The sequence below is a fragment of the Glycine max genome, chromosome 11 (assembly GCF_000004515.6).
Source record: "Glycine max cultivar Williams 82 chromosome 11, Glycine_max_v4.0, whole genome shotgun sequence".
NCBI lineage: Eukaryota > Viridiplantae > Streptophyta > Magnoliopsida > Fabales > Fabaceae > Glycine > Glycine max.
In genome coordinates, this window is record NC_038247.2 from 24,498,862 (window position 1) to 24,570,950 (window position 72,089).

The 72,089-nt window shown below is 32.8% G+C and overlaps 1 protein-coding gene, 1 long non-coding RNA gene and 1 pseudogene across 2 annotated transcripts; 1 reads left to right on the plus strand and 2 right to left on the minus strand.

Annotated features, from left to right (window-relative positions):
• Nucleotides 1-29,669: 29,669 nt before the first annotated feature.
• LOC102660997 (probable leucine-rich repeat receptor-like protein kinase At1g35710) lies at nt 29,670-30,745 on the minus strand (annotated as a pseudogene).
• A 9,604-nt stretch (nt 30,746-40,349) lies between these two features.
• On the minus strand, nt 40,350-41,054 carry LOC112998356 (uncharacterized). The gene has a single exon (XM_026124312.1). The coding sequence runs from the start codon at nt 41,052-41,054 to the stop codon at nt 40,350-40,352; it is 705 nt and encodes a 234-aa protein (XP_025980097.1).
• Nucleotides 41,055-49,393: 8,339 nt separating this feature from the next.
• On the plus strand, nt 49,394-53,312 carry LOC106795133 (uncharacterized). Its single transcript, XR_005887049.1, has 6 exons — nt 49,394-50,301; nt 50,453-50,494; nt 50,724-52,023; nt 52,102-52,259; nt 52,359-52,482; nt 53,046-53,312. It is a non-coding gene; the product is annotated as an uncharacterized lncRNA (long non-coding RNA).
• The last annotated feature ends 18,777 nt before the right edge of the window (nt 53,313-72,089 follow it).

Sequence of the window (72,089 nt, forward strand, 5' to 3'; positions counted from 1 at the left end):
TTCCCAGTAATTTTTACAAGTTCGTATGTTCAAGCTGTCAGCACCAGCGATTTCAACCTAGAAATTAAGAGTAATGTTTATGTGCTTAAGGCTTGGATAGTTACAATTTGTGTTTGCTTATGCTCAATTGTCTTGAATAACACAATTCAAGAGAGCTTAAGACTTATTTTGATTCACAAATCCAGCCACAACTCAGCACCACAACTTAACTTCTTCATAGGCATCATGTAGGGAACTTAGAAAACAAAAAAAAAGTTCAACAACAAGACTACTTCTAGGAATTGATTTAGAACATGTTATGAACTAAATAACATGCATGAATTAGACTCAAAATTCAAAAGATAGGCTAAGAATGACAAAAATAAATGAACAAATGTAGGATATACATGAAGAACCAAACCACAAGAAAATGGAGGATATACATGAAGAATAAGATGAAGAACAAGGAATTAAAGTGAATTGATCGAACAAAAAGATAGAGGAAGCAAAAGAACATCACCTAGACGAAGATGTTCTTGATACCACATGATGTAGCTCCATATGGAGCTTGTAGGCCTTGGATCTTCTTCATCAATGGAGTCTTTTGCTTCTTGAAGATCAATTGCAGTAGAATGGAGAAGGAAGAAAGATGATTGGAGACGCCACTTCAAGGAGAGAAGATGAGTCAAGAACAAGCTCACTACCATAGGAAGCCATGGATAAGAGCTTGAAGGTAGGAGAAGATGAGTGGAGGGAGAAGGAGAAAATGAGCATGAAATTTTGTGCCTCAAATGAGGTCTGAACTTTGAAGTGTAACTCTCAAATGATCAAAGTTGAAAATAATGCACACACAAGGTCTCTATTTATAGCCTAAGTGTCACACAAAATAGGAGAGAAATTTGAATTTCTATTCAAATTTCACTTGAATTTGAATTTATGGAGCCAAATTTGGAGCCAAAATTTTACTAATTAAGATTAGTAAATTTTAGCTATGGTTCAGCCCACTAATCCAAGATCAAGTCCAAGATTTCCCCCTAAGTGTGCTTAGGTGTCATGAGACATGTAAAACATGAAGGACATGCACAAAGTGTGACTGTATGATGTGGCAATGGGGTGTAGTAAGCAAATGCTCACCTCCCCCTTAAGATGGTCCAAAATTTAATTGGATTGGGCTTCTCCCAATTCAATTAAATTTATCTCCCAACACACATACATCAAATAGTGCACTTAATGCATGTGAAATTACAAAATTACCCCTAATACAAAAACTAGTCTAGGTGCCCTAAAATACAAGGGTTGAAAAATCCTACATTACTAGGGTACCCTCCCTACACTATGAAGTCCTAAATACAAGGCCCAAAAATAATGAAACCTTAATCTAATATGTACAAAGACAAGTGGGTTCATACTTAGCCCATGGGCCTGAATTCTACCCTAAGGCTCATGAGAATCCTAGGACCTTCTCTTGCATTTCTGGCCCAATCTTTTTGGAGTCTTCTATCAAATGCCCTTGAGGGATAAGATTGCATCACTAGAGCACCTCTTTCCTCACCTTTTCCTTCATTGATGGGTTAAGCCTTCTCTGGGGCTGTCTGACTAGTCTATAGTCTTCTTCCATCATTATCTTGTGCATGCAGTAGGCAGAGCTGATTCCTTTAAGATCTGATATGTGCCACCCAATTGCTTCCCTGTGTCTCTTGAGGACCTCTACCAACTTGTTCTCTTCCTCTACTGTTAGCTCACTGCTGATCACCATATGCTTGGTCTCATTCTCCTCCAAGAACACATACTTCAGAAAGTTGGGTAGGATCTTCAACTCTACCTTGGTCTTCTCGGATGGACTCCCGCTTTTCAATTTTTCAAAATTGGTCCCCCCTACAGGAATGTTTTCTTCATGATCTAAGTCTTCCAAGCAATCCCTTAGATCCTTCTCATCTTCACTGGTTAGACAATCCACAACATTGATCAAAGCTTTCTCCAGTGAAGTTTGTGTGGTTTGGAGAGCATCGATGTCTTCTTCATTGACCTCCTCCATCTTGAAGCACCTCCTATCTTCCCCTGGGTATTTAATTGCTTCGAAAAGGTTGAATGTTACCTTTTGGTCATCGACGCTCATTTCCAGATTACCATTCCCCACATCTACCACGTAGTTGGCAGTCAGCATGAAGGGTCTGCCTAGGATAAGAGGAATCTCCAAATCTTCTTCTATGTCCATGATGACAAAATCCACCAGGAAAGTAAAGTGACGGACTTTGACCAGGACATCTTCCACTACCCCGTATAGTCTTGTGATTGATTGGTCTGCGAGTTAGAGCGTCATCTTGGTAGGGTCTATCTTTAGATTTCTAATTCTTATACACATTAACAGGGGCATCAAGTTGATGCTTGCCCCTAAGTCAATGAGAGCCTTCCTTACTGATTCATTCCCTATGGTGCAAGGGATTGTCACGCTCTCAGGGTCTCTGAATTTCTTGGGTAGCTTCCTCTATATCACTGCATTGCAATTGCCTCCCACCATAATGCTTTCATTGTCAATGTACTTCCCCTTCTTGGTGAGGATGTCCTTCATGAATTTGGTGTAGAGTGGCATCTGCTGCAAGACTTACCCAAATGGCATGGTTATCTCCAGCCCCTTTAATATCTCTAAGAAACACTTGAAGTAGCGCTCCTTATTCTTCTTTGATGGCACTAAAGGATAGGGGGGCTGTTGGCTCTTCTTTCTTAGCCTCTCAGGCTAGTTGGCTTTTGGTCTTAGAGGTTAAGACCTTATTCTCTCCTTCCTTCTTATCTTCTTCCTCTTTCTCTCCTTCTTTGTTTGCCTTTCCTTCCTCAAATTGGTCTCCTTTAGCTTTCTCTTCTTCTCCTTGTGCTATCCTCTGGCTTTTAGTCAACACTGCCTTACATTCCTCCATTGGGTTTTTCTCTGTATTGGCTCCAAAGTTGCTAGTGGGTCTTTCAACCATTTGTTTGGCTAATTTTCCCACTTGTATCTCCAAGTTCTTGATGGATGATTCCGTGATCTTGTAGTTGGACATGGATATCTACATGAATTGAGTCAGTGTCTCCTCAAGCTTACTAGTCTTCTCATAAAGATCAATCCCTTGGTTGGAATTCTGGCCAGGTTGACTTCTTTGCTCCTTGTTGAACTGGTTCCCCGGATGATTCCTCCAGCTTGAGCCTTGTGTAAAGTTCCTCCCTTGGTTGAATCCCAACGGTCCTCCTTGGTTGTAGCCTTGAAATCCTTGGCGATTCAGAGCTCCCATGTAGTTCACCTCCTTGGAAGAATCTTCTTAGGCTATGCATTGCCCTGACTCGTGTGCTCCACCGCATATTTGGCATCCCCTTATTTGCAAGATTGAAGAGTGAGAGGGATTTACCGCTTGTAGTTGTTGAGGGAGCTTGCCGAGGGTCTCCGTTAGGGCCTCTATTTGTCAGGCCAATAGCTTGTTTTGGGCCAGTGTTGCATCTTGAGCTGTGAGTTCCAAAAGGCTTCTCTTTGTTGGTGTGTATGCTCGATCACAAAGGATGGCGTGATCATTGGCCTCCATGTTCTCTATCAGCTTCATTGCCTCCTCTAGTGCCTTCATCTTGATTTTTTCCTACAAATGCGTCAAGGAGTTGTTTTGACTGTGGTCGTAGGCCATCTGTGGAGATGTTTAATTGCATCGGCTCGTTGTACCCATGTGTAGGCGTCTTTCTGAGTAGTCCGTAGAAATGGTCGAGCGCCTTGCTGAGTGATTCATCAGAAAATTGATGGAATGAGGATATTTCCACCTTTCCCTCAACAGTATTTGACTCTGGAATGTATTTCTTTAAGAACTTTTCAATAACTTCTTCCCAAGTCTAGAAGCTATTGCCTTTAAAGGAGTGTAGCCACCTTTTTGCTTCTCCTGCCAAAGAAAAAGAGAAAAGATTAAGGCGTATGACATTCTCGAGAACACTGACTATCTTTACCGTGTTACAAATTTCTATGTAAGTGGCAAGATGAGTGTAATGATCCTCATTCGGTAGACCATGGAAGAGGTTTCCTTGTATCAATTGTATGAGAGAGTGAAAGTAGGTTATGTTGGCCGCCTGAACCTCCGACCTTGCAATACTAGTGAAGAATTGCGGGGTAGTTGTACTAGAGTAGTCCCCTAGTGTCACTCATTGTGCACGCTCCTCTTCCATTTGGTAGTAGCTTTGTGGAGAGGGTGGAGGTGAGGGTTGACTGCTTCCTTGTATTTCTTGCTCTCTTCTTTTTCTTGCAGCATTGTTCCTTCTACAAGGGGCTTCAATTTCTAGATTTAGTGGAGCTAAATCTTCAGTTGCAGTTCTACCCACATCTATTAGAATACTTGTTCCTGATGTCTCACGATGACAAGCCTATTTTACCTATCTATCTCCCAAATGTCTTTGCAAAGACTCAATAGATAAAATGCATGACATCCTAATTCTAGATGCTTGCTTTGATGCATAGGCATAATACAATCACTCTATGTCTAGCAATGATTTTATTAAGATATCCTTTCCTTTTAGTTCTATTAGAAACTACTCTCTGTCGAGCGACTAATCCCTAAAACTAATGCATGTAAGACCTTCCTTGTATTTCTATTAAGGATTACCCTATGTTGAGCACCTAACCCCTAAAGATGATGCAAGGATGAATGATACATGAAATTTAAGTAAGAAAGGATAATACGAAAGAAAACATCTATTTGCATTGATAAATATGAAGCATACAATACATCTTTTGGATTTTTAGGCCTGTCAGGCCCTAACTAAGGATTTAGCCTCTCATAGCCATAAGGGACCTTTCACTTGAAAAGGGGTATAGAAACTAATGAAAGAGAAGGGAAGTAAAAAAGGGAATAAAAAATAATGAAAGATAAGAAGGAATTCCCCAAGATAGAGTTCTCAAGCTTTAGGTGTGTATTAGAGTGCTATGAGACTCAGTGTGTCTTTTCTCCTTGACTTGACTCACTTTTTATAGTTGCTGGAGTGGACTTGGGCCTGCGCACTCATGCTAAGCCTGTGCTGCTCGCTTAGCGCGGGTGCCTATTTTCGCGCATAACACTAGTGCTTGTTTTCACGCTGTGTGCTGCGCATGACTTGGGTTGGGCCTTTCCTCACGCTTAGCCTGTGCTTCTCGCTGAGTGGGTTGCACGCTGAGCAAGCTCTTCTCGCTAAGCCTAATGCCACAATCTTCCTTTTTCATATTTTTGTTATTTTTTGCATCTTTTTGCCTTTTAATCCTTCATTTTTATAGATGCAAGCCATACAAAAGAAAAACATTAATTCTTAATAATTGAGCATAAATAACTGCTAATTAAATATTTTTAAGGCTATTTTCATTATATTTTCATTATAAAAAAAATTGCTCATATTTAGTAGTTATCAATATGATACATCAGAATTTTTAGGCTGATATTGGTAGATAGTTATTAGAAGTCCCCTGTTATTTGATTTGATTCTCTTTAGAAAAAAAAAGGTTTTGTTCCAATGGATGTTCTTCTATTTGTTAGGTCAGGGAAATAAGGAAGAAGATCGATCCATGTATGCTCTGAATTCAAGGTTTTGTTGATTGGTGGTCAATTCATATTTCCAATTAATTCCTTGGCAACTTCTGAAGTTATCCAAGTTCCTTCCTAGGAACCGTGATTCCTCATTCATTTATATGGTTCTTCAACTTTGTGATGTCTTCTCCCTCTAACTCAGGTTGTCCTTTTTTTTCCTGTCTCTCTCATGCTTTTATTGTTAATCTTTTTTCATGCAGAAGAAAAAATGAGCATGAAGGTTTTGTCTATACTATGTAATATTGTCTCCAAAGCATATATGAGAACCCTTGAGACATTTATTTTTCTAAGAGTTTGTTAAAACACCTGAAGAAAACATATTACAAAATATTTTCCAAATGTTTCTGCCTTTTGGTTGTTAAAACACTTGTTTTTTTTAATGTAATTATGAAAACTTAATAATTATAGATGAAAAATTAATTGCTAGAGGTGTCAAGTTGTTGTAGGAGGAAAAAAATGAACAAAAAGTGAGAAGGGAATGAAACAACCCTAAGTTTCTTTTTTCTTTTTTGTTGGATGAAGGGTTCCCTTTTTTTTTTCATGGATATAAGCATAACTTTTTAATTTTTTTTCATCAGTAATACCATTGTGCACAATGAAGTTTGCTCTAATTGTGCTGCTACCTATATTCAGGAAATTTTTCTTCTTTCTTTAAAGCATTTCTTAATGGATAATATATTTTTCAACTCTATATTTCATTCTTCAAGTCTTATCCAAAGAAGGTGATCACTGATTCACTATCAAATTGGCTCCGTTAGATATATAATAGTAGGCGCATTATATCTAGGTAGCACTCTTAGTCCAAGGACACACAATTAATGTTCCATTATGGAATTAACTTATTTTGTACAATTGTTGAGTTTTAATAATTCATTATCTTGAAGAGATGTTTTTATTAGAATTGATCTTATTTTTCCTTGTAATATGATTACTAGATATACTTCGAAAAAAAAAATATTCCTACTATAGGATGATAGTAATTTTAATAGGATTAATACAACCATGAACTTTGATATTAGAAACTATATATTTCTGCATATGAAATACAATACTCAAGGTAGAACAACCCTGTCCATGACTACCAACACTTTTTAGTTTTTAGCACTTACTATAATGTAATCTTTAATTTTAGTCAAAACATTGAGGCTTTCCAGAATCGCACTAGAGTTTGAGAATAGGGGGTTTCAAGTCAACACATGAATTAGACCCATGCAACTAGTCATGGATGCACAACCTATGGATCAAAAAAATTATTTCCACACTGTTTTATTTTCTTCTAAACAGAGAAACATATGGTTGCACAATATGGAAACCTTGGAACCATAGTGATCATCAAAAGTGTATGAAAAAGCCAAATATATTGTTCATTAATGCCAATAGAAAAATAGCAAAATACATTGATGCCAATACAAAAATAAGTAAAAATTTGTTAGCACCATTTAATATAAGAGAACAATACCCCCATTTCAGTGAACAATCACAAAGAAAACTTAAGTTTCACTAGCTGTTTTTAAATTTTAGAGACCCCTGACCTAGTATGTGATGATGACAATAAAAGATACCCCATATATCTTCTACAATAGTATATGATCACCACAATAGCAGTTCACCAGGTGCTGCAACAAAAACTGCACCATATATCTTCTGCAATTCACTCATCCTAGCTAGCCCATTTCAAATTCCAAGTCCACCTAATTCCAACCAAACCACAATTCATAAATGTATTTCTTATTGTTGTTTTCATTACTAGTTACCACCTGCACATCACTTTTCACTAATCTTTTAACTTTAAATATTCAAATCCTTCAATTTTGTTGTTGTTGCCAACTTGGCCATCTAACTTTAATGTGCCATTTTCAAGTTCATAAGTAATCTTCTTGGTTAAATCCTTTGATAAATGGATTTTGCACTTTATGTTCATCCAACAAGTGCTACCTAATGCCTCTGTGGTGGACAATACTACAAATTTGACTGTTGTTGCAATTGAGTTTAAACTAAATAAAAATGGGATTTTGCTCTGTATTACCTGTGCTACCTTGTATAACTGAGTCCCTTATAAGCCTAGTTTGATGGATATGAGTACTAATAACCAATAATCGGACGACTTCTTTGCTGAGTTGGGAGAAATAAAAGTTGACCCACTTGACCTTTTGTTTACACAGGGTTTTGGTGGTGCTGATGATGAAAGGGAATTCAAGGTCTTAGATCCATTTCATCTCTTTCATTGGTTAGGAGACAACAACACCACCACCAACACCAACACCATTACAAGTAGTTCATTCGAAAAACCTAATAACAATAGAAGGTTACAAAAAAAGACATGCAGGAAATGAGTAGTGCTTTGTAATTAAGAACTTTTAGCATATGACCATACATCATAACATAGTAGTGGATATTGTAATTTACCTTAAAATAATGACAAAAAATCAAACATATTAATGTATATATATGTATGTATTAATTATTAGTTCTTTAATTATATGGCAAAAACGTTATTAATAATATTTTATTGGTCCATAGTTAGGCATAAATTTATTTTTACTATATACAAATTTATTTGGCTAATAAAAAAAAATCAACAATCATTTCCTATAAGTACTTGATGAGAACAAGTTAAGTTATTTGTTACATTCATGTTCTGATTATTTCTCCCATTGTCCTTACAGATAAAATATGCTCTTGAGAACAAGTGAAGTAATATTCTACTACCAATACTATAATCAAGTGGGCATATTTCTATACTATAACATTGCATCATCACACTCATTGTGACACCCTCTACCCCTCACATATATACTAATAAGGAAAAATAAAATTCAAATATTAATTAAAAGTATTTTTAAAACATTTGTTTTTTTACAAGTCTTTCAAAGGGGAAAAAGGCTCACATTCATTTTCTTCTACATCATATTCAAACTTGTCCAAATAAATAATAAAGTATTCCCGAACCAAACAAAATCGTCTAAGCTTCATACAATTAATAAAGAACCTATATCCTAATGTCACATCCTATCAGAGCGTTGTGTTCCCGTGTCCTCTAGCATGAGGTTCTTCATAGTCATCCACCTATTCATCTGCTCCCCCGAACACAAGTTCAAGATCATCACAAGATCCAAACACAACAACACACAGGGAGTGAGTTATCACATTCCTAGCTAATAGAGAAACAAGATAATTAAATATACATATTATATAAATGAGATACCACTTGCTTAAACATAGCTCACGTAACTTCACCACTTCGTCATTCAAAATTCACTTTTCAATCATCAATCACATTACACAAGAATCCCACACTTCGATCAAGATATAATAACACATCAATTAGCAAGCATATGCAACAGTTATGCTAAGACTCAATCCTATATGCAATGTGGTACCATGTCAGTGAAAAACCACCCTGGGGCGCTTAGGAGTACATAACAAGACACACCACACCATGAGTTTGTTAGGTCACTCTCACTAAGTAAGATCATAGGGAGACCAGTCAGGGTCACGATGTTTTGCGAGAATGTTCCAACCATATGGGATCAGCATAGGCTTAAAGGAGCACTCAAACCCGGTGACCCCCAAGGCCTACACTCCGAAGAGTCCGTCAGGGCCTCTCCCTCTTGATTCAGGTCCAACCCCTAAAATAATTTTTGCATGCAGACATTGCTCATGAATTATACAATACCCACGACCTTACACTCGTGTTTTAAACATGTTCAACACAATTGCGCTACGATTTAACACTGGTTCCTAAATAGGAAACCTACATTTTCTCTTTAACACTGCGCATCAACGCTTTTCTCAAGATAATGCTGGTCGGGTTATTGTACAATTCATAGCTTACAACACAAGTGATTTCACATCAAGTGTTAACTACACACTTATCCACAACTAGAACTCATTCACAATTTCACATCTCATAGTGTCACAATCCATCATCACATGTTTACACATATCTCACAAATTAACACATGTTCAACTTTACACTTATACTCAATCTCAATAACAATATTATAATCTCAAAGCAACATGTTATTCTACAATTCATCACATACTCACAATTTGAATCATCATTTCATATCCTCAATATAACAATTTATATAAAAAACTATCACAACATGAGGACTAAAACCCCTCAAATAATATTACACAATTATATCAAAATCATAGGTCGAAATATACAAATATCAAGAACACAATTTATCAAGAAATTTTCATTAGGACATCAATATTTTATTTGTAATCATAAAGGAAAAATTGCAATTTAACAAACATCCCAAAATAAAATCCCAATTTAATTCTCTAAGGATCCCTACACATGTTCTCACTAATTCCCAACTGTGAATAACTCATCCCTTACCTCTAAGCGGACTCACGTGTCTTCCGATAGCGATAGCAGCATCTCTAGCGGTTCCCTAAGATTCCTCCAGTTTCTCCTCCGACTGCTCCGATAGAGTTCCCAAACGTCAGAGAAACGTAGAAGGGATTGAAGCCTCCATTTGGAATATCTTAATGCAATTCCTTTTTATCTCTCCACGAACATCATCTCGCAAATCCCAACGGTCAAAGAGTGCGCAATTGAATTTCGAACAACATATCCAACTTTCACAACAATCTAACGGTTAACGAAACCGGGATCGTAGTTTTACCAAGACAGCTCTGGGTTTCTGCGGGAAAGAAAAAGGTTACAATGCGAAGGGTATTTCTCTCATTTCAGACATGATATCGAAATTCCCAACGGTGAGGATGCTCGGAATTGGGTTGTGAACGTGGTTCTCAAATTTCACGACGATCCAACGGTGAATGAGTCCAAGATCGTCGTTTTTCTGAGACAGATTTGGTGAACTGCGGGAAAAAGAAAGGGTTTTGAGAGGAGAAAGGATAAAACGAAAATGAGGGAAAGAAGAGACAGCGTCAGTGTGAAAACTGACCTAACACTATTTATAGCTAGACTTACTCTATTTATTTATTTATTTATTATTTTATAAAAATAAACTCTATTTTATTCTCTATCAAACAAATAAATAAAATACCCTTTTTATTTTCTCTCAAATCATTATTTTAATTAATAATTATATCTTCTTATTTATTTATTTATAGAATCTCATCATTTTTCTAAAACTCTATTTATTTATAAATAAAAATTATTTTTTTAAATTAGCTTACGAAAAATGGGATGTTACACTCATTGTGGTAGTTACTCAATTTCTTCCGAGGTATGTATGTATTTGTGACACTGTGGTGCTTATTACTACCTAGTTGATATATGAGTATTGTTTTATATTAGTAGTAACATGCATTGTGAGTGAACCTTAGTTTCCTGTTTGAGATTCAATACATTGATTAATACAAACAGTTTGCATTAATTGATGTATTGAATCTTGAATTATCCGTTTGAACAGTTTGGAAATACTTATTTTTGTAGTTGATTCATATGTATAGCTAAATTCTCTTTTCTAAGATTTGGATAAATTTCGGTATAGTGCATTTCATTTTGTTCTTTGGGTGCATACTTGACTGCGGTGGATGTGGAACATGTCATCGCTTTCATCTTGTGTACCTTGATGGGAAAAAAAACCATATGCTTGGTTCAAGTTGGATCTTCTAGGATGGAATTCGCGCACCAAGAACAACAACCCAGAACGAGTTTTTAATTTCGTCTGAATTTCAGTCTACAGAACTCGGATTTGAGTGATTCCAAAATGAGGAGAAACATGACGCTCTGAACTGCCATTTAGGGTCAAGAAACGTGCAGAATGAACTTGAGAAAATTCGGGCCGAAGGCACAATCTGAAGAACGTCGAAAGTCCAAACACGAACAGAAAACGTGAAAGATAGAAAATCAAATAGGCGCCACAAACATCGAGGTTTGATAAGCCTAAAGGATCACCACAAGAATTGGGTGAATTCCTGATAAGATCAGTTGGTTCAAGGAAGAACCCTAGCAGAGACAAAGCTCACACTTTTTGACAAAACAACAATTGTCCCCCTTCATTCAGTTCCCAAAAGCTTTATACTAAATTAGTTCTCAACAAAATAAGAGAAATGTAAAAACCTAAAGTCTGTAATTGGGCCTTCAACAAAATAAGAGAAATGTAAAAACCCAAAGTCTGTAATTGGGCCTTCATTCCAAGCAATCAACACATAGGACTAGCAACTTTCCCTTGTGGGCCTCTAAGTGTTGGGCCTCTCCTTGCATTTGAACTGCCCTCAGAATAGTCACCATATGTTCCAAAGCTTCTTGGGCCTTTTTAGCTCTTGCTCTTGTCATGGGTGCTCCTATGCCTTGTATTGGGTCTTGGGCTTCAATCTGGTCATGGGCCTAGGTCTGGTGGTTGCCATGGGCTTGGACTTTGATGTCCACATCATTCCCTCCTTCTTGACAAACATTTACCCTCAAATCTCTGAAGTCATCACCTGCATCGAAAAAAGTGAGATCAACCACATTAAAAGTAGCACTTACCCCATATTCTCCTGGCAAATCAATTTTGTAGGCATTATCATTGATCTTGGACAGTACTTGAAATGGGCCATCTCCTCTTGGCATGAGCTTGGACTTCCTTTGGGAAGGGAACCGCTCTTTCCTAAAATGTACCCAAACCCAATCACCGGGTTCAAATGTTACCTTTTTCCTTCCTTTGTTTGCATATTTTGCATACCCTTCCATTTTCTTCTTAATTTGGGACTTGACTTTCTGATGCATCTTCTTGACATATTCGGCTTTAACCTACCCAGACTTATCTTTAAATTGTGAAATGTCAGGTAAAGGCAACAAATCCAAAGGAGTTAAAAGGGTTAAAACCATAAACAATTTCAAAAGGTGAAAATTGAGTAGTACTATGCATAACCCTATTGTAAGCAAATTCAACATGTGGTAAACACTATTCCCAAGTCTTAATATTTTTCTTAATAACAGCCCTAAGAAGAGTAGAAAGATTTCTATTGACCACCTCAGTTTATCCATCAGTTTGAGGATGGCATGTAGTTGAAAACAATAGCTTAGTACCTATTTTCCCCCACAAAGTCCTCCAAAAATGGCTAAGAAATTTAGAGTCACGATCACTTACAATACTTCGGGGTAACCCATGCAATCTTACTATTTCCTTGAAAAATAAATCAGCAACATGGCAAGCATCATCCACCTTCTTGCAGGGTATAAAATGAGCCATCTTAGAAAACCTATCAACCACCACAAAAATTGAGTCCTTTCCTCCCTTGGATAAGGCAAACCGAAAACAAAGTCCATAGAAATATCAATCCAAGGATGTTTAGGAATAGGTAATAGAGTATACAAACCATGTGGCTTGACTTTAGATTTAGCCTTTTTGCAAACAAGACACTTATCACACAATGAATGCACATCAGATTTCATGTGAGGCCAGTAAAAATGCTCATGCAAGATATCATATGTCTTTTGCACTCCAAAGTGCCCCATTAACCCTCCTTCATGAGCCTCTTTAACAAGAACTTCCCTGATTGAATTCTTAGGCACACAAAGTCTCTTATCCTTAACCAAATAACCATCATGTTTAAAATACCCATCAGATACAGTATGAGAACATGTTTGGTAAATATGTGAAAAATCAGCATCATGTTCATATAATTCCTTAATGCACTCAAAACCTAGAAACTTAGCTTCAAGAGTAGATAGTAAAACATACCTACATGATAAAGCATTAGCAACCACATTGGACTTACCTCTCTTGTGCTTGATCACATATGAAAATTGCTCAAGGAACTCCACCCACTTGGCATGTCTCTTGTTCAACTTACCCTGCCCTTTCAAATACTTTAAGGATTCATGGTCACTGTGAATTAAAAATTCTTTAGGCAGAAGATAATGTTGCCATGTTTACATTGCTCTAACTAATGCATACAACTCCTTGTCATATGTGGGGTAGTTAAGGGCAGCCCCATTTAGCTTCTCACTAAAATAAGCAATTGGATGCCCCTCTTGCATTAAGACAGCTCTTATTCCCACCCTAGATGCATCGCATTCAAGTTTAAAGGATTTAGCAAAGTTAGGCAAAACAAGTATGGGTGCATGTGTTAATTTTTCTTTCAGGACAGAAAATGCTTTCTCTTGTTTCTCTCCCCATTTAAATCCTGCATGTTTCTTAACTAGCTCATTAAGAGGTGCAGCAATAGTACTAAAGTCTTTCACAAACCTCCTATAGAAACTAGCTAAGCCATGGAAACTTCTCACTTCACTTACATTCTTAGGAATTGGCAACTCTTGTATTACTTTTATTTTCTCTTTATCTACATGCACTCCACTAGAGTTAACCATAAATCCTAAGAACACAACATGATCTTTACAAAACATGCACTTTTCCAAATTAGCATACAACCTTTGTTTTCGAAGCACATGCAAAACAAATTTCAAATGTTGCAAATGCTCATCCAAATTTTTGCTATAGACAAGAATGTCATCAAAGTACACAACCATAAATTTTCCTAATAACTTTCTCAAAACATGATTCATTAACCTCATGAAAGTAGTAGGGGCATTTGTTAGACCAGATGGCATTAGCTTCCACTCATATAAGTCATACTAGGTTTTAAAAGTTGTTTTCCATTCATCACCTTCTTTAATCCTAATCTGATTATATCCACTTCTCAAATCTATCTTAGAGAAGTAACATGATCCATACAATTCATCAAGAAGATCATCTAACCTGGGAATGGGATGCCTGTACTTAATGGTGATGTTGTTGACAGCTCTACAATCTAAGCACATCCTCCAGCTTCCATCCTTCTTTGGCACCAATATGACAGGAACAACACATGGGCTCAAGCTTTCCTCTACCCAACCTTTAGTCATCAAATCAATGACTTGCTTTTGGATCTCCTGGGTTTCATGAGGATTACTCTTGTATGCTGGCCTGTTAGGCAGCACAGCTCCTGGTACCAAATCAATTTGGTGTTCAATTCCTCTTAATGGCGGGAGTCCTTGTGGTATCTCCTTTGGAAATACATCCTGAAATTCCTGCAAAATAGATTTAACTCCACTTGGAAGTTCAAGGTTTGAATCAAGGGTAGCAATCTCCTTATTATAAAGTATATACATAAACTTCCTTGCCATTAAAGCTCTCCTGACCTCTCCAATTTTCACAAATAATCCATTCTTTCTCACTTTCTTTTCTCCACTTTTTCTTTTTTCTTTTTTCTCTTTTTCTTTATCTTGTGGGTCTCTTTTTTTTTTTTTTTTTTCTCTTTTTCACTTTCTTTTCTCTCTTGCTCTCTTTTCTCTCTCTCATGATACTCTGATAATCACAAACCTCTTTTGGAGATAACGAAACCAAGGTAACCTTGCGGTTGTCATGATAAAAAAATGTATTTATTTTTGTGACCATCATGGCAAGCTTTCTGATCAAACTACCATGGTCTCCCAAGAAGCATATGGCTAGCTTCCATAGGAACCACATCACACAAAATTTTGTCCTTATACTTCCCAATAGAAAATTGAATCTCCACTTGCTTATCCACCCTCAATTCACCTTCCTCACTAAGCCATTGTAGCTTATAAGGTCTAGGATGGGGTTTAGTCTCTAAGTTCAACTTCTTCACCAACCTAGTACTAGCCACATTTGTGCAACTCCCTCCATCTATGATCAAAGAGCACACCCTCCCTTGGATAAGAAACCTAGTATGGAATATGTTCTCTCTTTGGCTTTCCTCACTCTCCTTGGCTATCCCTCCTAACATCCTCCTCACAATGAACAAGTCTCCTTCAGGAATCTCCTCCTCTTCCGCACTCTCTTCTTCACTTGATGGTTCAGAATGAAAACTCTCACTTGTGATTTCCCCATCATCTTTTAATATCATAACTTTCTTAGTAGGACACTCAGAAGCTATGTGTCCTCTACCCACACACTTAAAGCACTTTATGTCTCTAGACCGAGAATTGTTGGCCACTTCCTTGCCCCGATTTTGGATGGGTTGTGGTGCTTGTTAGACAAGTGGCCTCACTATCTTAAGAAGGGGGTTGAATTAAGATACCAAACTATCCCCAATTAAAATTTAACTCTCTTTTTAATTAATAATGAAACCCTAATTATGTATTATTTCAAGAACAATTTAAAATAAACTTCTTTAAAGTGAAATATAAACTACAATAAATAAAAGAAGTTTAAGGGAAGAGAGAATGCAAACTCAATTTTTATACTAGTTTGGCCATGCCCTATGCCTACGTCCAGTCCCCAAGCAACCTGCTTGAGATTTCCGCTATCTTGTAAAAAGCCTTTTACAAAGTCTGAACCACACAGGGACAATCCTTCCCTTGTGTTCAGATAACCTTACAACTTAAGAGACCCTCAATCTCTTAAATAGATCTCTTAGAATAAGAAGAAGAAGAAGATTTCTCTCTTTAAGAGAAGGATATTACAATTGAAGATCAATCAAGATTCCTTGTTGAATTTGCAAGTGTTTTGGCCAAGGAATATTTTGAGAGTTATAAGAAAATTTTGTTTTGAGAGGATAAGACAATGTTATTCAGAAAAACTCTAAGGAATTTCGTGTCCCAAGTCACCTATTTATAGGCCATTGATGGCCATTCAAAAAATTCTTGAATAGTTGTGACTCTTCGGAGTTATTTTCGATTACACAGTTAGTTTCTGAAGAGTTGTGACTCTTCAAACTTGAAATTTGAATTTTCATGTCTGGTAATTGATTACACACAAGTTGTAATTGATTACAGGCTTTATAATTTAAATTCAAATTTCTAAAGGCTGTTATAAAACGTTTAAAAATTCTGGTAATCGATTACAAGCCTTGTGTAATCGATTACAGGCTTTAAATTTTAAATTCAAAATTTGAAATTTTGTTTAAGAAATGAATTTGGCCACTGGTAATCGATTATGTCCTATGGTAATCGATTACTAGAGAGAGAATACCATATATTTGAAATCACAAAATGCTTTTGTAAAATATACTTTGGCCAAACCTATGCATCATCAATTAAGGAATGCTTTCTAAGATTCTAGGGACTAAGTTCATCATTTCTCTTGAATTTTTGAGTTCTTGACTTGGATTAAACTTGAGAAGCGCTTATCTTTGGCATCATCAAAACTTCATATCATATTTGCTTCTACAGTGCAGCCCTTGGGGTCCTATTGGATGAAGTTCCCTTTTTCTTAAACCCTTCCTTCCACCTAGAGTTATCAAAATTAGATGAACTCTTTGATGGAAGCTTGCTTGGGGGGCTTCTATGGAGGCTGGATCTTTGAGCTTCAATGGGGTCCTTTAATGGTGATTTTCCACCATGGAGATGCAGCGGAAGACAAAGGAAAAGAGGTGAGAGGAGGCGCCATCCATTAAGGAATACGCCATGGAAGAAGGAGCTTCACCACCAAGATGAGCCTTGGATAAGAAGCTTGGAGATGATGCTTCAATGGAGGAAAAGAAAGAGAGAAGAGGGAGCATGAAATTGAAGGAATAAAAGAGGGAGAGAAGTGGAACTTTGACATGTGTCTCATAAGACTTTCATTCATCAAAGTTACAACAAGTGTTACACATGCTTCTATTTATAGACTAGGTAGTTTCCTTGAGAAGCTTTCTTGAGAAAACTTCCTTGAGAAGCTAAAGCTTAGCTACACACACCCCTCTAATAACTAAGCTCACCTCCTTGAGAAGCTTCCTTGAGAAGAATCCTAAAGAAGCTAGAGCTTAGCTACACACACCCCCTATAATAGCTAAGCTCACCCCCATGCCAAAATACATGAAAATATAAAAAAAAAGTCCCTATTACAAAGACTACTCAAAATGCCCTGAAATACAAGGCTAAAACCCTATACTACTAGAATGGCCAAAATACAAGGCCCAAAAGAAGGAAAAACCAATTCTAACATTTACAAGGAAGAGTGAATCCAACCTTGACCCATGGGCTCAAAAATCTACCTTAAGGTTCATGAGAACCCAAGGCCTTCTTTAGTAGCTCTAGCCCAATCCTCTTGGAGTCTTCTATCCAATACCCTTGGGGGGTAGGATTGCATCACTCTTCCTCACACTTTTTCTCTTTAATTGCTACTCCACTTTCATAGCATGATGGACTATATCCTCTATCTCCACATAATTTTGTAGCTCCACCACATCCCTTATATCTCCATTCAGCCCATTAAGAAACCTTTCCATGGATGCCTCCATATCCTCCTCAACATTGGCTCGAATCAGGGCTATTTCAAGGTCTTTGTAGAACTCATCCACACTCTTACTCCCTTGGGTAATTCTTTGGAGCTCATTGAGAAACTCTCTATGGTAGTGAGATGGAACATACCTCCTTCTCAACACTCTTTTCAACTCCTCCCAAGTCTCCAACATAGGCTCTCTATACCTCCTTCTCTCCCTTTGAAATTGATTCCGCCAAACTAAGGCATAGTCAGTGAATTCCAAAGTATCTAGCTTGATCTTCCTCTCTTCAGTTAGGGTGTGACAAGAGAAAATTTGTTCTACCTTCAACTCCCACTCAATATAGGCTTCAGGATCACTTTTACCCCTAAATGGTGGAATGGTAACTCTTCCTCCCTCATCTCGATTTCCTCTTGGTTCTTCCTCATTTCCTCTCCTTCTTCTCCCTTCATGCCTCTCATGTCTATCCCTATCTCCATGTTGGTCATTTTCCCAATTCAGATTTTGGTTTTTTGAACTCTCAAGCCTTTCATAAATTCCCTTCGTATGCTCCCTCAAAACTTGGTTCATCCTTTGAGTTAAGGCATCTAACAACATCCTATGATCTCTAGTAGGGGATGAAGGTTCCTCTCTCTCAGCCATGAACAAAATCTGAAATAAGAAGACCTCACCAAAGTGTTTCACTCATGTGTTTCACACAATTAGGCTTTTCAGCAAATGTACTGTCTAGCATTTTTCCACTCGTTCTCTAACTTAAGGTTCTTACAAGAATCAACAATCTATGATCAAGAATCACTTTCAAGGGTAACAATCATAAGGCTTGACATTGAATTTTGAACACCAACAAAAGGGAAGTAGCAAAGAAAAATTTCACTACCAACAAACAAGAACAAATTCTATGGAAAACAAAGATTAGAGAAAACACTTGACACTTAGGAATTTTATCAAACAAGTGGGGTGCAAGGAAATTTAATGACTACAATTGTTGTACTCTTTTTTTTTTAACACAAACTGCTTCTAACAATGAAATTTGTAACCTTGCAATCAAACTTTTAAGTTGCTGCCATTGAGTTACTAGATTAGCATTCCCCACAAGACAAGCTCATGTTTAACACTCAACAGAAATCAACACCAAGAACAAATATGCAACAGAGTATGAATAGAACAAGAAATTGAAAATAGCAAAAAACCAAATTGCACCATCCGAATTTTAGCAAACAAAATTAGGGGTGAGTCAAACCTAAGGTGTGACCAGAATTGATTAAGAGAATGAAGAAAAAGGTAACTCAATTCCAACCCTAGAACTGAGCTCTGGTACCAAATGATGGGAAAAAAACCATGTGCTTGGTTCAAGTTGGATCTTCTAGGATAGAATTCGTGCACCAAGAACAGCAACCCAGAATGAGTTTTTAATTTCATTCGAATCTCGGTCTACAGAATTGGATTTGAGTGATTCCAAAACGAGAAGAAAGATGACGCTCTGAACTGCCATTTAAGGTCAATAAACACTAAAAACAGACTCGTAAAATGTGTAGAATGAACCTGAGAAAATGTGAAAGATAGAAAATCAAATAGGTACCACAAACATCGAGGTTTGATAAGCCTAGAGGATCGCCATAAGAATTGGGTGAATTCCTGATAAAATCAGTTGGTTCAAGGAAGAACCCTAGCAGAGACAAAGCTCACACTTTTTGACAAAACAACAACCGTCCCCCTTCATTCAGTTCCCAAAAGCTTTATACAAAATTAGTTCTCAATAAAATAAGAGAAATGTAAAAACCCAAAGTCTATAATTGAGCTTTCAATAAAATAAGAGAAATGTAAAAACCCAAAGTCTATAATTGGACCTTCATTCCAAGCAATCAACACATAGGCCTAGCAACTTTCCCTTGTGGGCCTCCAAGTGTTGGGCCTCTCCCTGCATTTGAACTCCACTCAGAATAGTCACCATATGTTCCAAAGCTTCTTGGGCCTTTTTAGCTCTTGCTCTTGTCATGGGTGCTCCTATGTCTTGTATTGGGTCTTGGGCTTCCATCTAGTCATGGGCCTGGGTCTGGTGGTTGTCATGGGCTTGGGCTTTAATGTCACCACTTTCGTGTTGTGTACCTGGAGATCAATGTGAAATGTTGTTGTTAGTTGTTATTCATGAGTTAGTTTGATATTGAATATTTGCAAGGAATTAGCGCTTTACCTCCAATTTATGGTTTTTTTTGTGTAGGAATTGTACATACTTATCTTTATTATGTGATTATATAGAGTAAGAACTCCATTTTTGTGAATTTATATTGAATCCAACTCAGTTTCAGGCCAAAGAAGAGAAGGTTCAAGTAGCTGATGACTTGCTCAGCGAGGCAGATCCGCTCATCGAGTGTCATCCGCTTAGCGAGGCATACAACTCGTTTAGTGGATTGGGAAACCCTTGAAGAGGATAAGCTAGAGATGTGCTTGCCCAGCATGTAGCCAACCCGCCCGACGAGGAAGTTGTCTCTTCTCGCGCTCAGCGCGCCCTGTTTCACTAAGCCAAAATTCACTAACTCTCGCTTAGCGAGCCAGTCTCGCTAAGCGAGTCTTCAGAAGCTGAAAGGTTCAAGAGCCTTTAAAACACTAAAGCTGGCAAAAATAAGCATAGTGGTTGGAGAGTTCAGATAGTTTGAACTAGAGGAAGAAGAAGAGACACAAGGAGAGCAGCAGAGAAAGCTTAGACTAGAAAAGAGAGAAATTTAGGGTTTAGAGGTTGTAGGAATCCTCAACCATCTTCTTACATTTCTTTCACCAAAAATAGTTCCTTTCTTGTAGTTTGAGTTTCTGCTTGTAATGGAAGGCTAAGCCTCTTTGTTGGGATGCTCTGCTGAAAAACCTTGATGTACCACTCTTACTATCTATTAAATGTTATTTTTATGTGTTCATTACTTCTATCTATGCTTATCTTACATGCTTGTGGCTTGATCACCCACTTGTATGTATAGTTAGGATTTTTAGCATTAGGAAATTCTTTAAAACCTTAGAACTTGGTAGAGAAAGCTAGAAATCTGTATGTCTAGGAATGGAGTGCAGTGATCTAGTCCATATTATGTTATAGGCTTAATGCAACTCTTTTAGACTAAGTTTGTTGAGAGATCAAGGATGAAATTTAAAGAGAGTTAGGCTCATTCACTAGAGGGATCTTGGTTTGAGTAGTTTCTCAGCATAAGAGCACTAGGATAACTTTAAATAGAGAAAAATACATATTAAACATCAATGAAAATTCAGTAGAATGACCCAATGCTCTTAACTTGATAGTTTTTCACCTTCATAGTTTTAGATATTTTGTTTATGTTCGAATAGGTTTTCCAGTACAGAACCCCATATTTACATTGATTTTAATCCATACAAATGTTTATATACTGAATGTACATGGTCTGAGTGAAACAAATTCCCGTAGGATACGATACTCGATCTTATCGTTAGACTACTTGTGCGAATCGGTGCACTTGCCGACGTTCACAACAGCTGCCGAAATTTTGCCAAATCTAAGAAGAGAGAGTTAACCTTTACGTATGAATCAACTATAAAAATAAGTCTTTCTGAATGGGATAGGGTCACACCTTTAATGAAAAAGTGAGGTTATCATGCATGATAGATAACTTAATGAAGTGTGACAACAAAGGATAAAAATGGATCGAAGTTGGATGAAAGCATCACGCATAAGTGACGAGTATGCGAATGGGGTTGAATCATTCATACAATTTACTGAGCATAATGCACAAAATTTGGGTGGAAATTTTTTCTTTCCATGAGTTAAATGTTTGAACGGGAGATGCCACTCAATAAATGAAATAAGATCACATCTTATATGTCACGGAATCATTTCAAATTACATAAAATGGACATGGCATGCGGAATTGCCTGTCATGCAAACAGTTGCTCACACTCAGCTGGTTGATGAAGACATCAGAGATCGTGTAAATGACATGATTCACGATCTTGGGCAAGGTAGTGTTCAACAAGCACATGCAGCTTTGTATGAGAAAATAGAAAATGATTCAAAGAAGCCTTTGTATTCGGGGTGCACAAATTTCACAAGGTTGTCAGTAGTGTTAGCTTTGGTCAACTTGAAGACACAATTTGGCTAGAGTGACAAAAACTTCACTAAATTGCTTGTGTTATTGAAAAAACTGCTTCCTGAAGATAACACTATGCCGAAGAATCACTACGTGGTGAAGAAGATTTTATGTTCAGTGGGAATGGAGTACCAGAAGATCCATGCATGTCCAAATGATTGAATATTGTACAAAAATCAGTTTGCACAAATGCGTAACTTTCCAACATGTGGTGTATCACGATACAAAGTGAATGATGACGAATGCAGTGATGATGCAACCGTAAACAAAAGTCGTCCAACAAAGGTGTGTTGGTATCTTTCAATAATACCAAGGTTTAAACGATTGTTTGCTAATGTACATGATGCAAAAAACGTTACGTGACATGCAGACGACAAAAAAAGTGATGGATTGCTCTGACATCCAGCTGATAGTCTGCGATGGAAGGCAATCGATCATTTTATCCTAATTTTGGGGATGAGCCAAGAAATCTAAGGCTTGGTCTTGCTTCGGGAATGAATCATTTTGGTAACTTAAGCACTAACCGCAGTTCATGGCCTATTTTGTTGATGATTTACAACCTTCCTCCTTGGTTGTGCATCAAGCGAAAGTACATAATGCTTTGTATGATGATAGCAGGTCCAAGGCAGCCAAGTAATGATTTTGATGTGTATCTCACTCCTTTGATTGAAGACTTGAAAAAATTATGGGAAGACGGGGTTGATGTGTGGGATGGAAATCTGCAGTAGACCTTCAGGTTGCATGCAATGGTTTTCTGTACCACTAATGACTTTCCAGCATATGGGAATTGAGTGGATATAGTGTCAAAGGACATCATGCATGTCCTATATATGAGAAAAATATGAGTTTCATCCAACTAAAACATGGAAAGAAGATAATATATGGCAGACACCGAAGATTTCTCAAACCTTATCACCCCTATCGGCGGTTGAGGAAAGCTTTTAATGGGAGTCAAGAAAATGAAAGTGCTCCGAAACCATTAGCTGGAAAAGAAGATTATGATCGGGTCAACTACATCGTAACTATCTTTGGGAAGACCCAAAAGAAGCCATCATCTGAGCTAAACATATGGAAGAAAAGGTCAATATTCTTTGATCTTCGATACTGGTCCGATCTTGATGTTAGACATTGTATAGACGTGATGCATGTGGAGAAAAATGTCTGCGATAGTTTAATTGGCACTCTTCTTAACATTAAAGGCTAGACAAAGGATGGTTTGAAGTGTCGTCAATACTTGGTTGAGATGGGTATACGAGAGCAGTTGCATCCGATCTCACAAGGTCCACGAACGTATCTGCCCCCAGCATGTTAGATAATGTCAACAAAAGAGAAGTGAAGTTTTTGTCAATGCCTACGTAGTCTAAAATTCCCACAAGGATACTCTTCAAATATAAAAAGCCTTGTATCCCTGAATGATCTCAAATTGGTTGGCTTGAAATCTCATGGTTGTCACGTATTAATGCAACAACTATTGCCTGTAGTGATTTGCGGTATCTTGCCTAACAAAGTTAGGGTTGCCATAACTCATTTGTGCTTTATTTTTAATGTTATTTGTAGCAAAGTCATTGACCCTCAGAAATTGGAAAAATTGGAGAATGAGGTTGCCGCTGTCCTTTGTCAAATGGAGATGTATTTTCCTCTATTTTTTGACATAATGGTTTACTTAATTGTTCATCTCGTGAGGGAGATCCGGTTGTGGGACCCTATTTTTATTACGGTGGATGTATCCAGTTGAGCGATACATGAAGGTGTTAAAGGGTTATACCGAGAATCAATATCGGCAAAAAGCACCCATTGACGAAAAGTACGTTGCTAAAGAATGTATTGAGTTTTGCTCCCAATACATTGAAACGGTTAAATCTGTCAGGCTTCTTGAAACTCATCATGACCAGACATGGAGGGATAAGGGTACATGAGGATACAATGTTGTGACAATGACTCGGAAGGAGGTCTCACAAGCGCATCTATATATATTAAACAACAAAGCAAAGGTGATTTCGTACATAGATATACACAAAAAAAAGTCACAACAACAAACCTTAAAATGAACATGATGAGGGTGTTGCAAGAGCACAGTAAAAACTTTCATTAACTAGTTTAGAAAAACAATATTAGACGATGAATGCTTCCAAAACATTAAAATTGTTAACTGTCAGGCCAAATCTCAATGTACCTACTTGGAAAGGATATGATATCAACAATTATTCCTTCTACACCAAGTCACAAGATGATAAAAGTACCATGCAGAACAGTAGAGTGAGTGTTGATGTTGATTCTGATCACTTTTGTAGTGCAATAGACAACAACCCGATTCGAGCATTTATGCCGTACTGTGGAGTCATTGAACAAATCTGGGAGGTTGATTACATTGAATTTAGAGTGTTTGTTTTTTAATGTAAGTGAGTCAATGGCAATACTGGTGTCCGTCAAGGTCAATTTGGATTTACTTTAGTAGACCTAAATAAGGTAACTTACATGGACGAACCTTTCATTATGGCAAAACAAGCCAGACAGGTGTTTTACGTCCAAGATCCATATGATTCAAGATTTTCAGTGGTTCTACAAGGAAGACCTACTGGTATCAATCATGTAGTTGATGATTCAACACTTGACATTTGTGAGGCACCAGCTTTTTCCAATAGAATGCCTTCTCTAAATGAGTCACACAATGTTGATGATGTACATGCAAATCGTGATCATCATGATGAAGGATTATAGGAGAACATTCTGACGTAATTGCATTGTTTCAAAGTAATGTACAACTTATTGTGTTATTTGTTTTGCAATTTTATAATGTTGACATTTGCAGTTTGTTACATATATTCTATTTGTAAGTCCTTATCATTAATTAATTTTTTTTTATTTTCACAAGGTCATGGGAACACCACCAAGGTCCCCTTTGAGGCTATGCCTAGGAAAAGTAGACAATCCACCTGGCTAAGAAGGTTGGCTTTAAGAACATTAGATTAGCCCAGACCAATGATTAACATCGATGCTACAACTGGGAGAGGATCGGGCCCCCAAAAAGAGAAGTTCCATAGCTATCTGGGGGATCGTAGTTAGAGAAAAGATTCCAATTGTACATAGCAATTGGAAAGATGTATTGGAATCTCTAAAGGACCTAGTATTGGATGACATTTTGGTAAGTCAACTTAACATGGAGGTGTATTTATTTTTTTGGTATCACAACTTCAAAATGTTGACATTATCTAACTGTTACACAACAATCTGTTATGCAGGTAAAATTTGATATCCCAAAAGCATCAAATGCCAAGAAAAAGGTAATGTCAACGGTGGCCACTAGATGAAGGCAATTTAAATCTTCCCTTTCCACAAAATTTGTGTATGCTAACTCTGAGAGACAACATAGTCATGATCCTTCTGTAAAATATGGTCTAGATCCACAAACTTGGGAGGAATTTGATGCAACCCGCAAAACCCCTAATTGGCAGGTTAGATGTGAATGTTTTTGACTTTAGTACTGACTATTTGTCATTATGATTACATTTTAATTTTTTTGATTCAAATAATATATGTTGCATGACAGGGAATCAGGAAAAAGACATAGGAAACTAAAAAATACAATGACTGCCCCCCCCCCCCATTTCCTGTGTCGTGGGGGATATGATTTGCGTGAAAAGAAGCTATTAGACGAGAAAATCAAGAAAAGACAACAGAAGGTAATCATGACTGAGAATACACCAGAGATTCATGACCCCCATCTCCCATTGAAAGACATGTTAACGATATGGGTAAATGACATCTCAGGCGGCATAAGAAATATCTGATAAAATTGTGAGTTTGTGTTTTACATATAATTTCAACTAATTGTTTTTTTATTAATAATAATTACCTCGTTTCATGATTGTCCATGTTGTGCTTCATAAAGGACTCATTACAAGAACAAGCTACATAGGATACGTTTGTTCCCCATAGTCGTGATGATATACTTAACACTATTGTTGGTCAACCAGATCATGGAGGTCATGTTCATGCAGCGAGGTGTGGTGTGAGACAATAAATCAATACTATGGAAAGGCATCACATGGCTCTAGTAGCTCATCCACATCCATCACCCAACAACAGTTGGCTGAGATAATTGGAAGCCTTAAGGAAGAGTGGAGGAATGAGATTAAGGAAGAAATCAGAAATGAGATTGGAGAAGAAAACAAATGGAATCTAGAGAAATTGAAATAGGAGTTGAAGGAGGCCATAAAAATTGAGTTTTCCAAAAGGGGATCACAGTACTCACCCTCGATTGAAACAGATATACATGTATTAGGTGCATGCGTGAGCACAAAGGGAAACAATGTTGAAACTACTGTTAACTCATCAGGGGAAGAACATGTTGCTCATGTGATACCAACTATGGGGTTGTATGTGCAATGTGAGCATTCTACACACCTGGTAGCCTTGGGAAAAATATATGAGGGAAGGGTCTACCATACACAGTGTGGCTTATGCATATGATATCGTAAGGGTTAGTGTTGACAAAGTTATTGACGGTGACGCTCAAGTCCTATTCCTGACATCAGAAATTCAATATATCAGCCAGGCCCTTGACACATTCATTGCATGGCCACACATCTTGTAAAACTTGTATCAGATGAAATAACTTTAGTTTTGTTTAACATATATTAAAACATTCATATATATAAATTAGTGACTAAAACTGAGTTAATTTTTGTTTTCGTTAACCACATAGGATTCTCTTATTACTCCAAAGAAAGTAACTAAAGTCGTCCAAAGGTTGAAGGATGTTGTTGTAGATGATCCCTTGCGTGACTTGATTAAGTGCTTATATGATATTTACGAGAAGCTTGTTGAGTTGTTGTGGGATGGGACTAAATTGGGGATTCCAAATGTAGATGCATCCTTCTTTTTAACATATTCTGATGTAAATGAAATAATATTAGGTGACAAATGTTTGAACATAGTTATACTACAATTGTGGATGATGTAAGTAAATTCCACATCATTGACTAATTAATTATATTCGTTATCATATACATCATGTTAACTTTTCATTTGAAATGTTGAAAATAGGTTTATGGATGACTAGAGTTCTAGCTTGGGTCATGGATCGATGTATGGATTCCTTGAGCCTCAGTTGATACACAATGCAAAGGATATGCATGTTGAATGTCAACATTACATTGAAACCTGGGTTAAGGAATCCCAACGAGAGGTCTACCTAGGAGTTTATTTGAATCAGTAAGTAAAATTTATGATATCCCTATAAAGAATGTTTGTGTAATTCATACCTAATTATTGTCCAATTCATGGTACATTGACAACTGGTTGTTTTGTGTCCTACAAGCAATATTGTCGTGTGGTTCTGTTTGTTGCGTAAGAAGCCTGATGTTCATATCAAAGCTGCAATAAACAAGTTAAGTTTTATATTATAAGTCATTTAATGCATTTTTAACGTGGATACATAAATATTTTTGTCCTCATTTATACGTTCATATCTTTCTATGCAGTGCATTCAAGACATTAAAGACTACTTCTTAAGGTAAAATTGATCAAGCTACACCTTAGTGGATTGAAGTGAAGGTTAGTGATATAATTAATGGTTATTTCCAACTGTTGATGTTGTGTAACATTTTAATTGTAAGATTGAATTATTTTTCATATTCAATGTAGAATCACATTCAAAGCGGAGGATATGAGTACGACTATTATGCCATGCATTGGATGTGGAACATAGTAAGCGAGGAGTTGAAGAATGATTAGAGCATGGTATATTTACTTTTCCAAAAAAAATTTACTTGACTAACACTTTTTATTCCTTTGTCAAATAAAGATCACTAATTTTTTTATTTTATAATTTGTAGTGGTTTGGTGATGGGACGTTAGTAGACATTGAGACCATGACAACAATTCACAAAAAAATGGGCATCATATTTTTTAAGAGTTAAAAACATCCAATGTAGAAGGCTTTAGATGGGATTCGAATAAGCACTATGTTGTATTTGATGCCTTTCTTTAAAGATGTATTATAAACAACTTTGTAGTTGTATTGACTAAAAATTGAGAATAAAATACATATTTGTTTATTTGATTTTGGTCTGGCGTTGTATTCGCAATGGGTATTTGCGTCGAAAGGATATGTGTTTTTTGTGCAACCATGCTGGGCATTGTTTCAGGTGATTCTGAAGCTAAGGATTTCGATACTCCTAATGATAGTCTAATTAACATCATCAAATATGAGGTAGTACAACTGCACTAATCTTTTTTGAGTTCAAGCTTTTACCTCTCAAATTATGTTTATCATCAAGTTTGAAGTTATTAATACTATAAATTATTAAAGAAACATGTCCTTATTATTTCAAAATAGAAAATCTCAATGAAGAACGTGGAATCGAGGTAAAGATCCATGTGGTCACACCTGAAACTCCAGTAACAACATTAACAGTTTGTTCTTGGCTTCAAATCATGATCACATGTCTTTCAGCAAGAAAGATTTGTGGAAGGTAGATGAACAAATGAACAAAGTCTTGAACGAATTGTATCACAAGCTTCAACTGGTGAAATGTCATAGGGAATTTGCCTCCTTGTTGATCACTTTTTAACTTAAAATTTGATAAAGCGTGATTATCTTTACAAAACTAACGAACATGTTCTCAATTGATTTGCAGCTTCTTTATTGTTCATGGCATTCTAAAAAATCATGAACAAGTATGACAAGGTCTCATTTGGTTCTAAAAGATTATATATGGCTGCAATCTTTTCAGTTATTTTCTTTAGTACTAACTATTAATAACTGTTAACTAATGAATGAATTTGTACTACCATAATTTTCTCTCTTAGGATGGGTTCTAGTAATGGCTTACAACATTATGGTGCCTTGGGGAGAGACAAGGTAAAGGCCTAGGTCACTTTTCTCTCCCCCCCCCCCCCCCCCCAATTCTTTTGTCCTATATATTACAATTCAAGTTAGACAATGAATATTAGTTTTGAATGTAGCTCATAACATTTTCATAATTGTTGAAAATTATTTTAGCTTGGGTAGATTAACATCACATCTCTATACATTCGTAGTATTTGGTTAATTTTTACTGTCAAATTTGTTTTCTCTTTGGGCTTTGTCCAAACTAGTCTTGTCATAAGTGGCAGTGGGTGAAACCTATGCTCATGTTGTCCTGTACTGATTCTTAAAGAGAAAAGTGTGATTATCATATGTTCAGTGAGTACTCTTGATTGATGTTCCCTTAATATGTTCATCTCCTACTATGTTTGTTGTCCCTATCACTTGGGAAATTTGCATGCCTTCTATTATATTTTCCACTTTACAATATAACATTAGTTACCAATGAGAAATGTTATCTAGTAATTTATAATTTAAATTTTTTGCATATAGGGGCTATTGTTGTCAATCTACTTAAGGAAAGAAGCCAACAAATGTTTACTCAGGAACAATAGCTACGTGAGTTAGTGAATTGTTGCATATAACTTAAAATTTGAATTGCTACCAATTACCAATGAGGTTTCCATTTTTTGATGTAGGCTAACCAAAGAATTGTTTATACATAGCAGGACAATATATAATGCCAAATGTTAGGTCAATATAAGTTGAAGTCAAATACTGTTATTTTCAACAACATTGGACCTGCTATATATATTTGTTTTGCTAATATACAACTCAAATACTGTTATTTTTTGGTAATACAGATTAGATCGCTACCAATTGTTGCATATAGTTTAATATATATTTTTCTGTCAAAGTTCTTATGTTTTCCTCTCAATCAGAAATTTGGACAACTATGTGAATCAGAAATTTAATTGACATATCTATGGACCTCTTTAGGTGAATATCAGAGTGGAAGTTATGGCCTACATCTTCATCCTACTATTCATATATTTACCCCCATCAGCCATGTATATCAGCTGAAACATGCTATCAATCCTAATGTTATCAAAGGAGGATGAGTTGCATGCTCATTGAAGGTAATTCGTTGAAGATCAAATCCAAGTTGTGATTGGACTTCAGTTTTCCAAGGGAACTTGGCAATGTAGCATTCAGAAAATTATGAGATAAATTCAAGTACTGAATGTTTAATTGTTCTCCCACACCAAATGCCTCAACTCCACTTCAGAAGATGTTATCAGATAGATTAATGTGTGTTAATAAGCCCCCACTTGAGGTACCTTGTTGATCAATGTCAAATACTCCAGTTATAGAGCCTGTTATCTTATTTGAGTGAAGATCAAGAACACCAAGAATAGCCAAGTTTATGAGGGATTTAGGTATGTTTGAATCAAGTGAATTCCTTGATAGCTTTAACAAGTAGAGCTGACTAAGGGAACCTATCCAAGATGGTATTAATCCACTGAGAAGGTTCTCGGATAAGTCCAGTTCCTGTATTGAACTTTGTGTTGTTTGCAAAAAGTCTGCAATTTGGTCCTTGATGCCACTGCCTGCAAGGTAAACATGGGAAAGTGATGATAGACTTGTTAGCCATGGTGGAATGGAAGACAGGTTCAAATAGTTAAAAGAGAGATGAAGTGTTTGAAGGTTTTGAAGGGTAGACATCTCTTGAGGCAATGACCATTCAATCAAATTATTGGAAATGTTCAACATTATGAGCTGAGAGAGTTGACCTATTGATTCTGGGATTTGGCTAGAGAAGGAGTTGTCACTAAGGTAAAGTTGTGTCAAAGAATGCAAATTTCCCAAACTAGAAGCCAATGCTCCTTCAAGTTTATTGTTTGATAGCGAAACTCTTTGAAGACAAACTAGGTAGCCAAAAGTGGAAGTATATTTCCACTCAGGTGGTTATTGTGGAGCCTTATGAAGCTCAGATAAGGCATTCCACCAGATCTTGAGGGAAATGGGATGGTTCCCTGAAGATAGTTGGTGTCCATGAACAAAACTAAAATTCCAGTTAAATTGGTTACATAAGAAGGTATGCTTCCACAAAGCATATTGCTTGAAAGATCAAGCTTCTCCAAAGCCTGCATTTGACCGATGTTGTTGGGTATATGACCCATAAGAGCATCGTCATCAACATCAATTCTACCAAATTGGTGAAATTCCCAAATGAGTAGGGTTTTGTACCTGAAGTTTGGTCTGAGTGAACAATAACCTTTTCAGCTTTTTTAAGCTTCTAATGCTAGAAAGGATTGACCCAAATATCCTATTTTCATGCAGTGGCAGTTCTTGGTGGTTTGGCAAGTCACAAAGGCTTTTTGGTACTGGGCCAGTTAAATTGTTGCAAAAAAAGGTAGAACTTTAGGAGGTTTGGAATTTGCAAACCAATTATTTGTGGAATTGTCCTAGTGAGACCTACTAAGCCACCAATCATTATTTTTGAGGATGTTGACCTTGATAAGAGTAAGTGCCTTTTATTTTGTTATGGACAACCTATGTTTTCTTGCATTGAGGAATCATATTTCCTATGAAACTGATTGGGTGGTTGTTGATGAGTAAAATTTGGGTACCTAGAACCTATTAGTGAAACCAAAAGCCAAATAGACAGTCATATACCATTTAACATTTATTTTGCTATTTTCCTTGATTTAAACAGCTACTGAATGGACCGTCTTTGGTTGCTTCTTTACAAATGGTCTGATATGCAATACCACATGCCACCTTATTGTACATGTAAGTAGGCACATATTGATTTTGATTCATCCATAACACATTTCCCTCTTCATAAACAAGTATTTGTAACTTAGTTTTCTTACTGTGCTACCTAAATAGGAAGGTTCTTATACACTCAGATAGCGATAGCATTTTGTCTATAAACTTTGTAGCAATTGCATATGATGAGTTTTGAACATTGATAAAGTGAGAGATGGTTTACTGTTTTAGGAAAGTATAGCAACAAAATTTGTGAATATACTTGTGCAATGGGCCAAAAACATCAAAATTTCATATCCCTTTGAAGAAGGTTGTAGGCTAGGTCCTATTGTTAGTGAAGGATAGGTGGCGAGTGGAAGAGAAGGTGTAGGGCTATGAAACGTAGCGTGATTTGGAAAATGCTAGGCCCCTTGTTTATGTGGCTGCTTGTTGCAATGAAGTTTCTCTTTGGAATGCAGAGAACGCGAGTTGCCACCAGATATGAGGTTATTGTTTTATATTTGTTTATAGATAGATAATAAAAGCAATATGTCGTAGAAGGAAATACAGTACCAACAAATATTCCAGCTAAGTTCAAGTTTCTATGAAACCTGAGAAATATGGTTTTCTAATGAAGTTTTCCATCTTTTTCTTTATCACTAGTACTTGGCCTGCTGTGTAACTGAAATTTATGATGAGATGGTTCCATAGATGCAGGCGATTAGCTACGATACCTACGGTGGAGGTCCCGCTAGCCTCAAGGTTTCTTTGAACTCTCTGTCTCTATTTGTTGTTGTTCTTCAATTCAAATTACCTAATTTATTTATTTATTTAAGCAACACGTTAAAGTTGGCGTTCCTAGTCCAAAGGCAAATGAGGTTTTACTCATACTAGAAGCAATTAGCATAAACCCTATTGATTAGAAGATCTAAAAGGGTTTTCTTCGTCCCTTATTTCTCCCCAGAACCTTTCCCTATATACCTTGTATGCAATATATGTTCATTCTTATCGTATATAACTCTTTACCATTCTCTTTTATAATATTTAACATTCATTCATTATTTTTTGCATCAGGCACTAATGTGGCAGGAGAAATAGTTGAGATCGGACAAGTCAAAGATTTCAAAGTTGGCGACAAAGTTCTTGCTAAACTCAACCATCAAGTATTCTAATTCTCCCTTTCTTTCACTAAAGAACCTCTTTATAGTTTTTATTGTACTTATACAAGATACTTACTATTTGTTACTACTATTATATCTCTATCTTTTCTATGTCAAAACTGCCACTGCCAAAACATAACCAATCTTAATTTTCCACTTACTTGAACAATAACACTTTCTTAATTATATAATATTAAGAGGCCAGGCTCCTACTCAGTTTTAGGGTTTTGTGCCTTTTGACATATGCAACCTTAGGCCTTGAGTGGAAGTGTATTGTGTGCCTATAAAAAAGCTAGTAGAAATTTATAGTATAATGGAAACCTATATAGAGTAATGTTATTCAAAGCAAAAATGTGTAGAATTACAATAAATTCCCTACCAATTGTATATAAAGTATAAACCCCTTAGAGGAAAACCCCTGCCCAACCTATATAGAGAGATGTGCTTCATCTCGACATGGTTCATTAGTTGAATGCTTCATTATGTTAAAAAAAATGTCAATGGAATGGATGCAATTATTATATATGTTACTTTTACTCTATGTTGCATTACTCATTGTATATGTATGTCTGTGTTTTGATAGAAAATTGGTTTAATTGTTTTTCATTAGTGGTTTGTTGTTTCAGGAAAATTAATTACTCCAATTTTGTTATTCAATTGTTATAAATTGAATGCTACATAATTAATTGAGCTTCGAGTTAGGGAATGCAGCATCTAAGATGGTTTTTAAGGTAAGACCTGTCGTAGAATGCTACAATTTAAAGATGATTTTTATAGTGAAACCCGTCATAGAATGCCTGGATTCAAAGACGATTTTTACGGTGAAACCCGTCTTAGAAAGCATTCTAAGATGAGTTTCACTGTAAAAACCGTCTTTGAATCATAGCATTCTACAACAGGTCTTACATCAAAACCGTCTTAGAATACAGAATGTTACGATTCTACGTCGCCTTTTAGATAAAAATTGTATTTGAATTCACATTGTTTCTAAGTCGGTTATTACGGAACCATCATGGAAACACTTTCCACGATGCGGCTTACAAAGACGGTTGGCAACCATTGTAGTATGCTCATTTTGACCGTCCTAGAATGCTATTTTTGCAATGGTGATTTAGATGATTGCTAACCTTAAACAGAAAACCTTGTATAAGAGATAAGGAACCTCTTACAGTTTTTTTTTTTGGGCCATGCAATGACTTCCCAAGCTACAAAGAGTTGGTTATTAAAGCTAAACTGAATCATCCTCTGTATGTGGGGACGATTAACTAGGTCAACTTGGGGAGTATGAAAGAAAAACCACGTTTCATGTTGTGTCTAGTCATAAATAAAAGATTATGCTACTCTGATTCCGGAAGAGATAAAAGCAAACAGAATGAGATCATTATTTGTATATGCATCGATTGGTTCATTTGGGTAGATAATGCTTGAACAATTTTCTTTGTACTTCACTTGTTTTATGTGTTTTTTCTTTCTTTCTTTCAAATCTCTTGGTCATTATTGTTTTAGTCTCACAATCTTTATTTGATCAACCATAAAGATTAATTCAATTAATAACTACGAATAACATCAATGAATTTTTTTTTTACTAAATAGCCACTTTTGTTCCTCAATGTGTAATTCACTGGCAAATGCATCCCTGAAAGATGAAAATACAAAATTTAGTCCCTGAAAGTGTAAAAAGTGAGACAAATATGTCCTGCCGTTAACTTCCTTCTGTTACCGTTAATAAAATAGCCTATGTGACACGGAGGGACAAATTTGTCACTGAAATGATTGCCAACGTGGATTGTCATCATAAGGGCATATTTTTCATAATATTTTTTTTTGACTTTTTGTCTTCCCAATTCGCTAACAAATGCATCCCTGAAAGATGAAAATACAAAATTTAGTCTCTGAAAGTATAAAAAGTGTGACAAATATATTCAGACGTTAATAATAGATTGTGATTAATTATTATTATTATTGTTGTTGTTGTTGTTGTTGTTGTTGTTGTTGTTGTTGTTGTTGTTGTTGTTGTTGTTGTTGTTGTTGTTATTATTATTGTTATTATGTGTTTATAATTTACTACACCTATTCGTTTAAAACTTATACAATATATTTTTTAAATTTCCTTTTAATATATATATTTTTATTATTTTGATTTTCTTGTCAAACTTTAATCTTTGCTGTTAAAAAAAACTTTATTTTATATCTCATATTTAGATTGAAAATAACATGTTGAGAATTTTGAGTAGAAAAAACACAACCAGCCACAGGACCAAATTTATTTTAAAAAGAGAATTTAATCAACTATTTTTTATAAAAAAAAAATCTCACAAAATTTAAACTAGATAAAGCTAAAGTGAAATTATAAGTCTTTTTTCTTAATCAATAATATATATATATATATATATATATACCTCAAATATGAAATAATCTCTTGGATAAAACTTATGTGTTTCCATTCGAGACAATACTCGTTATACATAATATGGATAAAATGAAAATAGTTACTAACAAATAAAGAATCCAAATAAATTTAAATAAAAAAATACAATAATGCTCAAACTAATACATAGGTTAACTTTAAAACAAAACAAAAAAAAACTAATACAGAGATTTATTCTTTGCCTTTGGGACGTAGAATTGTATTTCTCGCTGATTTAGGGGTTGTAGCGATCTTGCATTCCATTTGACATATTATGACATAGTACGTAATAAAGATTAATAATTAATTGAAGAAACAAAAAATTTTAAGAAATAAAAGGCTTTCATTTTTTTAAATGGTAATTATGATATAAAAATATTGAGTTACCATTTAAGAAAATAAAAGACTTATAATTTCACTTTAGTTTTATCTAGTTTAAATTTTGTGAGATATGTTTTTTTATAAAAAAAAATAGTTGATTTAGCTTTATCTAGTTTAAATTTTGTGAGATTTGTTTTTTTTTTTTATAAAAAAAAATAGTTGATCAAATTCTCTTTTTAAAATAAATAAATTTGGTCCCGTGGCCGGTTGTGTTTTTTCTACACAAAATTCTTGACATATTATTTTCAATCCAAATATGAGATATAAGATAAAGTTTTTTTTAACAGTAAAGATTAAGATTTGACAAGGAAATCAAAATAATAAAAATATATATATTAAAAGGAAAGTTAAAGAATATATTGCATAAGTACTAAATGAATAGGAGCAGTAAATTATAAACATATAATAATAATAATAATAATAATAATAATAATAATAATAATAATTAGTCATAATCTATTATTAACGTCTAGATATATTAGTCGTACTTTTTATATTTTTAGGGACTAAATTTTGTATTTTCATCTTTCAGGGATACATTTGTTAGCAGAGTAGGAAGACGAAAAGTCAAAAAAATATTATATAACAAATACGCCCATATGCTGACAATCATTGCAGTGACAAATTTGTCCCCCCGCCACATAGGCCATTTTATTAACGGTAATGGAAGGAAGTTAACGACAGGACATATTGTTGCACTTTTTACACTTTCAGGACTAAATTTTGTATTTTCATCTTTTAAGACACATTTGTCAGCGAATTACACATTGAGGAACAAAAATAGATATTTACCCTTTTTTTTCTTTTGCTTTAATGATTTATTTTATAGACCCAGATTGGTATATTGCTGTTAATGTGGGCCTTGTGGCCAATTCACGATCTTTTCACTCAATCTGCTCCTTGTCAATGTAGGCGAAAAGAAGTGATATAAATAAACCGTGCTATAAACAAAAGTTGTAGATAATAATAATTATAGAGTGGAATTCTTATAAAATGAGGATGGAATTCCTCATAAAAAATAAGACTTATCTGTTTTCATGAGTTTTAGAAAAGTGGGGAAAAAATGAGAGTTTTGTGGTCTTATCCTTAAGATCTTTAAAGATTTATCTTTTCGTTCATTTGTCAGATTGGTTTGGATATAGGGTGAACTCAAATTTAAATCCACCATATTTAATTAGGTTAATTTGATTTGGTTTTTGTACAGAAATTTTTAGACGGGTCTGAGCTAAAGCAAATCAGTTAGAATGAGCTTAGTTTGGTTCGAGTCATATAAAAAGTAAATTATTATGCTTTTTAAAGTTTTTATTTTCACTCACTATCTGTTTTATATAAATATTTGATTTTATATGAATGCAAGGTAAAAAATATTTTTCTTTAATAGTTAATTATATATATATATATATATATATATATATATATATCTTAAAATATTTAACTTTTCTATAGATATCACTTTACATATATATCATGAATTTCTTACACTCAAAATATATAAAAAAAAATACATAATTAATATGATCAAATTAAAAAAACACTTAACTTTTTATCTGTAAGAATAAAAAATCGTGTTACAAAATTTATAACAACTCACATATTCTTGCTCAATTGAGATAAACCTAACCCCTTGACAAGAAGAACACACTTTGATAACATTAGAAAAAGATCTTAATAAGATCAAAATAAATATAAAAAAAAGAAAAATTTAAACTCTAAAGTTCAAAATGTACTAATTTAAAAATTTTGATCAAATAATCAGAATATAAATTTAAAATCAAACAATTAAAAGTTATAGTAAAAATAACCAATTAACTAAACTAATTTAATTTTTTTATTTTAAATTATCGGATTCATCTTATCATCCTGTCATATAAACATCTTGTAATTTTTTTTTTTAGAAATAAACATGTGTCTTTAACTTTGAAAACATCAATCACATTTATCATCAATGTTAAGTGAAAAAAAAGTAGAAAAAAGGCTAACGTTGATAAAGGTTATCTTCATATATAGATTAAAATTTAAAATAATTATCTTTGATAAGATCTTTATACATTTGTCTATCTTTTATTTTAAAAAAAATCAAATTCACTATAATTTTAGAGCAAATTACCGAAACCTCCCTTAAGGTTTGCTCTATTTACACATGCATCTTCTCTTTTTAAAATCATTACATTAACACTCCTTAGTGTTAAGTTTTCGTTTGAAAATTAAAAGATATTTACATTAATTTTTAATTTATTTTTTAAGAAAACTTGGAATTATCCCTGACTTTTAAGTGACCCAAATAGAGAGAAATAAAATTGTGCTAGGTTTTTTTTCTTCTTCTCCGCGTAACCAAAGGGAGTTGCATTTGTCCCCGTCACGCCGTGTGACTCCTCTACATTTCTCCTCCGCATGTTTCTTTTGTGCTTCTCCTTCACGTGTCTCCTTTGTGTTTCTCCTCCGGGTGGTGCTAGGCACGTTTTTTCTACGCAGTCATGGTGCAAGACACATTGTCCTCTACAGAGGTGATAGCTAAGCCCCTCTCCCTCGTCGTCATTGTGCCTTGTAGTACCCTCTGTATTTTTGTTCGCATTTTGCAGGGGCCACATGTATCCCCTGATGTTTTAAAAATGTTACACATTTACCCCTGAGGTTGCAAAAATGTTACACATACACCCCTATCTTTTACAAATAATACACGTGCCCTCCCTCTATTTGACAAAAATTACACTGGATACCCCTCTTTTCTCTCACTCGCCAGAATGTAAAAGAAATACAGCATAACAGTTGAACATCATAAAAAACAAAACAAAATCAACACCATGAATATTAACCCATGAAAACAAGCTAACACCAGCTTCACCATACTCAACAATAATACAGACTCCTAAAGATTCAGCAATGGTGTGCCAAAGATGAGTTTTAAACGAAGGAAGGAGATAAGATAATTTTGGGTATAAAATTTTAATAAAAGTCACGTACCTACCATGTGATCTAAAAAATGAGTAAATAGGCATTTTGGACCCTGGCTTTGTAGCCATTTTGCATATTAGTCCCTAGCTTATTGAAATGTTAAAAATAGTCCATATTTTTGCATAAGTGTTGTAAAATAGTCCTTGTCATTAAATTCCCAAGTAACGCCGTTAGTGAGGTGCATTGTTGGCAATTCAGTGCCACGTAGACTATCCAACGTGGCACTGAAGTCTGCATTTATAAATCTTATCTTAGCTCACTTGCTTCTTCTTCTCTCGTCTGTAAAGGTTCTACCTTTTGCTTCTTCTTGTTCACTTGATTTCTCCATGTCTGCAAGTGGCAGTTCTTGTGCATTTTCTGGTAGAACCATTCGGCAATGCCACCATGGAAGACGTGCAGCTATTCGAACTGCAAGAACAAGGAGGAACCCCGGAAGGTTATTCTATACTTGTGCATTGCCCAAAACAGACCCAGATATCTGTCAATTTTTTCAATGAGTTGAAGAAGAAAACCAAGTTTCTAATCCCTCTTTTGTCTCAAGAGAATCAATGCTAGTGGCTGATTTGAACATACAAATTGAAGCTTTACAGAAGAAAATGAAAAATTTAACAAACATTGTGTTGTTAGGTTTTTTATTTTTAATTATAATGTTAGGTTTAGGGGGAATGTATTTTAGGTAAAATTTGTAATAGCATCTTTTGATATTGTAATTGTTGCTTTGCCGAAGAATTTGTAGTAGGAAGAAATTTGTTGCTACTATCAGTTTCCCATTTCAATTAAATATAATTTGTTGCTGAAATTTGCAGTTTATTAAATATAATTTGTTGTTGTATAGCTTGTTGAAGTTATTGAAGTAACACTAAACCAGGTGGTCCTACTCCAACTCCAAATCCAAAACAGTGTGTAAATTATAAAAGAAAGAGAAGAAACTTGACATTAAATCATGTGATTATTTTTCAAAGTCTAGAAGCTGATGTAAGGTTTAACAGTGGTCCTAGTCCAAAGAACTGCTAACAAATATCATTTGACACTTCCTAAACCAGAGAACCAACATGGCTCAGCCATAATTTCATTTCACATATCAAAGCATGGTAGTTACAAGCTTTCATATATAAGTACCATAATGTTTACATCATTTAAGCTTTCAAAATATCCAACTATTGAATCCTAATAACAAAATAAAAATTAGTCATATACAACTACACATCCTAATAACAAAATAAAACAAAAAATGGGTCTTCAGTTTTCATCATTTTTTATACTACATCATCTTTATCAGCAACCTTCCTTTGTTTGGGTCTTGTTATGTTTAGCTTATTCCTTGCTACTGGTGGAACAATAGTTGTAGGGACCTACATGCAAATGCCAAACATGAATAACACTTGTAATGTATAAAAATGGAGTGCTGCAACAAATTAGGTTGAGATAAAAATACTTTGTTGTGACAAATATTTACCATGAACTCCATGTCACTATCTTGTGACAAATTAGGCTGAGATAATAGCTTCTTTAGCCTCATTCAAAGCTTGCTCATCTTGAGCTAGTAGGTCATCATCCTCATTTGAAGTTGGTGGTGCAACATATTTCTTTGGCCTAATAGGAACTCCAATGTTTTTGTAGCTTCTGATGTTATGATTGGTTTGGCCACACCTTCCACATGTAAAGTCAGACAATTTCCTCTTTAGCCTATGTCTTATGACATTGTGTTCATCTACAGATCTCATTCTATTTTTCTTAGGCCTTCCTCTTTTGACCTTTTTATGTGGTGGAACAGGTTGTGCATGCTGTGTCTGGGCCCAATAATGTGGTCCTTGGACTGGTTCAATAAAATGGTGGTATGTCTTATTATAAGCCTCTATTGACAGCCACTCATGACACATGTCCTCGGGCTTGCCTCCTTTGTGACTTATTGTTGCAATGACATGTCGATTTGGCATCCCTACATCAAAGTTGTAAAATCAGCACACATGTAGGTTACGAATCAACCTGTTAGCTTCCAAACTCTACAAGTGCATGTCCATTCAACTAAACTGACCTCAACCTTTTTCCCCCACATGTGGACATCATATCTCACGCCCATATTATCACCACACCAAATTGGAGTCCATTGATTAGCAAAATGAATCTCTTTTTCTAGTCTTTGTTCTCCATGTCCACCACAACATAAGCAATAACAAAGATGTGGTTATTGTCATCAACCCCAACAACAAAGAGCAAGTTTCCTCCAAATTCACTCTTTATGAAACATCCATCTAGACCTATGAATGGTCTACATCTAGCAACAAACCCCTTCTTACAGCCAGCAAGACAAATATATAGCCTCTGAAATTGTGGTGGACCTTCTAGACTTGGCACTGTGTTGATCTTAACTGTTGATCCAGGATTGCTCCTCAACAACTCATGTGCATAATCAAATACTTTGGCATATTGTTTCCTCTCACTCCCTTCCACTAGTTGCTTTGCTTCTTTCATGGCTCTCCACATCTTTGTAACTTCAATGTGAACTCCAAACTCTTGCTTGAAATAATCCAAAGCTTCAGCACATTTAAGGGTTGGCTGGATTCTAAGTTTGGCCTCAAGTTTGCTGACCACCCACTCTCTATTTGCTTGTTTGTTGTTCATTTCTTTGCAGCAATTATGCTCATGCTTAAATGACTTGATCTGAAAAGAGTTTCTGAGTTCATTCTTTGCACAGTAGATCTCCCAATCACAGCATGCCTTCTTGCATTTTGCTCTAGCCCTCTGTTTATCATTCTTCTTCCACTTGAACTCTCTGTCCATGAATATGCTATACTCCCTCAAGGCAGATTTAAATTCAGCCAGAGTACCAAACTCCATCCCTAATTCCAACATCTGTTCACCAACTCGAATACTTTCATTATATTGAGAATAAACTTTGTCAACATCCCCATCTTCATCATCACTACTAATTGGTTTTTGAACTCCTCTAAATGATAACCATCTGTTTCAACTTCAACTTCAACTTCCTTCCTCATATAAGAGAAATCTGTAAACCACTCATCATTGTCATCTTCATTATTAGGATTACCAACCTTTTCCTCCTCACCACCACCAACATCTCTCTGCTCACCAGCACCAACATCTCTCTCTTCACCACCAACATCTCTTTGCTCACCAGCACCAGTGTCCACATTAATACCTTTCTTTCCACCACTAACATCTGCATCAATGGTGATCAAGTACAAATAAATTATATTTATTAATTATAAAAATTAAATTCCAAAATTATGGTAACCATGTTGGACCAAGTACGGATGAATTAAAACTTACCTTCCTCAAGGCCAACAATAGGTACATCATGTAAATCATCCTCATTCTCAACAGCTTCTGGAATTGGATGACATTCCAAGTATAACATCTGTGGAACTTCTTCTAAAATTGGATCTACTTCATGATGAAAATAAACATTTATCTCATTCTCATTTTCCAAAGCATCCCTCACTAAGTATAATATATTTCCATCTGTTGTACAACTCCTTAACCCATGATTAAAATCTAAGTCCTTATCAATCAACCAAAAACAATCTCCTATATTGCTATACTTTCTTACAAGCTTTCACCAGATCATATAATATAAATGTGTTCATGTAATCTGCAGATATATCTTCCCAAACGTCAAATTCTCCGCCTATATATTCAACCTTTCCATCACTGGCACGTGGAGTGAATCTTCCTCCATGGTGCAATATTAAAGTTATATTGTCATTCATTCTACACAATCAGAAACCACAAACATTGTCATATATTAGGAAATAAAAAAACTAACTCAAACATAGGCACATCACACAACAAAATGCAATGTCATCTATAAAAACAGAGCATCATAAATCAAAATAATAAAGGACCATAAACCTCACTGCGAAGCGCGAAGACAATGCAAATGAAAACCCTTCAACATATAAAACCCCAAATGAATCCACGAAAACAATGCAAACAAAAACGAACACAAAACAACCACGAACCTGACTGCCAAGCGCGAAGACTCACAATCACCGACAAAGGGAATGCAGTCGAGGAAAGAGCAAAGTGAGAACAGTTAAAAAAACCCTACAAATCGCAATAAGACAATGAAAATGCGTTTGGGGGGAAAATGCGTTTACTTCATTTTTGAATGCAACCTAACTTTTCCTAATTTTTCAATTCAGTCCTTGCCACCACATGGGATTGCTGACATGGACTCAAACTTGTCACATGGGTTTGCTTACATGGACTAAGGTTTGCCACATAGACATTTGACTAACAGAGGAAATTAAATTTTAACAGTAGGGACTTATTTGCATGACGGATATAAAGATAGTGATTATTTTTAACATTTCAATAAGTTAGGGATTAATATGCAAAATGATTATAAAGTCGGGAACTAAAATACCTATTTACTCTCTAAAAAATAAAGAAAGTTAACACCATTAATGATGAAAGGGGTACAAGTGTAATGGATTATAAAAGCTAGGGGGGTTTGTGTAGTGTAAAAAAAGAAAGAAATACATATATAAATAATACATATCTCATTGGAGGTTTCTATAACTTGCTCATAATTTTAGTAAATTAAATATGTGTATATATGTACGTGTGTCCGTGTGTAAAAATAGAAAGAGAATGAATTAAAAAAATAGTTCAATGATCTTGTTAGTATAAAAACTTTTGTACCCCCAATTAATTATAAATCATCATTAGAATAATATAAAATTACTCAAGATAGTAATATTGCCTGTTTTCTTTAAAATAAATTATGAAAAGGGTAAAATATAATCAAATTTCAACAAATGTAATTAAGATGCATATTTCTTTAATTTCTATGGAAATAGGATCAATTGGCTACTTGTTCAATTTTCTTAAAAGTTAAACATTTAATAACATTTTATAAAAATATTTTTCAACTTAATAAATAGATTAACAACTCTTATAAAACATATCATGTTTACAAACAATTATATAATTTAAAGGTAAATTAATAATTTAATTTATTAAACTAAAGCACGATAGATGTAAAAAAAAAAAAAAAAACTAAAGCACGATGTGTTATTTAGAATATAATTAATATCTGCTTATAAAAGAAATATAATTAAATATCTACACGACTTTATGATTGAAATAACAAAGTTTATTTTCTTCTAAAATATCATTAAACGTATAATTTTACATAAATAATTGACATTCATGCCAATTACTCCTTTGTTTTATATAAAAGATTAAAATGTCTATATAACTTATTAGTAAAAATTTAAAGGGAACCAAAATCCATGCTTGCCCCCTAAGATCTGTTTACCCCTGGTCCCCTCTCTCTCTCTAAAAATACACACAAACACGTGATCTATTAATGTGGTGTGTAACAAATTCACACTTTTAATAATTTTTATGTGGTAAATTTTATTAATACAGTAATTAATTTGTTATATTATTCTGATGAACATGTAAATTAAATTTCAAATAATTTAAATATTCATAGATATATAATTTAATAGTAAAATTTATTTATAGTTTATTGTAAATTAAATTATTTGAACTTAATTCATTTTATAAGAAATTTTAATTTAAAAATAAAATTAATAATACTTCACCCCATAACATGATAAAAAATGTTTTAAAATTTATACAATTTCTTAATTTGAATTTTTAGTGATCAAATTAATAATTAATATTCTTTTTGTTCATTCTCACATTAAAAATAAATATTTTTTGGTTGAATATTTTACTATTTTTTTAATGATAATATTAGTACGAAATTATCTTTATTAAAAATACTGATAAATCTTTATCAATAACTTTAAGCATACATCAAATAAATACTCACTTCCCAATATAATTTATTTCATATTTAAAAATTAAACAATATTCAAATTATAAATCACTTAATTAACACCCACAACCGCTGCCAAAACATATTTTACTATCTGGTGTATATCTATCTATCACAAATGTTAGATGAGTGGGGAGTAAGAAGGATTTTTATATATGGATTCAGGTGTAAGAGCACTAGTGCTTTGTTTGTAGCATGGGGAAATCATTATCGAAACAAACCCCACCTTTCTAATGACGTTGAATAATGCATAATGGATTTGGGTCCCCGTAGCCCTAGCTAACAGTGTGATTGGAATTGGACCATGTGGTCACGGGGCAGCATCTTGTCACTTCCTGCTTCACGCATTACATTCATTATTATTATTATTATTATTATTATTACTATTATTATTATTTCATCGTAGCTATCCGACACCTTTCATGTAATAATCATGATTCTGTTTCTCAGCATTAGCATCAACCAATCCCAGCAACAATTGCAACTGTCAACGCATCTATCCATAATAAAGCAAAAAGAAACGGAGTGTAAAAGCAAAGATTATATGCTAAGTTCCTCAGCACAAATCTAAAATGATACTATCACTCATCTACTCTTATGCCCATTAAATTAGATTTGCATGACTTATATTAATTTTTAATACCTCACCTAAATGTAATATAATGTGAATATGCTATGCAAGCTAACACTAGTAGTTGAAGATTTAGTATGGATCCTTATTATTTTTTTATAGATGTAAGTTCGATTTTTTTATGTCACTTTTTCTATTTAATTTGGTGAATAATTTTTTTAGGAAGATCATCATGACATTGAGGACTAATTATGTATATGCAATTAACTAAAATTACTTGTAATTTTGACTTAAATAATATTTTTTAGGTGAATTTCTACTGACACCCTCCCACCAATAGTATTGACAGTGTCATTATGTCTACCGCTTTATTTACAAAAAAAAGTGTAATATAATGGGAACTCTAAATGCCATTTCTTTTATAAAAAAAAAAAACAAATCTATATTCTATATAAAACTACATAAAGAAATAGAAACAAATCTATATTCTATATAAAACTTTATAAAAAAAATAGTTCAGTAAAATTACACTTCTGCTCTCACTTGATTGACTTACAAGTGTCCAATTTGAGGTTAATTTTGTCAATTCACTATTTCTAAAACTTTTTGCATTTGTTTGTGACATTCGATCATCAAAGTGTGATTGAAGCCCACCAGAGGCAGGAAGAGACAGCAAGTGGGCCATTTCAGTGTTTTTTTCACCCTCTATCATTTTTCTGATTTTTTCAGTTTTATTTTAACACGGTTAAAAATGGGAAGCGGGGTTAGTGGCTGGAAAAACTTATATTTTTATTTTCTCTATCTTTTTATTTATTTATTTATTCTTATTATTATTCGAAGGAGCACTGCGATTGAATTAATAATATAATAATTTTTTTTCTTTCCTATTCTTTTTTTATATTCCAATATACTATTTCAATATGTTAATTTTTTTATGAAAAGTAATATGTTAAATAATTAGATAAGATATAAGAGAAATATGTTTTTTTTTCTGAGTGCAAAAAGAAGTATAATAAATTTTATCTATATCTATATAAAATTATATTAAGGAATAGTATAACAAAATTACACTTCTGCTCTCACTTGGTTGACTGGTAGGTGTTATTATTTTTTTTTTGTCTTTTTACTATTTTCACCATAATAATATTCATAGACAATGACTGTGACTCTACACGTTTTTTCAGTAAAAAAACACACCCTTAATGGAGTAGTTTGTTTGTTTGTTTTAGTATAGATATTTTCTTTTGATATACATTTTAGTATTAGGGATTAGTTTTTCTAAAGCTTAAATATATTTTTTAAAATTTGATAATTTTTTGTAATCCTTCAAAAAATATTTTTTTATTAGTCCTTTAAATGTTTTAAAAGTTATTTTTAGTTTCACTTATTCTTTATGTTAATGGTATCATAATTTATTTGAAGTGATTTCTCATCATTAAAAATATGTTTTATAATTTAATATATATATATATATATATATATATATATATATATATATAAAAGAGTATATAAATATATAAAAGAGTATGCTAGCAAAAACACCCATTTAAATATGTAAAAGAGTATAATTTGCCAATATTTTTTAATACCATGGGATGAACTCCTTAGCTAAACCGCAGACAAAATATAACAATTTTAGTAGTATAAGAAATTTTATATGAAAGTTAATTCAAAAGTTTGATTTATGTAAAAGTTTTTGAATCATTAATCGATCATAAATTTTTTCCAATATAACTTATAAAATAATTATTATAAAAAATAATAAATTTATCATATGCAATAATTTTGTGAGTAAATAACAATATAATTTGTGCACATATTATTCATTTATTATATTATAGTTGGAGAGGGTAAAATTTTCAAAGTTTATAAGTCATTTTTATTCATTTTAAAAGATTATATAAATATATAAAAGAGTATAGTCTGATGAAACAGTCTAATACCATGAGATAATCTTCTTATCTAAACCTAGAGACGAAATATAATAATAGATATATTAATTTTAGTAGTATAAGATATTTTATATGAAAGTTAATTCAAAAGTTTGACTTTTGTACAAGTTTTTGTATCATTAATCAATCATAATTTTTTTCCAGTATAACTTATAAAATAATTATTATAAAAATGAATAATTTTATCATATATGATAATTTTATGATTAAATAACAATATAATTTGTACACATATTATTCATTTATTAAATTATAGTTGGAGAGGGTTAAATGTCAAAGTTTATAAGTTATTTTTATTCATCTTTTTAATAAATATAACTTATAAAATAATTATTATAAAAATTAATAAAATTATCATATATGATAATTTTTTGAATAAATAGTAATATAAACTGTACACATATTATTCATTTATTAAATTATAGTTGTAAAGTATAAAATTATCAAAGTTTATAAGTCATTTTCATTCATTTTAAAAAAGTATATAAATATACAAAAGAGTATAATTTGCTCAAACCCCTTCTAATACCACTAGATAACCTTCTTATCCAAATCTAGGGATGAAATATATTAATAGATATACAGTTTTAGTAGTATAAGAAATTTTATATGAAAGTTAATTCAAAAGTTTGATTTCTATAAAAGTGTATCATTAATCAATCATAAATTTTTCCAGTATAACTTATAAAATAATTATTATAAAAATTAATAAATTGTTCATATATGATAGTTTTGTAATTAAATAACAATATAATTTATGCACATATTATTCATTTATTAAATTATAATTGAAGAGGATAAAATTATCAAAATTTAAAAGTCATTTTCATTCATTTTTTTAATAAATAAATTATTGATCCAATGATATGGATCTAGTGTTTACACAGGACAAAGTGAGAATTTTGATGATAACTACAAAGAGAAGAAGAACAACACGATAAATACAGGAGACATGACGTACCATGTACGCGTAACAACCAATGTTGTGCGGAGAAAAGTAGAAATGTAAATTTCTATTTTTTAAATAATGGAGAAGATCCACCTCCTTTTATTCACCATAAAATAGTTTGAAAAAAAAAATTATATTTCTTCTTATAATTTATATACATTTTGGCATATTTTGTTTTTTAATCTAAGTATAATTTTAATATTAAAAAATAATAAGCAAAGAGGTATCTTTGTATCAAGTAATCATGCAATCTAGAGGAGTATTCCAACCCTTTACAGTCTTTACATAAAAAGCAATCTTAAAGGGAATGGTTTAGAAAATTTCAATAATCATGCATTTCTTTGTATCAGGTACACATGTCTTTAACCACCTTCAAATGGGTTTTAATCGAATTTTAATTGCATAAATTAAATACATCTAAAGATATCCTATTCTGAGTAAAATTTAATTAGTAATATCTAAAATACTTCCTCCGTCTCAAATTAAGTCTAATTTTAAATTATTTTATATTAATTAAGAAAAATTAATAATTAAATAAAAGATAGTAATAATTTAACAAAATTAACCATAATATTAAAATTATATTAAAAAATTAAAATGACACTTGTTAAAAATATTAATAGAAAAAAATAACTAATATTACATTAAAAAGTTAAATGCCATACTTATTTTGAAATAATTTTTCTTTTTCAATTGTGACACTTATTTTGTAATAAAGGGAGATTTTTTTTTTTGCATCATTTACCTTTTTTATACAGAAAAATATTTCATATATTGTATGCATATTTAAATTTAAGTAAAATTAATATAAGAAATAAATTATAAAATACATAATTATTTTTAATAAAATATAAATATAATAGAAGAGAAAATAAATAAAAATGATGAAGGTGTGAAAAATTAATTTAAAATTTCAATCTTTAAAAAGTTAAAAGTAACAGAGTCATTTTCCAAATTAAAACATAAAAAAATCAAATACTCTTAAAGTAATAAATCATGTTTTATGCGTAAAAATTAAATATAGTATCAAATAATTTAAAACACTCACGAACTATACTCAATCAACTAAACTAAATTTCATTCATAACGCCTTATAATAGACTAAATAGTTATATTGGGCTGAATCTTTTAATATAAGTTATATTTAATTTTTTAATAAAAATGAATCTTTTAACAATAGTGAATAATTGTGACCTACTAAAGTCAGTTTAATGATAAGAAACTTTGATTATTTCTATAACTTCAAACTTTATTATTACATTATATAAAACAATGATAAAAAATTAGGAAGTTTTTTCAATTTTTTTCCTACAGCTTTTAATATCAGATTTATACATCTTATCATCGACTTGATTTAATATTTTAGAAGCTAATTAATGAAATTTAAATATTTTTTATTATTTATTTTAAAATTTCATCTATTTTTTATTTAATTTTCCAAACTCATAGAATTGATACATACATGTTAAAAATTTGTTAGTAACCACGACGAGAATTTTTGGGGTCGACATTGCTCAAGCCTATATGCCACTGGCGTCATGCCTAATAGTATAGAAGAAACCTTATAATATCGTTTTTGTGTACATAAAAAATATGACGATGAGAATCACAAGAAGAAAAATAATATTTAAAATATTCGTTTACATTAAAATAGTCACCTGAAACATGTACTCGTCATTCTTCAAGAAAGAAAAATGTATATTTTAAAATAAAATTGAAAAATACACTTTTATTCATGTCCTGAAAAGAATAGCAATTAAACATATAAGAATTTAATTTTAATTTCTGGCAGTGCACAATTTTTTTTAAATTTTTATCCAAACATAAGAATCATATATTGGTTGACTTCTATAATAACAATTTTAAAAGCCAGGATAGGATGTTTTTAATTAATTGACTAAATTTTCTTGCAATGATAGTTCATGAAAAATTATCAATAGTCAACAGATATATACTAAATCTGTACAACCTCCAAACCAAGAACTCCACGTGTTGTGTTCTGCTCCATTCTCAATTTTTTTTTATTTTTCTTTTATTTGCATTATTAGGTCTCTGTTTTGCTTTTTTTTTTTGCTATGGGTCATTTGGTCTAGTTCTTTATAAAATCCTGTAGAAAAGAGAGAGCGGGGGAGAGGGAGTCACCACCTTGCCGGAAGCCACCACAAGTCCAAGCATTCATTGCATTTCTATGTTAATGCTTCAAGTCACTTACAACCACCGACTAATCTATCTTTAGTAATAAAAGAACAATAAGCTCTTTCACGTGTCATCTTTTTTATTTTTTGGCATTATTTTATTTCTCCCACTTGCTTCCTGTCTTGACTTTGTTTCTCTTCATGTTCGTTTCATTGTTTCACATTTTTTGTTCAAATTTCATTTTGAAATTAATAGGTCAGGCTACAACAACGCTAGGTTGCAAACTTGGGAGGTCACATCGACAAGCCTCAACTGCATCTACTCACGCTGAGCTTCCTCATCTGCTTCGTTCCTTCATTTTATGGTTTATTTCAAATTCCAATTTCAAATCTCATAGCTTTCTTCTCACTAGCTTCCAAAGCTACGAGGTGACTTGAGCCAGCTATCTTCATTATGCACTTCATAGCAAAAATTCCAAACAGATACCAGTTGTTCTATTTCTGTTTCAACATTTGTGCATAGCTTCCCATTAGTTTTCTTTCAATCTCATTTCTCGATTCCAGTTGGATGCTCGACAACCTAAATGGAATTTTGCAGTTTGATTATCCGTTGTACAAAGGTTGTTGAACTGTGGTTATTCAACAAGCTAACATCAATTGGTAAGGGTCATGTTCTGTTTTGAAGATAGAATAATGTTGTTCTATGTACTATAAAGAGTTTTATTTTTTAGTTTCTGTGTGTTTACTATATTACTGTGATTCTATATGCATTAACATTTGGTCTATTCTGCATTTTTATTTTATGTTGCAGGAAGCTTCTACAAGTGTCAGATTAACAACCTCACCCTGCTTTGTAAGTGCGTATCGCTTTGTATATGGACTCATTTAGACTAATGGATGTTTAATGTGTTTTCTGACAATCATGTTTTGGATATTTGGAATTTTTGCAATTGGTGTTGAAAGTTTAATGACAACTGGTATGGATTTCAAGCAATTCCTTTAAGTTGTGGTGATTGTATTAATAATAGCTGGCACGTGTAGTGGTTTTGTTTGGAATAATTTTAATTTGTGTATTTGTGTAGCATTGTTTTGTAGGTTGAAATCCATAGCTGAAATAGATGACCAAAAGGAAACTTGCAAGATTATTGTTCGAGTGATAAACATGTGGACTATACCAAGATCGCCTAAATCTATTGTTGAGCTAATTTTAGTTGACAAGAAGGTTAGGTTAACAGATTTTTACTGGATATGTTGTATGGATTAGTTGTTGATAGTTGTTTATAGCAATTTTTTTTTAAACTATCATTTCTCATTTTGATTGTCCAGGGTGATAAAATTCTAGCACAAATGAGGAATGTTGATGTTCAACTCGACAATGTAATTTTTGATGTTGGTCATACTTATGTTATTAAGAACTTTGAAGTAGAAAAGAATAGTGGTCATTATAAAGCAACACGTCATGGCTTTAAAATAAATTTTGTAAAGACAACTAAAGTCACACCTCACAAAATACTAGAAATACCTAAAACAATGTACAACTTCACAATGTTTGATGACATTGTAAGTGACTCAACCAACACTAGCTTTTTATTAGGTGCAATTTTTGAATATGTGCTTATTGAACAACTTTACATGTTAGTGTTGTTGTTCTCTCCAATGATGGGTTTTTTTTAAAGATGTTATTGGTGAGGTTGTTGAGATTGGATAGTGAAATCTGCATGGCAAGCCAAAGAAAGTTGTATTTACAATGAAAGATGGATGATATTCATTATTATTTACAAATATAGAAACTTGAGTTAGTTTTAAATGTTAGCTGCATGAATAATTAATTTTTAATGTGACACAATGGAAGTATCATGAGTTGTACTTTGTGGGAGTCACTGGCTCTGGAGTTTAAGGATTGTTTTGATAGACATGTTTCTGGTCCTGTGATGTTGTTGCTCAATCTGGCTAAAATCAAAGAAGCAAGAGGTTGTTGTTTCATTGTAAGTGCATTTTTCTAAATATACATTTCATTTTGAACTAATATAAACTTTTTTCATTTTCTATAGGCACTTATCCAATAGCAATCCAGAATTCAATGTATGGTTCTCAAATTTTTGTGAATACTGAAATGAAAGAAATTCTGTAATTCAAGGATCGGTTCGCCAGTTCATTCATGATACTTCCTTCTATGTTGTGATTTAGTTATGAACATTTTAAATTTATTTATCAGTACATATGTTTACTTATTTAAGAATTGATCCGACATAACTAACAACGGTTCTGTGTACCCAAATATAAATTCAAATTTTGGGATCTTCAGTGTAATATTCTCTTGCAGATCGATTTCTGCATAATGCTCAAGTGAAATGCTTTGATGAACTTAGCCAATTGAAAAAGGTTTGAGATAATATTTGATACGTTCATTGGGTTTGAAATATTGTAATTCATTTTTATAAAGAATCATTTTTGTTGTAGGAGTGTATGTGCGTCACTGTGGCTACTTTAAGCAAGTTGTTGGTAGCCAATGGGTGGATCTATGATGGGTGCCCCAAATGTAACAAAAAAGATGATGGAGAAGGTTCGTCGCTTTTTTGTGTTGAATGTGGTAATAAGAGTGCAAGTACAGTTGCAAAGTAAGTTGCATGTTGTGACATGCATGTTCAAATAACAACTTGCAGTGAATGAATTTTGTTATTTATGTGTCTAGCTATTGATTCACCAATTTGTGTCAGGTTTTGCGTGGATGTCAGAGTTGGTCAACCTAATGAGTATGCAATTTTTACACTATGGGATCGAGAATGTTATGCTCTGATAAAGGAGACTGCAGATGAGATTAAGCAGAAAATGATTAATGAGGTAAAGAATATTGATACTGAGTCTGTGTATTCATTTTGGATGGATAGTATTGTAATGGTATGTTAAAAATTAATGGCTCCATAAATCTAATTACATAGGATGGAGTATTTGATGATACCAAAAGAACTTGATCATGTTCTGGGCAAAAGATTAGCATTCAGATTTAAGGTTGTCCCTGGCAATACACGTCATTCTGTGTCTTAATTATTTGATGATGATGATTTAATCAAATTTGTTCTTTCAAAGCTTCCAACCTTACAGTATTATGTAAGGTATTTTTAGTTGTTGACGTGTTTAATATTCATTATGTTAGTTACTAATAACTACCTTGGTTTTTTTATTATTAAGGATGAAGCTTCGCCTTGTGTATCGATGATGCACGATATTAATGATGTTGGTGATAGTATAAGTTATTTGTTGTTTTCATTCATTGGGTTGTTTTTTAAAGTGTCAAGCATCTTTAGGATTTATAGAATAATTTTGTCAATGTTGATCTGCCACTTATTTTATTTTGTACTATTTTAATGGTCAGTTATTGATTGAATATATATCATATGTTGTAGTAATATTTATCAGCCACTACTGAGTCTGATCCAACACTGCTGGAATCCATCACACCGGCTAAGCGCATTTTGCCACTGCTTCAAAGTCAACTAGATGGAATACCATTCGAAGATTTATCATCCATACAATTATCCTCAGCTAGGCTAGACAAAAAGCATATCAAGACTGAATGATCACCATGATCCACTGTTAAAATTGCAAACCTTCCTTATTTTTTTTTGTTAATATGAACTAATGTAATTAGTTATATGGTTATTTTGAGCACATTATCACACGTGTTGTGGTGAAATGCGTAAAACATGGACAAAACATTTATGGGTTGTAATATTAATTTAATGTAGTGGTCAATATTGTATGTTATATTTTGTGATTTTGTAATTTGAGTTAATTTTGTTATATAATTATTTACTAGTGTTTAATACGTTGAAAATATAAATTAAACTTGAAGCTTTTTTTGTTATTTGGTCCATATAGTTAACAACAGGATGACGAATAAATTGGTAAGTGTTTGGTGATTTTAGAAACATTAATATAATGTAACCAGACTTAATATATATCAATTTGTAATTGATAAGTTAAAATGGGATCACTTGATTGACAGTCATAATTGACAACAACTAGCCAAAAATCCGGATAAAGTGTTTTTCCATACTTCAACTACACAATCATATTAACAATGATAGACGTGATGGATTAAAGCACATTTGTAGTTAAAGCTATTGACTTGTGCACTAGACAGTTGTAGACGAAGATCTTTTAGCTTTGAGATAAGTAGATTGCAACAATCACTACTGGTAGAGGCTACTAACTTTCGTGCTTATGTAATGATAGGCTAAAACTCTTGGGATTACAAATATTGTGAAGTAAGAAATTGCATTGCAGAAGGATACAATAGAGGTGCATTGGTGTGATTGTGAGTAATCTGATTTCACCAAGCTAATTGCAGAAGAACACAACACAACTGCCTTCGAAACACCTTTGTGCTAAAGTGATGGCAGTTTCAGGATACGTTAATCCCAGTGAAGGCTACTACTCCTTCTACTACTTGTTGGGCTGTGAAGGCTCAAGTCAGTAAGCTATGAAAAACAATTGAGCACGTTAATGGAAATACAATTGGAAGATTCAAAATGATTTTGTTTGATAGTCAGGTATGAATTTTTTGTGATTATTTGTGTCTTAATGAATATAGTTTTGGTATATAATATCTATTTTCCTTTTGCATCATCATCCAATTTAATTTATACATACCAATGATTCGCTTTTTAGCTTATATTATTTTTTACCTCATTTAGTTACTTTCAACTTAAATAAATAATAATATTGTATAATATTATAATTGTAGTTCGCACCTATATTGAAATTTTTACTTTTCAACTTATCCGTGCGAATGTACCAGTAGTAGTCATCTATCAACAGGTGAAAGAAAAGAAAGAGAGAGGGATGTGAAAGAAAAAGTACCTCACAACGAGAGAGAATGAGCTGATGGTGAAAATAAAATGGATTGAAGGAACAACTTGGTAATTGCCTGCTAGCAATGACTTGGTTGTCACTTGCATTTAAATTTGAAAAATGTGAGATAAAGTGAGAGATTAAACAAATATTTGGAATATATTTTTTGTTTTGAAGCATATAAAGTAATGAGGATAGTCATCGATTATAATTATTTTTTTATATTAGATCAATGCTTTTATTATGTTGTTATTTTTTTTAAAACGTCTACTTGCAACAACATGACTGTCTAATGGTCTGCTGCTAATCCAATGTTTAGTTGTAATGTATTATTTAAGTCTTGAATTTTGACACGACACATAAGTTAAATACTTCTCCTGTCTCATAATATAATTTGAATTTTGACAGATGATTGCTAGGAATAATTTAGGACGATACTTAGTAGGAATCTAGAATAACACTTAATTACTCGAGTCACTCATGTATATAATTACTAGGAATCGTAAAACTCTGTCTAGACACTGCAACTGCAAGCATATTAAGAATTTGAATTTGAAAATACTTATTAAACTAAGATAATTTTATCAAATGATTCACATATTCAGTAATATATTATATTAAAAACTTTAAAATTTTCTCCTAAAAAAATTTTAAATTTTATAAAATTGAAAAAGAATTTGCATGTTATTCATTACCCTTCCCTAGTCCTCTCTCTCTCTCTCTCTCTCTCTCTCTCATTAAATGGGCAATCCTATTCCTATTCCTTTTCAATCTCATTACTTTTATGCAAATTATGCTTGCTAGATCGGCCACTAGTATATGATCAGAAAGGTAGAAAGGGATATGTTTGTTGGCTACAATGACAAATGGCGAGTTTATATCTTACAAGGACAGTTTGGTTTGTTTTCATGGGAAACAAATTAAACTTTGATTTAATTAGTTATTATACATGAAACCTACTCAAGAGGTATATCTTAGTTGCTACACATGCACGTCTTTGTTTTTGCACCTAATAAATCAAACACCTAGGAACGTCTCATTATTTACGACCTAATAATAGTATCTTGTGGTCCTGCAACCTATTTGTAAGTTTATCATGTTCTTTTTTTGGGAGGTATATACACGACTTTCTCATGCCAACTATATGCATGTCCCTGTCATTCGTTTTTGCAATTTTCTTTTTTGAGAGCCATTGAATCAAAGTTTTTAATTAAGGTACTAGAGAAAGTAGAAAGCGTGTGCTGGTGTATGTTAATTCTTCAAAATATCATTCACTTAAATGGCATTAATAGTATGTTGGTTTTATGTCAGTGTGTATAATTGGTTTATAGGTTTCAGTATTGTGATGGTTTTAATTGAGCTTTAATAATCGTAAAATAAATAAATAAATTGAGCTTTAATAAGTGTTTTCTGGCGAAAAAGTAGCATGTTTTTAAAGCCCTTCTACTTTCATCATTGCCGTTTTGAATAAATAGTAAGTTTTTTTTTTGAGAAAAAAAACTGAAGTAAAAAAATAAACAATTTTTCTAAATAACAAGATTTTAGGGGAATGAAATGGTATCCCATTTTAAAGGTCGAAAAACTATTAAAATTAAAAATATTTACAAATGTTTTATATTTATTTCACTAAATTCACTAATATTTTTTATCACTATGATTGACCACCTTTAGTGACTTGAATCCAAAATCTTATTTAAAAGGATTAAGTTTGAAACCACTTAGAATAAGGATTTGTTGGTATTCAACTTACTAATATTGGATTAGTAATAAGGAATTTAAGTAATTAATTTGTTTAAGGTTTTAGGTTCAAAACTTTATTGATGCTATTGTTAGAAAAGGTCACTAAAAAAAATTAGTGGTGGTTTCTGGCTTGAATTTATTATGATCTATCATACATGCAACTTAATTTGTTCTCTCTACTCACGGGAACCCCTAGGGTTTAAAAAAACTGATAGCACCAACAGCAGAGAGAACAAGGAAGACATCTCACGTAAAGCTGCATGCATGGTCATTAGTTAGTTAGCACGACTGTTAGTTAGTTACAAGTTGTTAGTTAGTTGTAACGGCACTGCAAAAGTTAGTTACGTATTGTAGCAGTGTGACCCATTGTATATAAAGACATAGCCTGCATAAATAAAATGTAGAGAAATATTTCGAGAAAGCTTAGTTTAGTAAGGAGGAACATTGACCTTGAACCAAGACATTCCATCTTCTTCCTCTCGCTCATAACAATTGGTCCGACCTGCCATCCATGATTGCCTCTACCTGCCGGAACCCCTATCTTCAACCATACTCACTCACTACAGCCACCTGCTGCCCATGGTTGCCTTCCATGGCTGCCACTTGTCGTACGGAGCACCTATGGCTGGCTGCCACTCGCCGTACGGAGCTTCGTCCATGGCTTCCTTCCATAGCTGTCACTCGCCAAATAAAGCTTCCCTGGCTACCGAGGACCGCCTTGATGCTGTCTTGGCCAACCTTGATGCCGCTCAACGCCGCCTCGAATCCTCACTGGATGCCCTTCTCCTAAGACTGCCTCGGCGACCCGGCCACCACTACCCTTCTTCCTCCTTACAATCACCATCGCCGCTGCCCCCGCCGTTCAAGCCAACTCCGTCACCCACGCTCACCGCACCCACGACCATGCCAACTTCGCCGCTGCCCCCGCCGCTCGCGATAGCTCCATCCTCCTCTGCACAACCACCACCAACAACAGCACCCACGTCAGCTCCATCCTCCGCCGCACAACCACCACCAACAACAGCACCCACGTCAGCTCCTCCTCCCTTGGCTGTTTCCCACCATCCCAAACTCAAAATAGTCGCACCCATGGTTCCCCACTTTCATTCGATCAACTGTCTCTTCTAGCTCAGTCATCCGTTGCCTCTATCACTCCGCACCGCCCACTGTCGTTACCGTCACAACCATTGCCACAAAATCCCTTATGGCAATGACACCATCTTGCTCGACAACGATGCCGTCAAGCATCAGATTCATCCGCGCTTAGTTTGGATTCTTTTCGCTGTCAAGACTTGGGTTTGCCCCGTTTGTCATCGACGACGACGTCCGCCGCCACACCCGCCACCACATCCACCACCACCACCGAAGCCACCACATCCAAAATACACCCTCACTATGTTCCACTGCTCCATGTTACGCCCTCACCATGGTTCTTTGGAGTTACCAACCTCTTCTCTCCCACCAGACGCATTCTATAATCAACTGATAATGAAACCTTTAACCATTCTTGACTCCCGCCTGGATTCCTCAACTAATCCACCAACTCGTTTTGTCTTAATGCAATAGGTGGGTCTTGTGCCGAAAGAGTCCACTTGGGAGAAGTGAGATGATTTTTTTCACTCCCATCACCTTGAGGACAAGGTGATTTTCCCAGGGTGGGATAATGATAGCACCAGCAGCACAGAGAACAAGGAAGACATCTCACGTAAAGCTGCATGCATGGCCATTAGTTAGTTAGCACGATTGTTAGTTAGTTACAAGCTGTTAGTTAGTTGTAACGGCACTGCAAAAGTTAGTTACGTATTGTAGCAGTGTGACCCATTGTATATAAAGACATGGCCTGCATAAATAAAATGCAAAGAAATATTTCCAAAAAGCTTAGTTTAGTAAGGAGGGACCTTGACCTCGAACCAAGGCATTCCATCTTCTTCCTCTTGCTCATAACAAAAACATCTTTTTTTTAAAAAAAAGAAAAGAAAAGAAAAAACATCTTATTTAGTACTGTATAATGTTTCTTGTTTAAGACGTGCACAAAAGCTGAGGGAGAGAAGACAATGGTATTTAATTCAATAAATGTGGATATGTTCTTGATCGATAAGATAATGAAGATTCCCGCATGTTTATGAGTTACATGTGAATGATTAATTTTTGCCACTACTAAAAAAAAAGTTTTTTCACGTCGTTGGATCATCAACGGTTTTATTAAAATCGTCTTAAAAAAATGTGTGATGACATTTTTGTAATTAAGAAGACTTGTTAACAACGGGTTTTGGAAAAATCATTGTTGAATTTTGTTAGTTAAGGGCGATTCTCTTAAAACTGTCGTGGTTGATTTCTCTAAAAATTGACTTGAAACCCCTCAATCTCGGGCTTATCCTTTAGGTTGCTCGTCCCTAACCTCCGAATATTTTTTCCCCTGCTTTGCTTCTCATCGGCCTCCCTTCGTTGCCACAGCCAAGCCCTTTCTCCATCGAGGCCACCATCATAAGGGGCTGAAACGCTCTCTCAAGTATGTCTATAAAAAAAATTGTAGACAAAGAAATGATTAGACAAAATAGAAAAGACTCAATTGAGGCAAAATTAAACTCGTTTCCCAAAATGAATAATTTTTTAACTTGTAATCTATACACATGAAGATGTAAAACACAATTAGGTTTTTGGACATGTAGTCCATATACCTAAAAATGAAAAACTAGTTAGATTTTTAGACATATAGTGCTACTTGAAGACATAAAACTAGTTAGATTTTTGAATATATAATTCATATACTTGAATCGTTGATTATACACTTGAAGATGTAAAAAAAATTAAGTTTGTTGACTTATAGGTTATACACTTGAAGATGTAAGACTAATTGGATGCAAATAGATTTTTGTGAAAAACAAGAAAGTGGGAGATATAAAGCATGACTTGTTGCTCAAGAATTTTCACAAAGACCTAACATTAATTTTGAATATACATATTCACCCATAGTGGATGTGAGACTTAATTGGTCTAGTTACACATGAAATGCTTAATTTTCATCTAATGAATATTGTTACAACATATTTATATAGGTTTATTGGTAATGACATTTGTATGAAACTTACTAAAGGATATAATTTGCCCAGTAGTGCAAATTATTAAGAATATTATCCTATCAAATTGATCAAGTCTCTGTATGGATTAAAACAATCTAGATTATGAGGAACTCCTATAGGATATAATCTTCTCATTAATATTCAATAAAAGAAGGACATAAAATCATCTCATTTGTCCATGTATTTTTACTACAAACATGGAAATGAATTTGACGTAATTGTTATTTATGAAGATGACATAAATACTTTTGGAACTCATGAAGAACTTCCAAAAGCATTGATTAAACAAAGATTTTGAGATGAAGGACCCAGGAAACACAAAGTTTTGTTTGGGAAATTGGATACTTGAAGAATAAAATTTTTGTGCATCAAGAAGCTTTTATAGAAAAGATGCTTAAAAGGTTTTATATGAAAAAATCACATTCATTGTAAACTTCAAAGATTGTAAGGTCTCTAAATATTAAGTATGATCCCTTTAGATATTGAGAAAAGAATGAAAAAGTACTTGATCCTAAATAACCATGTATTAGTGTTATTGAAACACTAATGTTTGTTACTATGTATACACGACCTCATATATCAATTTTCACTAATTTACTAGCAAAATATAATTATTCATCAATACAAATACATTTATTTATGTATGTACTTTGTTATATAGCAATTTTTGGTAATTATACCTTTTGCAACATGTGTGCATACATATTTTATTTAAAAAGCAAAATCAAACCCATGTAAATAAATATTTATTATACAAATTTATAATTACCAAAAATTGCTATATATGAACCCAATTGATATTATTTTGTTATTAAAAGATAATGTGTTGTTAAACTGTATGCATTTTTTTTTTCTTTTTTTGAATTCAAACATTGAAAAGAATCGATTAAAACCTTGTGATTATTTTTTAGATGTATTATTAGATTGTTGAAATCGATTTAAACTACACTTTTAGCCAATTTAACATTGCAAAGGGACTTGACGACTCTATCAAAGATGAAAATAAAACATCTAACAAGATAAGACTAAAGCTACAATTTTTCATCGCCACCACCTTCATGAAGGATTAAAGTTGGATATCTTACTGTGAAAGACTCACTTGTCCTTTGCAACCAGTTGAAAGAACGATATGACCACTAGAAAACTGTGATACTTTCGAAAGCTCGTTATGAATGGATGTATTTACGCTTATAGGATTTTAAATCTGTTAGTGAGTATAATTATGCGATATTTAGAATTACTTCTAAATTGACCTTATGTGGAGAAAAAATAACTTATGAGGACATGCTAGAAAAAATATTCTTCACTTTTCATGCAACCAATGTGCTCCTGCAACACTAATAGATTCAAAATTCTATATAAGTATAAATGCATCCATTCCTAATGAGCTTTTGGAAGTATGACAGTTTTCTGGTAGTCATATCTTTCTTTCAACTGGTTCCTAAGGACAAGTGGGTCTTTCACATTAAGATATCCAACTTTAACCCTTCATGAAGGTGGTGACGATGAAAAATTGTAGCTTTAGTCTTATCTTGATTAGAGGCTTTATTTCCATCTTTGATAGAGTCTTCAAGACCCTTTGCAGGTAAATGTATTTCCGCATCTATCTAATACCCAAGATAAGTATTTTTTTTTTCATAATGAGCCACAAATTTGATTTTTGCAAGATTTGACATGTTCAAATACTATTATAAGAATAAAAATAATTAGAATGATAAATTAGCTAAAAAAAAGGATGGCATTATAGGAAAAAATAAAAAGTTTAGTTCAATAATCCGATTCCGAACAATATATCTTAAAATATATACATAATCTTTCAAATGTTTAAATTTAGAATTAAAATAGCTTAAAATTATAATGAGCATACAATTTTGCAAAATAAAACATCTGATCAATATCAATAACTTCCTTAAATTAATATGAAATATATATCCCATGATATTGATTTGATTATATTATAATAATAGATAATAATGAAAAGAAAGACAACGTTTATCATGTATGAACTAGAAAACCAATTATAAATTGCCAAGATACACTTATGAACATTACACTTATGAACATTGCAACACATTATATACAATAGCACTGTGTTAATGCATTCCTAATATGCTAATAAGTCAATTCAACAAAACACACACACACACTAATAAGTCAATTCAACAAAACACACACACACACACACACACATATATATATATATATATATATATATATATATATATATATATATATATATATATATCATGAAACCTTTTAAACCAAAATTATTTGTTTTAATAGTGGAAAAAACACTGAATATATATGCGAATCAAAAAAAAATATTTTCGTGTATGAAGTTAAAAGCCTTTCTAATGCAACACATATATACATGGAAACTCAATATAACACTAATTCAATTATAAACCATATAAGTTAGATTGAAGAGATAAATAAAAATCAATACAAGACTACTTTCTCACTTATAGAAATAAAAATGTTATTTTTTTTTCACTTTTTGTGTTGTTTTCCCACTTCAAATAAGAAAACAAAATCTCTAAATTTCTTTCTTTCATTAGGTCTTCAAGACCTTTTACCAAAATAATTTAAAAATTTATTTATTCAATAGTGTCTTCAAGACATATTACATCTAAATAAATTTCACAATTTACATAAATAATATAATTATATGTATCATTATAGTTTATGTATAAAATGATTTGGGAGAAGAAAAATCTTATCTAAAAATGTGAACTCAAAAGAATATAACGTGGATATGTGACTTTCTCTTCCTGGTTAAAATATCAATAACAAATTTGCTAAATGCAAAGAAGACAATCGTGGTGATAATATGTTAAATATAATATGATCCATGAGGAGAATAATAAGGAAAAAGTAAAGAAGAAGAGAGTCAAAAGAGAATGATAATTATACGTATTAATTCCAAGAAAAATATCTTACTTATAGATATAAAAAATAATCGCAAATTATAAAAGATAAATACAAATAAAAATAAATAAAGATATAGATGTCCACAAAATATTATTCATAACAAAATCTATTTTTTTCATATATTAAAAGAAAAACATTTTGCGAGTTGATATTTTTTAAATTATTTTTTATTATTAAACTTGAGATAACTAAACTGTCAAATGTGTCAAATTTACCTAATAATCAAACAAGAGTCAGAATCAACAAACTCTTATCTAACCTCATTGACAATAGGATAAAATCTTTAGAGATGCTAATTTTATTTGCTCAAATGAGTTCTTTGGGATTTTTTAAATTTAACTACAAATTCTAGAGAAAAGACCATGGAATAGAAACAAAATATAGGTCGGAATGAAAATATTAAAACTAATTTATTTATTTTGCACGAATGTTTTTGTTTTACCTATCACCACTTTTTATTATTTCTTTTCTTTAATCTTATTATAAAATTCAATTGACTTTGTCTTTCATAGTCATATTATATGCAAAACCTGAATTGAAGCATCTCTATTTTATTTGTTGATGATTAATCTCTCCTACAAAACTTGATTGATTATCTATAGGATGATCTTCATTCAAAATATCATTTTTTTTTAAATTTCTAAAACTTGAATTCAAGACTTTTGCTTAAGAAATTTGAATTCAATTTGACTTGGATCAATGGCATAGATACTAAAGTTGTTATCTATGTTAATATAAATAAAATATAGATTCTATTTTAAATATTTTTCTAGTTATATTATTTAATTATTTCTATTGATTAATTTTATATCAAAATCTACCATGAAATTGAAAGTTCTTGTTATATAATTATATTTATAAAATCTTATATTGATACATCAATGATAAATATTAAAATTGACAAAATATAAAAAATGAGATTTTTTAAGGATTTTATATATTGTTTGTCTTTAAACTTTTTTTGGAATTTTTGTAAGGACGGAAAAAAAAGTTAAGGCACTGAAAATAAGGATAAAATAAATTTAAGAGATGATGAGCAGTAAAAAAATTTTAGAAATTAAAATTAAAAATCTTAAAATGTTTAGGAACTAAAAATAAATAAATTATATACTTTTAGTTGTTTAATTTTAATAAAAAATTATACAAACAATTAAAATAATATATAGTTATACTATTGATAGTTAAATTTGTTTCATTTTTATAGTGTATAAATTTTTTTAGGACCAACAACAATTATATATCAGGAGTGAAATCAGTTTTTAACCAAGTGAGTATGAGCATGCCTCTAATCTTTCACCGCGGAACAAAACAATCAACAAAACTAGTATTAAATTAATAATTAGTGTAATTTGATTCCTTTCCCTTATATCAATGTTTATCTATAAATTTCTTTAACTAGCTATTAATCCCTCCCCTGTATATGAATGTTTGAAACGCCAAGATGAGAGAGAGAGATCCATGATGTATTTCTAATCAGTGGTATTTTTCTTAAGCTGGATTATATTATAATAGATAATTTGGATGTTTTTGTGTCCAAACTCGAGTACTCAGCTGATTGAGGCTCTTGCATATGGTTGTCGACATAATTTGTGTACATTTAATAAAAAAAATATCGTATCAAATACACTTTTAACATTGAGTTGACACCAAAAAAAAGTGTGGCCCAATTAATAAACTGCAAATCTTGATTTGGAGATAGGTTCGTGACTTTCCTATTTGTGATTAACTCAGCCCTTTAAATCAATCAAATTTATGGGTGTTTGTCCATAATCAGATTGGAGAGTACCCTGCATATATATACCATCTTTTTTCATTGATGCCCTCCATCAATTCAGAATGTCTTTTCCAATCAGTAATCATACTGAAAACTGGCCTCGTTGGTTGTTAGACTCGGTTGGATTACTGAAACAACAAGTTTACAGCTAGGCCTTAGATTCGTTTTAACGTGCGTTTGGTTCAACATATATAGTTTGAAAAAAAAAAAAGAGAATTTTTTTAAAACAAATTTGAATGACAAACAATTATTTTTTTTAGAATATAAACTATTTCAAACAAACACTTGGTTGGAAATTAATTATCCAAAACAACATAAAAAATAAAAGTTTAGAGCAAGTACACATGCGACTGTGCTAGCTTATCATCTTGTTCTTCAAACTTTCCTTCTTTTTTATGCATCTTTTTTGATAAAATATTTTGGTTGACAGCTCTCCATTTTTCTGTTTTTTTTTTTTTTTTTGCAATAGCTAGTTGTATGTGGTAGATTTCATTGTTTGGTTTAACTTGGATGAGTTGATCTAATTGATTTGGTAAGGTAAGCTTCATATCCTATATGGACTAAATTTCATTGTTAATGTGAAAACTTTACTAGTAACTTGTAAGTACCTTTATAAAAAAAAAATTTAAGTTGTGAAGCATGTTAATTATAAATTACAACCCTAATAAACTCTTAAAACCTTTCTATATGTATTCCATACCCATAAAATATTATCGTTTTATAAATAAAAAGTCTCTTTTTTTTTATCTATTATCATGTTATAAGTGTAAAATATTTATCGATTTTATCAATAGTATTTATTGAGAACTTGATTTATTGCTTTTAATGAAATTTTTCATTTTAAACATGTTTTTTTTTTATTTTCATAACTTGAATTAGATATTTTACTTAAAAAATTTAAATTTAATTTGACTGAAATCAACGTAAAATTGATATAATTTTCCTTGTTTGTGTATGTACTCTATGTTAAAACTTTTCATTAATAAATGAAAAATATTAGTAATAAATATCATAGTCATTTGATTCCATAAAATAGGAGCACATATATATATATAAAGAAAATGTTGACTAATTGATGGAAGAAGTGTGGGAGGTTTTCTCTCTCCTATAATGCAGCAATGTTTTGATGTGATGGGGACCTATCTAAATTGGAATTGGCAAAGGGCAATGCAATCTTTGCATCACCATCACCCAAGATTAGGCCCTGTCTCTCTGGGAGGGCCCACTACAAGCAAAGGTGCGTGGGCCATCCTATTAAGCCCTCAGTTTGTGACAGGTGCTTTGGACATTTATGAACCAACTTGCTTGCATATAGTAACTTCCTCTTCTTACTCTTACGTGAAACCAAAATGGGGCAACACAACAACACTACTACAGTAGTGCTAGCTGTGCATGACACCTTCCAATCAAAAACCGCAAATGAAAAAATGGTGCTTTGAAAGGTGAGTGCGCGTGGTGGAGTGGTGAGTGTTATCATTTGTGAGGGCCACACAAAAAATTAAAGAGATTAATTATAATATTAGTGGTGCAGGCATCAAGGGTGGAGATATTTTTTTTGTTTTCGCACATTTGATATGCTGGAGTGGTGAATCCGAGAGAGGGTCACTCGCTTTCTGCAAAAAGTAGCCTTTCTCTATATTTGGAATATTTTCAAATATAATATATTAATGACATATTCTTTTGTCATCAAATACATCAATTATATTGCTGAAATTTGCAAAAATGTTGTTGTTTGTCCACGTGATTCCACGCTTAGATATTTTAATTAAGATGTGAAGTTTGGTTAGGGTTCGTTCAAGACTAAAACAATTAAAGGTTAAGTTTTAGATCTATCAATAAAATAGTAATTTTTTTAGTTAGTTCTTATAAAAATGTCTTATATGTTAAAATAAATTATGTGGGTGTTGAAAAAAAAACTTAGTTATCTCATATAAAGTTAAATATTTATCTTAAAATTTATTTTAATTGTCCCTTATTATTGAATCGATCATGGATTCATTTTAATTTAGACATGAAATTATAATTAAAAATATTATTTTATCATGAAATGGGTTGATCAAATAAAAAATGATTAATTGAGTATCAAATAAAACATCCAAATATCTCCTAGTTAGAAAAAAAAATTGTATTTTTTTTAGTAAAACGAAACAATTGAAAAGTTTGAAGGAGAATTAAAAAAGTTATCTTACGAGGTTCTTAAATTGAAGATTCACTTGTTATGCAAATTCATCGTTAGAACAATTTACATAGCAGTTGTTTATGAGATAATTGTAAAATCCATTTTAAATTTAAAGATTGCATCTTTGAAAAAAAAAACTTGTTATTCTTAAAACTCACGTGGCATTATAGGATCAGTTAAACAACTTTAAGTTAGTTGCAGCAGGGTATGTTCTTAGAAGGAAAATATATTATTTCATGATATTTTTAATGAATGACAAATTTTATTAAATATATGTTAAAAATCATGTAAAAAAGTATGAGTAACATTTTTATGGTTAAAAAAAGGGACTTGGTTTGGTTTTCCAACCGTAACTGGCAACTACTTTTGGCCAGTTATTGCTCCCGCTGAAAGGTCGTTCGTATCTATTTATAGGGCAGACCAGAAAACAACCAACGTGAGACAGTGCTGCCTGTCATCTTTCTATGCCTTTCTCATACATAGACTTTTATTATAATAGCCTTGAAAAACTCAAGATCGTTCGTTGGGGTCCTCGAAGTTTTGAGAAAGTCAGAATTTAATGATAAAAGCCTGGAAGAAAAGCTGAGATGTAGAAAGATCAATCATCAAAAAAGGAAAACGAAAATTACCCTTTTTTAAATTATGAGATGGCTGTGTAAAAATAAATAAAAATAAAGAAACTATGACGGATTTGATTCACCATGGCCATTATCAAACTTGGTTAACACATGCGAGAAACCTACCCACAAGTGTTTTTCTTTTCCATAGACCACAATATCCAATTTATTGTAGAAAATTCGAATTAAGTTGGCAGAATCATTAATTTTAGGTAGTGAAGGTCTCCCTTCATAATATTTAACCTAATTATATACTTGAACTCAAAATATTTTATTAAAGTAAAATAACTTGACGTTAATTAATATACTTGTTGGATCGATGATTATATTCACTTGTTTGGTTATGAGTCATAATATTATAGAAGTAAAAATGAGTTTTAATTTTTTAAGATGTTGGATTAGAATTCTGTATTAGAAAAAATATAATTAACAGAGAAATTTATGCTAAAAATGAATGATAAGATTTTTTTTTTATAAAAATTAATTATCGACTAAGTCAATAAATATTTAGAATATATATATATATATATATATATATATATATATATATATATATTCTTTAATTAATTGAAATCATATTTTTAATAGATAGTTACTAAAGTTTATTTTAGGTCAAATGATATATTTAATCTTTTTTTTAATTTGATTCTTTATCTCTTAAAAAATTTAATTTGACTCTTTATTTTATTATTTTAATTCAATTTAGTCCATTTAAAATAGTTTCTTTTATTATCATTTATCTTTTTTTTTTTCAGTTTGATCTCCATCTATTTAAGATTGATTTTGTTGATAATTTAAGAATGATTTTTTTTTTTAAAAAATGAAGTGGAGGCAAATGGGAGAAAAATGAATAAAAAGTTATTTTTAAATGATTAATAATATCAATCTTAAATAGATTGAAAGAACAAACTAAACAAAAAAAGGATTAAACTTAACCAAAAAATAATATAAATAACAAAATAAACTTTTTAAAAAGATAAATGACTAAACTGAAAAAATAAATCAAATTAAACATTTTAAAAGATAAATGACCAAACTGAATAAAAAAGTAAGATAAATTATTAAATAAGTCATTTAATTTTTATTTTATTTTTAAAAAAAACCTCTTTTAAAAATGGGATTTTAATTAGACATAATAAATGTGTAAACATCCTAGTTATTTGTTCTAAAAGAATGGAACCTAGAGTTAAATGAATAAATTTATAGAAACTTCAAAAAATATTAGTGTGATTCTTAAATAAAAAAGATAGAGTCCAAATGCTTACAAAAAATACAATACATGAAAATAAAGTCGTTGCCTGACATAATATTTTTTTTCTCCCATGCATTTCCTTAGTGTGATAAGAAACTTTAAGCCAAAGTTTTTTAGAGAAATGATTATGCATTGGTTGGTTTTAAATTTAAAGAAAATATTAAGAATTTTTTAAAGGAGTGTTTTATTGTGTCTTTTTTTTTTTGGCACACATTGACATCCTCGGCTTTGCCTGTTTCTCAATTTGGAGAGAAGCACTTTTATGTAGGGTTTATTGTTGAATACCGATTCCTTTCTCTTTCAATTAAATCTAACAGAAATATATCGTTTCTCTTTTTCCTTTCTCTGTATTTTCATGCTAACCAAACACAGTATTAATTTCAGTCTAACGTCAATTTTCCTTCTCTGACCCTCTTGGTAGCTAGCTTCTTATACTTCTTTTGTCCTAAAATAACTGCAATTTGAATTTTTGATTTTTTTTCAAATTATCTAATTTATCACTTTTTAATGAGACGTTAAAACATTTATTTTAATTTTTTCCTATAATAAATACTATTATTTTGGAATACTTAATAATATATTCATTGAAATTAAGATAGAGAACAATAATATTTTAATAAAAATGTTCCTTAATAAATATTAATTCTCTTGAATACTTATTTTCTTTTTTTTTTTGTGTGTGAAAAAACTTTAAAACATCAACCATTATGGAACAAAGGAAGTATTGATAAATTGTTATATTATTTGTGCTTAGTATGTGATTATGATCAGAATCAATCATTATGTGATATATAATTGACATTTTTAATTTAAGAGTGCGTTAATAAAATTTAGTTACAAAATAAATATTATATAAATAAATCGAGATCATGATAGTCATAGACATTATAATAATTTCTCCTCTTCTCACTCACTATCCTCAACCAAAACTCTAAGAAAAATAAAGAATAAATATCCAAATGTTACTTCACACCTAAAAAGATGAAAAAAAAAGATAGTCTAATGTAATAATAAAAAATTACAATAAATATTGAAGTGTGTGAAGTAATGGTTATTCGCGTATCATTAATGAAACTCTAATCTCCAACCCCAATGGTCAAAAAAAGATTACCAACTGAAAAAACATCTCACCCATTACCCTCTCCTTTTTCGTCAAGTAACCAAAACTTTCATCTTCAATATATCTTTTTCTCCCCTTTTCCATTTTTCCCTAGCATTTCTTTCCGTTAAAAAGTTATCCCTTTTTGAAAGAAAGTAAAAGAAGACAAGGACCACCCATTTGGAAGTGAAAATACAGGTAAGTGGTTATGAGTGGACCATCCAACATGATTATGGTTTATGAAGCAAGGGAACAAGTGTTGCGTATAGCGAGGCTATAGGTGTTTGGGTTGTATTACTCGTTCATCCTCCTTCCTCCAAAGTGACCAAGATGAGTTTAATTGAATTGAGTGCAATTGAAGATGATTTGGCCAAAAAAAATAAAAAAAAATTCACATTCCTGCAAAGATTGATTAGCACTCGTTGACAATTTGAACACCACCCTCTCTCACACGCACATATTACACAACCCAATTGGCAATTACATCATAGTACTCAAGTACACAACATACTAACCAAGATACTCCCCGAGTAGTTCTGTTGCAAATATAACACTGGTTATAACCAAAGAAACTATACCCAGAAACAACAAAAGCAATCTATAATCAACAAAAAATAACTCACCCCAATAAAAGACCCACTATCGATGTACCATATGTAATATGTATGTAGTCCGTATGTATACTAGAATCCCCTGTACCCACAAAAAAAAAACTATACAATGACCTTATAGTTATTGGTCTTTCCCACCTCTCTCCATGCTACAAATTATACACCTAATATGCAACTGATATGAACCTTCATTGCACAAGGGCTGACTTAGGATCATCTAGGATTAAACCTTGATGGAAAATTCGGAAATTGATTAAGAAAAAGGATGAGAAATTGGCAAGATTCAAGGGTTGGGCAGTGGCTAATTTCCTGGGTCTTAATAAGGTGGATCTTGGCATAAAATGGATGAATGTGATGGTAAAAACGTAGGTTAAGTGATGGCTGAACAAAAATATAGAAATAGTTATGACTCAAGCTACAAGGCTCCAAATGAGGTGATTCCAAAACGAGGTGAAAAGTCTCGTTTTGAATTTCAATCTAGGCTCAAGAATCACTTAATTTGAACTAGTAAAATGAGAGTTATGGTCACGATATAATTCTGGACAGAATTGGATTTTTTGGAAATTGTGGTTTGAAGGAACAAGGTTGAAGATGAAATGGTGGAAGAAAAGAATCACTCTTTCCAGTGAGGGCAACACACAAAGGATGTGAAAAACCTTTGATATAGCCAGGGTGTTCTTGAATCACTCAAGAACTTAGGAGAATCACTCTCACTAAGATAAAAGAGATAAACTCTAATTTTCTGAATAAAACTCAACTTGTGTTTATTGATAAAATGGTTCAACTTATATAGAATCTTTACATCAGATTTTAGTAATGATCCACTAACCTAGAATGAAAAGAACTTAATGTCAATAACCTAGGGAATTAAAATAACTTAATGGTTGAGTGTAACTGAAATTGTGGCAACCAAAAGTCACCCCTAACAGTCATCAAGCCAACCACCATTTGGTCTCCCAAAAGGCTGATGCCTAGGTTGCCAATTGGACCCTTATTACAACTTGAACTAAACCAAACTAAAGCCCTTTTAGTTGATTAACCCAAAACATATTTTTGGTCAGCCAACTTTACAAGGATTGGGCCATTACTTAGACAAACTAAACACTCTAGAATTGAGACAAAGTGGTGCCATTTAGTAATCCTCCATTTGGGTCATGATACAACTCACAACCTTGGACTTTTCTCTTTGAAACTTGGGCTTGTATTCAAATAGTGTAGACAACACTTGTTGAAGAGCTTCCTTGGCTTTCCTTGCTCTAGCCTTTGTCATTGGTCCTCCAAGTCCTTCAAGTGGATCCTTGCCCTTACTCTTAGTCATGTCCTCATCATTATCTCCCTCTTGAGAAGGATTTGTCCTCAAATCGGATTCTCCATCTGCATCAAAAAGAGATAAGTCAGATACATTAAAGGTGGAACTAACATTATACTCACCAGGTAGCTCAACTTTGTAAGCATTGTCATTGATTCTTTCAAGCACTTGAAATGGTCCATCTCCCCTTGGTTGAAGCTTTGATTTCCTTTGTTCCGGAAACCTTTCTTTTCTCATGTGCACCCAAACCCAATCTCCGGGTTCGAAGACAACCTTCTTTCTCCCTTTGTTGGCTTGTTTAGCATAGCTTTTATTTTTCCTCTCAATTTGATCTTTGACTCTCTCATGAAGCTTCTTCACATAGTTCGCCTTTGCTTGAACTTCTTTATGCTTAAAAACAAAAACATTAGGCATAGGCAAAAGATCAAGAGGAGTTAGTGGGTTAAAACCATAAACAACTTCAAAAGGAGAACAATTAGTGGTGCTATGAACAGCTCTATTGAAAGAAAACTCAACATGGGGTAAACAAGCTTCCCAAGTTTTTAAGTTCTTCCTCAAAACTATCCTAAGCAAAGTTCCCAATGTCCTATTAACAACTTCCATTTGCCCATCGGTTTGTGGGTGACAAGTGGTTGAAAATAACAATTTAGTGCCCAACTTGCCCCACAAAGTCCTCCAAAAATGGCTTAGGAACTTAGAGTCCCTATCACTAACAATGCTCCTTGGCAAACCATGGAGTCTCACAATCTCCTTGAAAAACAAATCAGCCACATGGGAAGCATCATCAACTTTTTTACATGGAATAAAATGAGCCATTTTAGAAAACCTATCAACGACCACAAAAATGGAATCTCTACCACTGCTTGTTTTTGGCAGCCCCAAAACAAAATCCATGGATAAATCAATCCAAGGATACTTCGGAATTGGCAATGGAGTATACAATCCATGAGGCTTTACCTTTGACTTTTCCTTTTTACATACAATGCAATGTTCACAAAATTT

Excerpts from the sequence above, each read along its gene's own strand:
- LOC112998356 (XM_026124312.1), bottom strand. The coding sequence starts at position 41,054 with ATGGAGTTTGGTACTCTGGCTGAATTTAAATCTGCCTTGAGGGAGTAT.